The sequence below is a fragment of the Papio anubis genome, chromosome 10, assembly GCF_008728515.1.
Source record: "Papio anubis isolate 15944 chromosome 10, Panubis1.0, whole genome shotgun sequence".
NCBI lineage: Eukaryota > Metazoa > Chordata > Mammalia > Primates > Cercopithecidae > Papio > Papio anubis.
This window is the reverse complement of record NC_044985.1, coordinates 115,314,563-115,381,098: the sequence shown is the minus strand read 5'-3', so window position 1 is coordinate 115,381,098 and position 66,536 is coordinate 115,314,563. Positions and strand designations below refer to the sequence as shown.

Genomic DNA, 66,536 nt, shown 5'->3' with positions numbered 1-66,536 from the left:
TTCGATCTCCTGACCTCGTGATCCGCCCGCCTCGGCCTCCCAAAGTGCTGGGATTACAGGCCTGAGCCGCCGCGCCCGGCCCATTATTATTATTATTATTATTTTTTTTTTTTTTTTTGAGACGGAGTCTCGCTCTGTCACCCAGGCTGGAGTGCAGTGGCCAGATCTCAGCTCACTGCAAGCTCCGCCTCCCGGGTTCACGCCATTCTCCTGCCTCAGCCTCCGGAGTAGCTAGGACTAGAGGCGCCCGCCACCTCGCCCGGCTAGTTTTTTGTATTTTTTAGTAGAGACGGGGATTTCACCGTGTTAGCCAGGATGGTCTCGATCTCCTGACCTCGTGATCCGCCCGTCTCGGCCTCCCAAAGTGCTGGGATTACAGGCTTGAGCCGCCGCGCCCGGCCTATTGTTATTATTATTAATTTTTTTAGAGGGAGTTTCGCTCTTGTTGCCCAGGCTGGAGTACAATGGCGCGATCTTGGCTCACTGCAACCTCCTCCTCCAGGGTTCAAGCGATTCTCCCGCCGAGTAGCTGGAATTACAGGCATGCGCCACCATACCCGATTAATTTTGTATTTTTAGTAGAGACAGGGTTTCTCCATGTTGGTCAGGCTGGTCTCCAACTCCTGACCTCGTGATCAGCCCGCCCCGGTCTCCCAAAGTGCTGGGATCACAGGCGTGAGCCACCGCGCCCGGCCCTATTTTATTTATTTATTTAGAGACGAGTCTCGCCCTATCACCGGGGTGGAGTGCAATGGCGCGATCTCGGCTCACTGTAACCTCTGCCTCCCTGGTTCACGCGATTCTCCTGTCTCAGCCTCCCGAGTAGTGGGATTACAGGTGCCCACCACCACACCCGACTAATTTTTTGTATTTTCGGTAGAGACGGAGTTTCACTATGTTGGCCAGACTGGTCTCCAACTCCTGATCTCGTGATCCGCCCGTCTCGGACTCCCAAAGTGCTGGGATTACAGGCATGAGCCACCGCGCCCGGCCAGGACCAAGACTTTCTCATCCTGGGATGGTTGGGGATGGGGGCTGGTGTGCTGCCTCTGAGAGCAAATAAGAGGGTGGAGAGGGGAGGGGGTCAAGACACAGGGACACCTTAAAGAGCAGGGAAAGCTGATCAAGAGGACACCTGGAGGAAGGGCCCTTCCAGAGCGGCCTGCGGGTTCCCTCATGACTGGTTAGGCCAGGGAGCTGGCGTTCAAAGGGCCGACGGGGCGTTCCCTCCCATCTGGCACAGCAAGACAGCGCCGGGCCTCTGACTCTCTGCGGATCCGGGTGTCCCTCCTGCTCCGTCCTCCTCCCACCCGCACCTCCAGATCTTTCCCCACCTCAAGGCATGGCTGCCTTCTGCCGGGCTGTAGGAAGGGCGCCACCTGGGATTCCAAAAACCCCACAGAGGCAGGCACCCTTCCCCAGCCTGAAGCACCCCTGCGAGTCTGGCTTCTCCTGCAGGGCGAACAGCGTTTCTTACACTTTTCCCGCCAGAATAGCCAGGCAATAGCTGGGAGGCCCCCAGGCGCGCAGAGTCGCAGAGCGCGGAGACACAAACGGAACTCAACCCCGCGCGGGCAGGATCGGTGGCGTACGCGTAGTTCTCACGGGCACGGGGGATCTGAGAGGGACCTGGGGCTCTGAGCCTGACCTCACTCTCTCAAATAATCCCTCCCAACTCCCTCACCCCGCCCTGCTGCTTTCTCCAAGGCCCCTTTTCGGTTTATCTCCACTTCCTTACTAACAGCGGGGATGGGATTGGGGAGCACGGAGTCGTCCCCCAGCTGTGTCACTTTCCGCCCGCGGGTGAGCCCACTCTCCAGTGGAAGTGGGAGGTGTTTCCGCCAGGGAGCTGCCGCGCGCGCTGATTACACGGAGATCTCCCGGGCGCGCCGGAATGCGTGCGCGCGCGCGCCGGTTCCCGCTCCGCGGTGGGCCAGGCCTCCCAGGGCCCCAACTGCACCACCTGCCCCTTGGTGAAAACGTGAGGCCTTTTGCAACTGCGAAGCAGATGAGACCTCCGTCCTTTCCAAAGTGCAGCCCCAGGGAGGGACTCAGGGCGCGGGCAGCGCCTTCGCGAAATGCCGAAGCGCGCGGGCCTGGTGATCGTCAACTTTGCGCACAAATGTGGGGCTGGGAGGACGCAGGTCCTGGAGGCGGGGACAGGGGAGCGAGCGGCGCGTCTAGAGAGGGCTAGGCTCCCCGAAACAGGACTCGGGGCAGTCGGGGCGCGGGAGGCTGGGGGCGGGGAGGCGGCTCGCCAGTGCTCCAATTGAGCCCTGGAAAATCCCCGGCGCGCAGGGAGAGGCGGGCCGCCCCGCGGGCAGGCCGGGGACGGCGGGAACAAAGGCGGCCCGAGGCCGGATGCAGTCATGGAAAAACCCATCGGGGCGCCTGGGTGGGGGCGGCGCGCTCCCGGCAGACTCACCGCCCTAGGAGGCCGGCCCGGGCGGGGCTGCTCTCGGCCCCCACCCGGGAGCGCGCCTCCTGGAGCAGAAAAAAATCCCTGGCGGGGAGGGGGCGCTGGTCCCCGGGACTGGGAACCAGAAGCTCCCACGTTCCGGATGCCGCGCACTGCGTGCTGTCAGCCGCGAGGGGCGGGCGGCCCAGGCTGATACACGCGGGGCACACGCGGCGCTGCACACGGCCACCTGGCTGGCGAGGGGAGGCCAGCACCTCGGGGGCGCGCACAGACCCAGGCGCGGGCGCGGACGCGGACGCGTGTTCCAAGTTGCCTCCGGCTGCCACCGGCTCCTGCACACACATGATCACTTGCACGCACGTGCGCCCACACACGCGAGCTTCCCTCAGGGCAGAGGGAAGGAAACGGTTGGACAAGGGGGCCGAAATAGATGTTCGTTAGGGCGGGTCCCCGGGGCTAGATACAGGACCTCAAGCTGGGGGCGGGGGGCCTTTGAAGAAGCTACGGTTAGGCCCGCCCCCCATTTTACAGGTGCAGGGACTGGGCCTCCCCGGGCGGACATGCCCAGGACCCGCCCCAGGGCTAGAATTTCCCTCCGGTGCAGGACGCTGCCGGCCCGATCCTGGTGCTGTAAACCTGGCTGGAGCGGGGGAGGCGGCACGACGGGTTTTTTCTGTAGAAAATTAAAGTGTTGGCTCAGGCTGGACCCAGTGACTCGAAGTCTTTTCCAGTTCTGACTTTTTATGAAGAAGGAACTGGGCCCAGAAGCCATAAAAGGAGTTGGTAGGAGCTTAGAGAAAACCTTGGTGCCTGTTTTGGCCTCAACCACAGGCTCTTCCTGGTTCAAATGTCCCATTGTTTATTCGTGCTGCTGCCTACCATGGGGTGCCGAGGAGCAAAGCCTGACCCCGCGGGGTCCCTGGGGTGGGGGAGGGATGTTAAGCAGGCCAGGGCTGCAGAGGGGGCTCCCGGCTCTGCCCAGATGGGGAGGATGTGGGGTGGGTGGCTGATGGGGGTCCCTGGAGAACAATGAAGCAGGTGTCCAGGCTTCCAGAAAGTTCAGGTTGGAGAAGGGGCTGCTGGAATTGTTGCTGGAACACAGTGGGGGGACTAGGTTGTAGTGTTGGCCACGACTCAGAACATAGGATCAACGGGGGCGCGGGAGGGGGGGACCCGCCAGGCGACAGGGCCAAATGAGCTAGCATTTGCTTGTGGTGCCATTGGGAACTGATGTTAGAAGCAAATGACCCAGCGCTGCGTGTCCCTAGCCTCTTGATCTTACCCAACATCTTTGGGCCTCGAATTCCTCATCTGTAAAATGGGAACAGGCGCTCCTCCGCAGGGCTGGTTCGGGAATTGAAAACGGGTATATGTAGGCTTCCGTCCCCCCTTCCCCTCTCCCTCCCAGTGGGGCAGGGACGAACTCCCACCTCCACTCAACATCTCCCGCGTCTTTGCCACTTTTCAAAGTCTCTGGTGCCTGCTCCCCGGGACTCCTTCCAAGGCCTGGTTTCTCGCGAGCAGGTTGAGGGCGGCCGGGTAGGGTCAGTAAGAGGAAGGCTGGGGGAGCGGCGCCCCCTGGTGGCCAGTTGCAAGAGAGCCTGGACGGTCCCTGGGGGCAAGTCTAGGCTAACCTGGTTAGTGCCCGATGGCGTCTGGCACGTGAGAACCTCCCAGAGGCTGACCATGGGGCTCCACTCAGGGAGGCTTCCCTTCTGACTCACTTTCCCCGTTGAGTAAGCAGAGAGAATGCTGGTTCCCCACAGCAGCGTTTCCTCTGCCTTCTCATGGCCCAACTTCTTTGGCCTCAACAGGCTTCTCCCGCCCAGGTGGAATGAAGGAAACTGTTATTTATACTGTGCCTTACAGTTTCCAAAGCCCTTCGACGCACATTACTTGTCCTGAGGTGCGCTGCGGCGCTAGACGGAGAGAGGATCGTGGTTCAGAGCAGGGCTTCAGCCCCAGGGGTTGGTTGGGATTCCGCCTCCTCCATCCAGCTGTGTAACCAGGGTGACCTTCAAAACATTGACTAACCAGTAGGACAGGCATCAGCCAATCAGAACAGACCCTGCCACAAACACTAGGTTTAGCCAAATGCCTGTGTCCTGGCCGAAGAGTCTGCAATAACCCCCACCGCACTGGGCCTCGGTTTCTCCATCTGCAGTATGGGATAGTGCCAGTACTAGCTCCACCTCATAGGGCTTTAGATAAGTTCATGCACGGAAGGGATTTGCAAACCAGGGACTGGCCCATAGATAGCATCCCAGGAAGCACCAGCTTTGTTACTTGACCTGCCTCCTCTCTGCCAGAGGTGAGTCACCTCTCATACTCAGTGACTCAGAGTGGCCACTTTTAAGGGAGACTCCCCAACTGAGTCCCCTGTGTGCATCTGAGCTTACCTACTGCTCCCTCAGGACCTCCTTCTTGGGAGCAGCCTCACCTATCCTGAGGCACCCACAAACCCCTGTTGCTGAAGGTTTTCTCTGACTCTGGTCCTGATCCTCCTCCCATGCCTCAGACCTCCCCTCTCTGCTGTCCCCTGCAGCCCTCCTCCACACCGCACCCCAGCCAGACACTTCCCACCGCACGTCTCTCCCGGAGCTTGCCTGCCCTCGGCTCATCTCCTAGCCTAGAAGCCCAGAGCCATCCTGCCCCAGCCTCCCTCTGCCCCAGGGCAGTTGCTTCCCCTTCTCTGAGCTCCAAAGCACCTCTCAATACCTTGCGCAATCCCATTACACCAACCTCCCATCTACCCACAGCCTCTGGCCAACCCCCTGTCCTTGTCCCTGGTGCTCCTGCTGGATTTATCTCCCTAAAACACAGGCTGCAGTACTCCCTGTCTCAGAAGCCTTCAGTGCCCCCTCCTGGTCTTCCCAATCCAGCCCGCACTTTAATCATCATCACAGTTACCATTTACTGAGCGCTCCCCACCTTTCTCCTGTGCCAAGCGTTTTATATGTGTTATCTCATTTAATCTTCCTGCCCGCCCCCAACAGCTGGCACATCTATTATTATCCTCACTTTGTAAAGGCTCAGAGAGTTAAGTATGATAACTTGCCCAAGGTCACTCAGCTAGTGGGAGGCAGAGCCAGCTTTCAGCCTCACGCCACCTAACTCCCAGTCTTGTTTGGCCATCTGCGGGGCTGCTCTCCAAGAGAGCTTTCTCCTGCCTTTTTTTTTTGAGACTGAGTCTTGCTGTATCTCCCAGGCTGGCGTGCAGTGGTGCAATCTCGGCTCACTGCAAGCTCCGCCTCCCGGGTTCAATCAATTCTTCTGCTTCAGCCTCCCCAGTAGCTGGGATTACAGGTGCCTGCCACCACCCCCAGCTAATTTTTGTATTTTTAGTAGAGACTGGATTTCTCCATGTTGGCCAGGCTGGTCTCCAACTCCTGACCTCAGGTGATCCACCCGCTTTGGCCTCCCAGATTGCTGGGATTACAGGCGTGAGCCACTGTGGCTGGCCTCTCCTGCCTTTCTGGGAATTTCTACCTCCTCATTTTGCTGGCCCCTGGGGCTGGCTGCTTCAGACCACTGGCCCTCCACCCTCACACTTGCCTCCTCCTTCCCAGCCTTGTCTTAGCCTGGAATGTACCTTCTCTTACCTCCAATCAAAATCTTCTTCCATCCCAGCTGGGCTTAAGGGCTGCCTCTCTTTTAACCCCTGCCCCCTTCCTGCTGTCTGTGACGGGTTTCTCTGAGGACCTTGAGTTATTCTGCCCTCTAGAAGTGCTTCTTAAACTTTACCATTCATTAGGATTTCTTGGGGTGTGGGGAAAAGAAAGAGATCAGCCTGTTACTGTGTCTATATAGAAAGAAGTAGACGTAAGAAACTCCATTTTGTTCTGTATTTGAGATGCTGTTAATCTGTGACCCTACCCCCAACCTTGTCCTTGCAAGAGACATGTGCTGTGGTAACTCAAGGTTTAATGGATTTTGGGCATGCAGGGTGTGTCTTTGTTCCTAGAAAAGCTAGGTATTGTCCAAGGTTTATCCCCATGTGATAGGATGAAACAATGTTGCTAAAAGGTTTATCTCAAGGCACAGGATTTTCCTTTAAACTTTTTTTTTTTTTTTTTTGAGACGGAGTCTTGCTCTGTCGCCCAGGCTGGGGTGCAGTGGCCGGATCTCAGCTCACTGCAAGCTCCACCTCCCGGGTTTATGCCATTCTCCTGCCTCAGCCTCCCGAGTAGCTGGGACTACAGGCGCCCGCCACCTCGCCTGGCTAGTTTTTTTTGTATTTTTTTTTTGTAGAGATGGGGTTTCACCGTGTTAGCCAGGATGGTCTCGATCTCCTGACCTCGTGATCTACCCGTCTCGGCCTCCCAAAGTGCTGGGATTACAGGCTTGAGCCACCGCGCCCGGCCTCCTTTAAACTTATTCATGTCACAGAGATCCTTGTTCTTATGTCTTACTGCTGATTTCCTCCCTAAAAACGGTCCTATTGTCCTGCCACTCCCTTATCTTTAAGATGGTAAAGATAATTATCTATAAATACTAAGGGAACTCAGAGGCCGGTGCCAGCGTGGGTCCTCTGTAAACTGAGCGCTGGTCCCCTGGGCCCCCGCTTTTCTTTCTCTATACTTTGTCTCTGTGTCTTATTTCTTTTTTCAAGTCTCTCGTTCCACCTAACGAGAAACACCCACAGGTGTGGAGGGGCAGGCGACCCCTTCATTGGGGATCTTGTTAAATGGCAGATTCTGATTTAGTAGCCCTGGGTGGGGCTCGGATTCTGCATTTCCTATAAGCTCCCAGCTGGTGCAGATGCTGGTCTGAGGACCACACTTTGAGAAGCAAGACCAGAAGATCAGGCCTAGCACAGTGGGTCACGCCTGTAATCTCAGTGCTTTGGGAGGCCGAGGCAGGAAGATCACTTGAGGTCAGGAGTTCCAGACCAGCCTGGCCAACATGGTGAGGGCCTGTCTCTACTAAACATACAAAAAGTTTAGCCCAGCATGGTGGTGGGCACCTGCAGCCCCAGCTACTCGGGAGGCTGAGGCAGGAGAATCGCCTGAACCCGGGAAGAAGAGGTTGTAGTAAGCTGAGGTTGTGCCACTGCACTCAAGCCTGGGCAACACTCAGTGTAAACAAAACAAAACAAAACAAAACCCGGAAGACCATAGCTAAAACAGAAGCATCAACTCATCAAATGTTCAAATGTTCATTGAACACCTACTCAGAGCAAGGCAGTTTGGGGATCCAAACAAGTCCAAGTGCTGGATTCTAGCCCCTAAACAGCAGACAGGATATTGCACAAATGCAGGTTAAAGCTAATGTTCAGCCGCGTGCAGTGGAGCGTGCCTGTGTCCCAGCTACTCGGGAGGCTGAGGTGGGAGAATCATTTGAACCCAGGAGTTTGAGTCCAGCCTGGGCAACATGAGACCCTATCTCTAAAAACACCCCCAAAACCAAAAAACCTAATGGCCAAAACAAACAAACAAACAAACAAAAAACAGACAAACCAAAAACCCAAAACCTTACAGCCATTCCATAGAACACTTCCAGAAATACTTCCAGAAATGCTCACGTGCCAAACAGCAGGTATTTCTTGTGATGAATTCATTCTCTGTCTGACAGCTTGAAACAGGTAAAGATTCCAGGCTGGGCGCGGTGGCTCACACCTGTATTCCCAGCACTTTGGGAGGCTGAGGTCGGTGGATTACCTGAGGTCGAGCGTTTCAGAACAGCCTGACCAACATGGAGAAACCCCATCTCTACTAAAAATACAAAATTAGCCGGGCGTGGTGGTGCATGCCTGTAATCCCAGCTACTCAGGAGGCTGAGGCAGGAGAATTGCTTGAATCTGGGAGGTGGAGGTTGCGGTGAGCTGAGATCATGTCATTGCACTCCAGCCTGGGCAACAAGAACGAAACTCCATCTCAAAAAGAAAAAAAAAAAAGATTCCATGACGCCCTGCTTAGAACCATCTGACGCTCCCACCTCACTCACAATAGAAAGCTAGATTCTTCTAGATTCTTCTTCAAGGCCCTGCATCGTCTGGTCCTTTTTTTTTTTTTTTTTTGAGACAGAGTCTCACTGGTGTCACCTAGAGGCATGATCTCGGACTACTATAACTTCTGCCTCCCAGGTTCAAGTGATTCTCATGCCTCAGCCTCCCAAGTAGCTGGGACTACAGGCGCATGCCACCATGCCTGGCTAAATTTTTTTGTATTTTTAGTAGAGATGAGGTTTCACCATGTTGGCCAGGCTAGTCTCGAATTCCTGACCTCAAGTGATCTGCCCTCCTTGGCCTCCCAAAGTGCTGGGATTACAAGCGTGAGCCAACCCCCCCAGCCCTCTGGTCCTACATCTCACCTCATCTCCCATCATCAGCTTCACTCCGATTTACCTTTTGTTCCTTTGAATCCAACACCTCAATTTCCTTCCCACCCAAGAGCCTTTGAACTTGCCTGGTTAATGTTCATCTCTCAACTTGTCGAGGAACTGGCCTCTGATTCAGACGTGGCTCCTCAGAGAGACCTTTCTTGACCCAGAGAAAGTGTGATCTAAAGCAGGTGCTGCCAGCCACAGTCAGATTCTCTGTTGTATCATTCTGTGGTAGGATGTTTAATGTCACTGCATTAAATTTTGGTTGCTTTTTGCCTGCTCATCTGCAGGCCTGATCTCCATGAGGGCAGGGGTGTCTGCTTCGTTTTGCTTTACCATCAGCACCCAGAACAGCATCTGGCACATAGTAGGCCTTCAATGAGGATCTGCTGAATGGATGACTGTTACAGGGCATTTGAAGAGGTGGGAGGGGCCCACAGGTGCCCCAAGTAGGGGAGACGCGGCTTCGTGGAGGCAGGTCAGCTTTCTTAGAAAGCCAACTCTGAGAGGGAGAGTGCCAGGGAGGAGGTTCATCAGGGAGTGCTCCTGGGGTCAGCATCTCTGGGGGAAGGCAGCAGGAGGGGCAGAGGGAGAACTTGGAATGCCCTGCTGACCCCAAGGGGAGCTCTGGAGCAGGGATGGTCTTTTATTATTATTATTATTTTATTATTATTTTTAAATTTGAGACAGAGCCTCACTCTGTCGCCCAGGCTGGAGTGCGGTGGTACAATTTCGGCTGACTACACCCTCTGCCTCCTGGGTTCAAGTGATTCTCCTGCTTTAGCCTCCCAAGTAGCTGGGATTACAGGCACACACCACCACGCCCAGCTAATTTTGTATTGTTAGTAGAGACGGGGTTTCTCTATGTTGGTCAGGCTGGTCTCAAACTCCTGACCTCAGATGATCTGCCCTCCTCAGCCTCCCAAAGTGCTGGGATTACAGGCGTGAGCCACCGCACCCAGTGGGTCTTGTATTATTGTCCTGAGTTCGGGCAAGGGGGCTGGACCTTTCCACCTGCCTCGTCACTCATCAGGATGCCACTGCTCACCAGTCATTGAGTGAACCCAAGAAAGGGAGATGTGGGCTTTTGAGAGGCATTTCCTCTGGTTGAGGCCGTCTCTGGCGGGATCTGACAGCGGAGGGCCATATTGTCTGAGGCCAGCAGCCCTGCAGTTCTGTGGGGCATCTGGGCAGCCCAGCAAGCTGCCCACCACGTGGCATTCAGACAGGAGGGCAGGATTCAGACAAGCTGGAAGAGAGCACAGGGCGTGTAGGGACCCCAGCAGAGACTGGAAGGGGAGTAGGCGTGGCCTGACTCCAGGGTGCGGACAAACCCAGGTGGGCCAAGGCAGAAGTTCCCTCCCCTGGCTCTCCAAGGGCAGAGTGAGACAAATCATGGGCACGATGTGGACTCTAGGAGGCCACAAACATGCCCTTGACTTTTGTTCTTATATATTGTTTTAATGTTGATCAGTGTCAGATTTTCATCTGTCAGTTGGTACGTTTCACCTTAGGTAGACGGCCCTGCTACATTTTCTTCAAGAGCAAATGTTCTTCAGCTGAAAATAGGCAGGCAAACTTCCAGTGCTGGCAGGATTGAGCATCTCTGGAAGCGTTTCCGGAAGTGTTCTGTGGTCTTGGTCTTTGATGGGAAAGTACTGGGCAGTGTCCCCTAATATCTAGTGGACCTCTCTGAGGACGCCCTGGATGTCCAGCCTGCGTGGAGTGGCGGGTCAGAGAAATCCCAGGAACTGGCCACTAGATGGACCTTGAGCAAGGGAAGAGGTGGACGGTACCCAGGAAGGAGGCTGGCTTGGCGTCCTGGACTTGCCATCCTGGCCAGCTTCATGAGCGTATGACCTGTGCAGTCACATGGGTCCCATCCTTAGTTTGATGGTCTCTTGACATTGTCTTGAAATCCTTTTTTTTTTTTTTTTTTTTGAGACAGAGTCTTACTCTGTCGCCCAGGCTGGAGTGCAGTGGCATGATGTTGGCTCACTGCAATCTCCGCGTCTAGGTTTAAAGCAATTCTCCTGCCTCAGCCTCCCAAGTAGCTGGTATTACAGGCATGCACCACCACACTTGGCTAATTTTTATATTTTTAGTAGAGACTGGATGTCACCATGTTGGCCAGGCTGGTCTCGAACTCCTGACCTCATGTGATCCGTCCACCTCGGCCTCCCAAAGTGCTGGGATTACAGGCATAAGCCACTACACCTAGCCTCTTCATAATTTTTTTTTTTTTTGACAGAGTCTCCTTCTGTCGCCCAGGCTGGAGTGCAGTGGTACAATCTCAACTCACTGCATCTTCTGCCACCTGGGTTCATGCAATTCTCCCTGCCTCAGCCTCCCAAGTAGCTGGGATTACAAGCACCAGCCACCATGCCTTGGTAATTTTTGTATTTTTAGTAGAGACAGGGTTTCGACACGTTGGCCAGGCTGGTCTTGAACTCCAGGACTCAAGTGATCTGCCTGCCTTGGCCTCCCAAAGTGCTGGGATTACAGATGTGAGCCACCGTGCCCAGCCTCCTCTTAATTTTTTAACAAAGGGCCTCAAATTTTCAGTTTGCACTGGGCTCCACAAATTACGTAGCTGGGCCTGGTCAGCAGCTCTGGTTCCTGGGGCCGAGGACTGTTTTCTGAGGGATTGTCTGGGAGAGACTGGGGAACCTAGGTGGGACGTGGGCTCGGGTGCATCCTTGGACGAGTCCCGTAGTCCCTGAGCATCAATGTCCTTGTGCATGAAACAGGGATCATGGTGCCTGCTCCACCCAGAGAGGAGAGGACATAGATCTGAGGCTTTTCCCAACTGCAGTAGGTGCTCTGGTAGTGGAGAGTCTGCAGATCTGGCAGTGGAGAGTCCCTGCCCTGGAAGCCAGGCTGGAGCCGCTCTTTCAGAGATACCAGAAGCCTCCCGCACGCAGAGCCTCTGGTCAGGCTGTCAGAAGGCAGTCGCTGACTGTTGAGGAGCGATGCTGCGGTTTACACGGATGGGCAGATGCCTCCCTGGGCCAGACAGACAAAGCATGCCCTGGCTTTCGGGCAGGGAGTTGGTTTGGATGTCAGTGCTTGGCCTGTTGGGCTGGGGGAGGTGGTGGCTCCCTGGAGACAGATCGTGAGGGGCCTGAATGTCACCCTGTAGTGACAGAGTGCCCAGGGGAGAAGCCTGGGAGAAGCCTGGGTGGATGGCATCACTGGGTCTGAGACCCAGTCCCTGCGCCCCACGTCTTGAGCCACTGCCACTGGCAGGCCTGGGCTAGCTCTCAGACCCGAATTTAGGTCTCTGCTTTATCTTTGCACACCTAATGGTCCTTCTGCTCCTGTCGCATCTTGTTGCTCTTACGCCCCAGGTTGGAACCTTATCCTCTCTCCTCTATGGCTGATGCCGCCTGCCTCAGTTTACCCTTGTATTGTCACTTTCACTCGTGCATTCACCCTCAGTCGACAGGGCTGGGGCCTGTTTCCCACACCATCCCTCCATCGTTTTGGAACAAGTGGCCACGCATTTTATTCTAGCATTGCGGCCCAGAGGTTATGTAGCCCATCAGCTCACAGGGCGCCGGGAACAGGGGTCCAGGTGCTCGATGTCAGGGGTTCTGGGTGCTAGAGGCACCTGGCAGCTCCCAAGGATCAGTGCTTGTCCTCAGTCCCATGAGAAGGCCGTGCTGAGCGCCTACTGTGCGCCGAGGGCGGCGCTGTGGGCCGGGCTGCTGCGCACAGAGGCCCCTTTCTTCAGGGAGTTTACTCAGGAGCGCGTTTATAAATAGGACAAAGCCTGGCGGGCCAGGGGCCTCCCAGGCAGAAGTAGGGAGAAGGTCGGGCGTCCTCCTGCAGGGTGCCGCCCCGCCCCGCCCGGGCCCGCGGCCTCCCGGGGCTGAAAGGGCCTCTGTGTCCCGGCCCCCGCCTGCCCCGGGCCAGGAGTGCATTTCCTCAGCTGCGCCAGACCCTGGAGGCTCCGCAGCCCCTCTGGGGACAGACACAAATAGTTCCCGGCCCAGCTGCCCGGCCAGTTGCCTTGGGAACCAAACTCAATTGCCTGACGTCACTGGGCCGTCGCGTAGCAACCGGCTCAGGCTCTCCCTCCCCGCCCAGGCGCTGAGGTCACGGTAGCCATGGAGACGGCGGGGCAGGGCCGGCTGGGCCGGGCGGGGCTGGGCTGGGGGCTGGGGGCTGGGGCTGGGGGTGCTCGGCCTGTCTCACAGGCCCTGCCGGCCGTCCGCGCCCTTGGTCCCGCCTCGGAGCCCCGGCCCCGGCTCCGGCCCCGGCACGGGAGCTGCTCTTCCCTCGCGGAAGCGGTGTCGCCTGGCCCGCGGCAGCGCAGACGCCCTGCCTTGCCCTCGGGCTGGCCGGGCCGCCTGTGGCCGGAGAAAGCCCCATTGTGGCCTGAGTGCGCCCCGCAGCCAGTCGGGATTTCTCTCGCAGAGAGAGGCCTTTGTTCGCCTCACCCCATCTGACTGCCCCGTGCTCTGTCCCAGCCTCATTTGCTCCCCAAGCCCCAACCTGGGTTCCTGCTCTGGCAACAAGAAGCAGGTGGCAGCAAGGGGCGTTTTCGCGCCCCTCCCCCTAATCACCCAGGAAATCTCTGAGCTTGGCCACCTGCCCTGGGGGAGGAGACGCGAGGCCTGCGCACTCCACTCTGCTTGCCCTGGTTGCCCTCCCCACTCCTGTGCTCCCCCTGGCGTTTGTGCTGTGTGACATCCCTCTCCTCCACCGCTGCCTGGGGTTGGGGGCAGTCAGGCCAGGCCAGGCCACCCCTGGGTGAGGGCTTTGGGGCCAGAGGGATCTGCACTGACCACCTCCAAGTTTCTGGGCGGGCCCTGTTCTTAGGCTGTTCCCACCGCAGCAGAATATAAAGTGCTGAAGCCAGAACCCAGAACAGGACACAAGGCTCATAACCTGCGCAGGGGCCACCGGCAATCGGCCACCATGCCCCTGCCCTGCTGTGCCTCGACTTACCCATCTGCTGCTGGGGTAATCCCAACCATCTCTTACTGAAGGACCCTGCGCACCTTGTTCAAGTTCAGTGTGGTGAGCCCATTGGTGGGAGGTGTTTTTCCTCCCTGAAGACTGTATTTTGAAAAGTACTAATAAAATACAGGAGGTGAGTAGCCAAAGCAGAATTTTAGGTGAATTCTATTTCCTCATTGATTAACATTTAAAATTCAGAGATGCAAAGGAATATAATCCGTGGGGTTGGGGGGATGAATATTGAAAGATCTGAGTGCCTTGCTCTTTCCAAAGCATGTGTTTAAAGGAAGGTTCTGGTTGTGTGCAGGGCATACACAGGCGAGTTTGTGTGTCGTGGGTGTGCACACCCCGGTCCCAGAACCTAGGAGTGGGCTCTGTGTGGCCTTAGGCAAACATCGGACCCCATCTGGAGTCCTGGCCTATTTTTCTGGGAAAGGCAACTATTATCTGCTGGAGAATCTTCCGATATAGGAGGGATGGGGTTAGGACAGTGCCCCTTGCAGTGGGGGACTTAGGGGAGCCACAGGCGACAGGCTGCTTTGGGTCCCTGCTTCCCCTTTCTGGGAGCAGCCTGCTCTGACAGGGTCCAGGCTGGGCCAACCAGGGTCCTTCCTCCTAGGATTGATCAGATCCAACAAGGGAAACCGAGACTTTTCCTCTCTGGTTTTTCAAGGACGAGCCTGTGGGCCTGGAGTCTCCAGGAGCCACTGTCCCTGCAAGGAGCAGAAGCCTGGTGGAGAGGAAGAAGCTCCATGGGAGGTGGAGGACACAAGTGATGGGAACAGAGTACTGGCAGCACTGAGTTCCTACCCAGCATCCTCACAGCCAGTTCCTCTTAGCCCTTCCTGACCTAGCCCATTAATCCGGTTTGCGCGTAAGCTACTGCATGCTGGGTTTCTGTCACTTTCAATTAAGAGGTTCCTCACCAATACACAGATCATGTGGAAAATCCCAGTAAAGGAAAACTGACATTTGTCACATGCCCACTGTTAAATGCTGTTTTTGAAAAATATGCATTATTGCCTGGCTCAGTGGCTCACGCCTGTAATCCCAACACTTTGGGGGGCCGAGGCAGGCGGATCACCTGAGGTCAGGAGTTCAAGACCAGCCTGGCCAACATGGTGAAACTCCATCTCTACAAAAATACAAAAATCAGCTGGGCATGATGGCCGGTACCTGTAATCCCAGCTACTCGGGAGGCTGAGGTGGGAGAATTGCCCGAACCTGGGAGGTGGAGATTGCAGTGAGCCGAGATGGCACCACTGCACTTCAGCCTGGGTGACAGAATGAGACTCTGTCTCAAAAAAAAAAAAAAAAAAAAAAAAAGGCATTATTGACCACAGCATCTCTGTGAGGCAAATGGAAGAACCACTTTGCAGATGAGGAAACAGGTTTGGAGACACTAAGGGCCACAGAGTCCACTTGTGCAGGACTCCACAGGGTGGGGCAGCGTGCTTCTAGGCACAGGGTCAGTGGGCCCTGCCTGCTCTGAGACCCCTCAGTCAGACTCTACCCATGAAGACCTTTGCTCTGCGTCTGGGTCCTTCCTGGAGGACTCTGGGCTTTCTGAGGTCTGAGTCTTGGAGCACTGTTACGTTGCTGTGCTGTTCAGCTCTGGCAGTCACTTCAGTTGGAGGGTCTATGCCCCTCTGTCCTTGTGTCCTTTTTTCCCCTTTCTTTAAAAAATGTTTAAAAATTATGTTTTACTTTATTATTATTATTATTGTTATTTTGAGACAGGGTCTCGCTCTGTCACCCAGGCTGGAGTGTAGTTACATGATCATTTCTCACTATAGCCTCAACCTCCTGGGCCCAAGTGATCCTCCCATCTCAGCCTCTTGAGTAGCTAGGATTACAGGCATGTGCTGCCACACCTGGCTTTTCTTTTTTTTTTTTTTTTAGTTTTGTAGAGATGGTGTCCTGCTATGTTGCCCAGGCTGGTCTCGAACTCTTGGGCTCAAACCATCTTCCTACCTTGGCCTCAAAGTGCTGGGTTTACAGGTTGAGCCATGGCGCTCTTGGGCCCCCATAGTGTGGGCTGGTGGTGCCTTCCCTCCAGCAGAGGGCGCAGTCCGTGTCCTTAGGGGCTCTGGAAGCTCAAGATCAAGTCAGTCTAGGAAATAGGGCTACCTCTTAGCCAGGGGGAGGTCTTTCATTTCAATAGTTAAATACGTACTTAAGTACTTCATTTACCTCTACACTTTATCACATCCTCCTTGGGGGAGTGTCCTATGTGTGATCCCTTTGTTTTAGAGACACTCTTTTCCCTGATAGAAGCTATACCTCACCCAGCCAAACCTATAACCTGGACGACAGTCGCATAGAAATTTTAACCCATTAGCTACGGGCCCACAGACTAAACAGAAATATTGTCCTACATTCCTGCCAGCAGAGATGTATTGACAAAATTAAAAAAAAAAAAATTATCCTTACAAAGCAAGTACAAACACTGACAAAGATTTGGTTTCTTTACCATTCTCGAAGTTGCCCCAAATGTTTAACTTTTAAAAAAGAGAGACATAAAAAAAAAACTTTGAAGTTTTTCTATGTTTTGAATTCCCCCCCCATCCCCACCGCAACACATCTCAGATGGGAGAAATTAGCAGCCTATGGTAATATCTTGGTTTCCCCAGAATGCAGGCCCTGAGCCAGGGTTTGGTGCACAGGATGTCTATTTGGGATCACGCCCTGTGAAGAGGAGCAGAATGAAGACAGTGGGAAAGGGAGAGGTTGATCCTGTAGTGCAGGCTCAACAACAGCCCAGCCAGCCCCGCGGGAGCTCTGGAGCTACGGTTATCCCAAGCTGGGTCAGGATAGTCAGACCTCAGACCCCTGCACAGACCAGTGTGGGGATTGGGCCACCCGGGACCTCACCACCTTGGGTGAGGTGCTCTCTGCAGAAGCTGAGGCTGAAGGCTGTCCAACGACAGTACTCCCAGAGGCTGGAGGAGCAAGGCCTTCTTTGAGGGGGTCAGGACAGTCCAACCTTGGGGTGGAGGCCGGGTAGGCCGGGTCGGCCTGGTAGACACCCTTCTGATGTCTGCCAGGACTTGTTGGTGCCCTCCCCTTAGTCCATCCCCTACTGGGCTCAGGTGTTAGGACATTGTGCCTGCCCTGCTGGCTCCTGGTCCAGCCTGCATGCCTATTGGCTGGTGCAGACCTCAGCTTACTTGGCCAATGTCTCCTGGCAGAACACACCGAAAAGATGGCTATTGATCCTAGAGAAATGCTGATCGTTGTCAAGCGTTAACCCTAACATATAAACAGAAGGCGCCAAGAACCAGGCTCCCTGATATGTTGAGTGAGGAAATGCCAGGCTTTGTAGGGATGAATTTGTGGCTTTGTTATACCTCACTTCTCAACACAGAAGAGGATCCTACACACAGCCATCTTTTTATTCTACTGCTCATTCTTTATCCCCTCCTTCTGTCTCTAGTAACTGCTTCTCCTCAATAGTTAATAGTGCTCCCCCTTACTCAGTTTTCATCCGTTGAACGCAGTGGACCACGTGGGGCCTTTATAGGGGAGGAGAAAGTATTCCCTACCCTCTTAGGTTCAGTAGCTGGGTCTGCAAAATAATTGGACAAATGACAGATTAACAGGAGAAAAGGACTGGGTGCGGTGGCTCACGCCTGGAATCCCAGCACTTTGGGAGGCCAAGGCAGGCCAATCACTTGACGTCAGAAGTTCAAGACCAGCCTGCCAGACATGGTGAAACTCCATCTCTATTAAAAATACAAAAATTAGCCAGGTATAGTGGTACATGCCTGGAATCCCAGCTTGAACTTGGGAGGTGGAGGTTGCAGTGAACCGAGATTGTGCCATTGCACTCCAGACTGGGCAACAGAGTGAGACTCTGTCTCAAAACAACAGAAACAAAAACAAACAAACAAAAACAAAACACAGAAAAGACATACACGTTTTATTTGATGTTAAAAGTTTTGTTTTTGTTTTTCAAATCGAGTGGACCCCTAAACCAGAATAGGTGCAGCGTGACTCCTTAATGTTAAAAGTGTTACCTGGCATGGAGGAGGTGGTGGTGCTTCATAGAAGAGAAACCCCAGCAGACTTGATGGCTTTATACCATACTAACAAAGGATGATAAATTTGTAGAGAAGTGATAAGGCAAAGGAAAGTGGCTTCTGGACTTTTTAAGGGTGGTAAGCTGTGGGAAGGTAAACATATGGGGGACACTATGGTAGACAGGGCTATTTAATAAGACTTGTCTGTGTAGATGCTTCTCGGTTCCATCTCTCTCCAGTGATAAGGCCGTTCTCCCCTTCCTGGTATGGGCAAGGTAAGGGGGCTTCATAAAGAAATGTACATTCTGTATTTCAGGCAGAAAGGGAAAGGGCAGAAAGCTCATCCTGTCTGCTTTTTCTCAATTGCCTTCAGCTCAAATAATCCTTATGCCAAAGTGGCATATTTTGGGGGTGATCCCCATGCCTTCAAGCCCAGGTCCCCTTGATGGGCCGGGTCACCCCGCTTGCCGACTGCTCCTGTGTTTTGTTTTGGGAACTGCTTCCTCTTCTTCTCTTGTCTCTGGGCTTTTTCTTTCTCACTCTACAATGTCTCCCTCAGCCATCCATCCTGAGCTGGAGCGTACCCTTTCTTTCTGTACTGGACACCCCGGCCCTGAGCATGCAGCCCTGACAGCCTCCCCAGGTATGATAGTACTTGGATCCCTGGGGGTCCCCATGTGTTGCCAGGTGGGTTTGCCAACACAACTGTTTACCCCACAGCAAGGAGGGGAGGATCAAGAAGAGCTAGCAGGGAGGGTCCATCCAGCAGACACTGGACTGAGTGGGTTTCAAGGCAGCACAGAGTGAGTCGGCCAGGGGTGGGGCCCTGGAGACTCAAAGCAACCAATGTGGCGTGGTTGTCACAGCCCCCTGGGGGACTGGGAACTTGGCCCTGCAGAATGCAATGCAAGGCAGAGCTGTGTGGTTCCAGTGGGACTTCATAACTTTTCCCTGTTCTGGGCATGAGCTATGTCCTTGTTGGGTAGCAGTGACCTCTAGGTGTCAATACGAGCCCCTCATAAACACTTTGATGGGAAAAAGTGTGCTAGCTTGCCACTTTTCTTTTTCTTTTGAGATGGAGTTTCACTGTTGTTGTCCAGGCTGGAGTGCAATGGCGTGATCTTGGCTCACTGCAACATCCGCTTCCCGGGTTCAAGCGATTCTCCTGCCTCAGCCTCCCGAGTAGCTGGGATTACAGGTTCCCACCACCACACCTGGCTAATTTTTTTGTATTTTTAATAGAGACAGGGTTTCACCATGTTGGCCAGGCTGGTCTCAAACTCCTGATCTCAGGTGATCCACTGTCCTCAGCCTCCCAAAGTGCTGGGATTACAGCACCGTGCCTGGCTGAAACTCAACATTTCTTTTTTTTTTTTTTTTTGAGACTGAGTCTGGCTCTGTCGCCCAGGCTGGAGTGCAGTGGCGCGATCTCGGCTCACTGCAAGCTCCGCCTCCCGGGTTCACGCCATTCTCCTGCCTCAGCCTCCCGAGTAGCTGGGACCACAGGCGCCCGCCACTTTGCTCGGCTAGTTTTTTGTATTTTTTAGTAGAGACGGGGTTTCACCGTGTTAGCCAGGATGGTCTCGATCTCCTGACCTCGTGATCCACCCGTCTCGGCCTCCCAAAGTGCTGGGATTACAGGCTTGAGCCACCGCGCCCGGCGAAACTCAACATTTCTAAAAGCAAACATGGCTGGGACAGTGGCTCATGCCTGTAACCCAGCACTTTGGGAGGCCAAGGCAGGAGGATTGCTTGAGCCCAGGAGTTTGAGACCAGCCTGGGCAACGTAGCGAGAAAAAATTGTAAAAACAAAAACAAGGCCGGGAGCGGTGGCTCACGCCTGTAATCCCAGCACTTTGGGAGGCCGAGGTGGGCGGATCACAAGGTCAGGAGATCAAGACCACGGTGAAACCCCGTCTCTACTAAAAATACAAAAAATTAGCTGGGCGCGGTGGCGTCTGTAGTCCCAGCTACTCAGGAGGCTGAGGCAGGAGAATGGCGTGAACCCAGGAGGCGGAGCTTGCAGTGAGCCAAGATCGCGCCACTGCACTGCAGCCTGGGCGACAGAGCGAGACTCCGTCTCAAAAAATAATAATAAAAAACAAACAAACAAACAAACAAAAAAACAACAAAAGCAAACAAAAAAACAAACACATGATCTAGTCCTTTCCCACCAGCCTCCACTAACCCTTTCCTCATGTCCCACCATCTGTCAGGGACACCTCAAGTCTCCTAACTGCCCAGGCTCAAGCCACCCAGAAATCATGACGGTTATTTTCCTGGCCCCTCAATCCAGCTGGTCACCTGCGATGTCTCCTTTCCCTTTGCTTTGCCACCCCTCCCTGCCAGCCTGAGTGCCACAGGTCTGGACTGTCTCTTCATAGAGCAGCCCCCACCCCCATCACCCTTTTGCACAAGGGTGGCACCATCGCCATGCTGCCAGGCCTTTGCCCTTCTCTCTCCAACAGCAAAGACTCAGCTCAGGTAACTGCCAGTGTGCAGCTGCCGCATCCCCATGTTCACTCCCCTTGTAATGAAGTCATGAATGCCCTGGCACACAGCTGCGCAGGCCCGTCTGCAGTAATCATCAGGACGACTGTGACCACATAGCACTCGACTACGTGCCAGGCACTGTTCTAGGCACTTGACACATTAACTAATTTAATCCTCACAACAGTCCTGTGGGAAGGTACTATTATCACTTTGTAGGTGAGAAAACTGAGCACGGGAAGTTGAAGGTGACACAGTTTGTGGGAAGGAGAGTCAGGATTCAAGACAGCTGGACCCAAAGGACATACTTGCTACCACTCTGCTGGCTGTGGGCCCAGCATCCCTTCCCCTGGGAAGGCCCCAATTCTGGTCTGACCCTGGCCCCAGGCCAGGTGATGAGAGATTTCATTCCTGTGGCCTCAGTGATTGGTTCAGGGGAGGGCACAGGCACCAAGCCAGGCCCGGCAGCGTCCTCCCCCAATTCTCCTGCCAGAGCCAGTGGGAACAAGCTTCTCTTTTCTCGGAAGGTGACTGAGCCTCCTGACCACGGAGGGGGCCAGCCCCGGGGAGCCGAGTCGGAACGGCAGAGCCCTGAGGACCAGGGTGAGCCCTGGCCCTGGCCCGGCCCAGCCCACACCCGGCCGTTGTGCTGGTTGACTCATCTCTTTGCTTAATCTGGTTTGAGTTAGGTTTCTGTTCCGTCTGACGGCTGGTTCACCCTTGTGGTCTCAGGGTCTAGCAGTGCCTGGTACATAGTGGATGTACAAAAAATTTTTGTTGAGGCCGGGCACGGTGGCTCACGCCTGTAATCCCAGCATTTTGGGAGACTGAGGAGGGAGGATTGCCTGAGGTCAGGAGTTCGAGACCAGTGTGGCCAACATGTTGAAACCCCAACTGTACTAAAAATACAAAAATTAGCTGCGCATGGTGGTGTGTGCCTGTAATCCCAGCTACTCAGGAGGCTGAGACAGGAGAATTGCTTGAACCCAGGAGGCGGAGGTTGCAGCGAGTCGAGATTGCGCCACTGCATTCCAGCCTGGGTGACAGAGCAAGACTCCATCTAAAAAAAAATTTTTTTTATTGAAAGCATGAGTGAGCCGGGCGCGGTGGCTCAAGCCTGTAATCCCAGCACTTTGGGAGGCCGAGACGGGCGAATCACGAGGTCAGGAGATCGAGACCATCCTGGCTAACACAGTGAAACCCCGTCTCTACTAAAAATACAAAAAAAAATTAGCCGGGCGTGGTGGCGGCGCCTGTAGTCCCAGCTACTCGGGAGGCTGAGGCAGGAGAATGGCGTAAACCCGGGAGGCGGAGCTTGCAGTGAGCCGAGATTGTGCCACTGCACTCCAGCCTGGGCGACAGAGCGAGACTCTGCCTCAAAAAAAAAAAAAAAAAAAGAAAGCATGAGTGAGACCGGGCATGGTGGCTCATGCCTGTAATCCCAGCACTTTGGGAGTCTGAGGCGGGCAGATCACCTGAGGTCAGGGATATGAGACCAGCCTTGCCAATATGGCAAAACCCGTCTCTCCTAAAATACAAAAATTAGCCGGGCATGGTGGTGCATGCCTGTAATCCCAGCTACTTGGGAGGCTGAGGCAGGAGAATCACTTGAACCAGGAGGCAGAGATTGCAGTGAGCCGAGATTGCACCATTGCACTCCAGCCTGGGTGACAGAGTGAGAATACATCTCAAAAAAAAAAAAAAAAAAAAAGAAAGAAAGCATGAATGAGCACATTTTGAGGTCACCCTGGCAACTAGATTGCCCTCTGCAGTGGGCCCTAGTTGCTCACAACCACCCCCCAGCACCCCCACCATGCCTGCCTCGGCTTTTGTTCTTATTACGTCTGTCTAGGAGGCATCCTCCTTCTCTCTTTTAGGGACTGGTTTAATTGGTTCTTTGAGAATCCCCTGATTACTGGGATCTAAATCTACAATCTCACTCCTCTGAATTAGTTGCTTTCATGACGTGGGGACAGTTCCCGTTGCACCTACAGAAAGTGGCAGCTCCTGGGCCGGGCAAGGTGGCTCATGCCCATAATCCCAGCACTTTGAGAGACCAAGGGGGGCGGATCACCTGAGGTTAAGAGTTCAAGACCAGCCTGGCCAATATGGGGAAACCCCATCTCTACTAAAAAATACAAAACCTTAGCTGGGCATGGTACTGGGCACCTGTAATCCCAGCTACTCAGGAGGCTGAGGCAGAAGAATTGCTTGAACCTGGGAGATGTAGGCTGCAGTGAGCTGAGATGGTGTCCCACTGCACTCCAGCCTGGGTGACAGAGTGAGACTCCATCCAAAAAAAGAAAAAAAGAAAGTGGCAGCTCCTGGAGGAAGCAGGTATGCACACCGGGCTCATCTTTGTATCCACCTTGGGGCCTGGCATCACCCTTCCTCATGTGAGCCTTCTGCAGCGCGGGGCGGGGCTGGTGACATGGGTCCCTGATGCATGCCAGGTGTGCTGTGGTGGACAGTGAGCACATATACCCTAAAGCAGGCAGTTTTGCTGCCTGGGGTCCTGAAGAAATGAGGGCCCTAGATTTTCCCAGAGAAGCAGAAATCCAGATTTTAACGCAAAATCTTTTTTTTTTTGAGATGGAGTCTTGCTCTTGTCACCCAGGCTGGAGTGCAGTGGTGTGATCTTGGTTCACTGCAACCTCTGCCTCCCAGGTTCAAGCAATTCTCCTGTCTCAGCCTCCTGAGTAGTTGGGATTACAGGCCTGCACCACTGTGTCCAGTTAATTTTTTTGTATTTTTAGTAGAGACCAGGTTTCACCACGTTGGCCAGGCTGGTCTCGAACTCCTGAGCTCAAGTGATCCACCCACTTCGGCCTCCCAAAGTGCAGATATGAGCCACTCCACCCGGCTGTAAGATCTATTTTTTAAATGCTAGCGATTAGTTTACAATTGGAGAAGCACTATGTAGGTCAAACAACCCATCAGTTGGCTGGCTGCGGCCCCAGGGCTCCCATTTGGAGACTCTGCTGGGAACCAGGAAGGACGAGTGAACCATCCGTGGCCAAGGCCGCACATGAAAGCGTGCGGGTGAGAGCTGCTGAGGGCACTCGGCTAAGGGCGGGGCCGGAGCGGACATCCAGCTGGGGCATCACTCGCCAGGTCACACCACCGGGTGCTGCACAGGGTCTAGCCAGAGGGTGGGCTAACGGCTTCCGAAGCAGATGGCTGCGCCATCGCTGCACTCAAGGCTGGGCCTTGCTAATGCTTTCCCAGATGCATATCTTCACAGACAAGAGTAACCACCATGTAAAGAGACCTGGATCTAAGGTGAGCAACTCATCCTAGTTTTCCTGGGGTTTTCCAGTTTTAAATATGAAAGTCCTACAACCCAGAAACCCCCTTAGTCCGAGGCAAACCGGGACAGTCGGTTTGCTTAGACTCCTGCTCCCTCTGCACCCCCAGCTCATTGGAGGATAATGATAATGGCAGCCACCATGTGTGGGCTTATCAAGTGCCAGACACCATGCGTTATGGCCTGCATCGCTTCCCTTCTGTCTTATAACAGCATCACGGTATGGATTTATTCTCTCCTTTCTACAGCTAAGTAGGCTGAGAGTGACGTGATTCGCCCAGGGCAAGTGCTGGTGCTGGGGTTTGAACCCACATGGCTTGACTCAGCACTGTCAATGGTACAGCCTCTTGTGCCTCTCAGCCTGAGCCTGCTGGGCCAGCCTAGGCCCCAGGGAAGGCTCCTCAGGAGCTTACCTGGGTGGAGGTTCAGTAGGGATGGGTTTTTGCAGGTCTGAGATACCCCCTACCACACTGCCTCCAGCTCTGCCCAGGCTCTTCTGTGTCTGCACATTTGCCCCCAACCCCTGAATGGGACAGCCTGAGAAACCCTCAGGAGACATTGTTTCCACCACACCCTAAGCCCTCCTGTCCTGTCACTGTTTTGTTGCTCACTGCATCCCAAGGGAGGAGGCTGGTGCTTAGAAATAAACGCTCGCTGGTGATTTATTGCATGGGCTGGGGGAACCGTCCAGAGCAAGAATGGGCAAGGGAGCAGGGTGTGAGGGTCCCAGGGATCTCTGGAGGCCACTGAACCAGGCCTTCGGGGGTCCCTGTGCAGGGATCTAATCATAGTTGGGGTCAGCCTGGAACCGGCGTGGGGTGAGGTGGCTGGTCAGGTAGCGCACGGCCGAGCGGATGCCCTCCACCGTCCTCTGCTCCACTGTCTCCAGCACATGGGTGAGGGTGCGCAGGGCTGAGCCAGTCCCTGACATCAGCCCGGAGGAGAAGGCTGAGCTGACGCTTCCCAGCAGGCTGGGGACCGAGCGCAATCTGGGCCCCGAGCTGTGCAGCAGATCTGCCACGGTGCTGTGGCCGGAGTCCAGGAAGCCTGTGGCTATGGCCATGCCCATGGTGGTCTCGGACCACACCAGGATGTCTGCCAGGGAGCTGATGGAGCCCTCGCCCCTGCCCAGCAGACTGGTCATGGAGCACATGTAGCCATTCTCCTCACTGGCCATGTACAGGCTGGGGTCCAGGGGCCTCCTCCCCAGGGCCACCTCGTGGGGGCCAGGCGATGGGGACACACTGCCTGCTGGAGGTGGAGGGAAGAACCAAGCCTGCAGGTCTCCTAAGCCATCCACCACATTTGCCCCCATTGCCACTGGGGACTCATCAGATGGCAAAGCTTCAGCTTCAGGGTATGGGGCCTTTGGATGCTCAGCTTTCTCCTCAGCAGCCTTGGTGGTGCTGGCAGCCTGAGGGCCATGCTGGCCATTGACACCTGCGGTGACGTGGTCAGCATCACTCCTGACGGGCTGAGCCTCCGTGTGCTGGGGGAACTGTGGCTCAGCACTGGGGGCCAAGGGGGCTGACTCCGGCTCTCTCTCAGGAACACTCGCCATTTGTGACGTCTTGTCCTTACCCAGGAGGTGACTTGGGAAAACCACTAGACTCTGACTTGTCCTTGTGTCTTGAACCTGCCTGTCCCACGTTGGATTCTCAAGGCTCATAGATGTTTGCAGGGGACTTGGGTTTTGGCTGGGAAGCAGAGGTGTGATTTTTCTGGGTGTCTTCTGGCCGTGTTCTGGAACAACTGCACCCTTGTCTTTGTCTCCAGATGTTGACATGGCCTCGGGGGTGGCCGTCTTGAGGGAGGCCTGATCTATATCCTGCTGGTCGGTGGATGCGGCAGAGCTGCTCACCGCCAAGACATCTGTTGTGAGTGGGACCTGACCTTGGGGCCCTCCTGCTGGGCTGTCCTTAGACACGCTGTCAGCCACGCTGCCCAGGGGGGACCCGGGAGTGCCATGTGTGGGGCTGCTGGTGGAGCCGGCCTCTCCCGAGGGCTCTCCTGGGGTCATCTATGCCCTTTGCTATTTGTGGCAGTTGGAGGGAGTGGCTGCAACCCAGCTGGGCTGAGTTGTCCAAGTGGCGAGGTCACAAGGGACTGTGGCCACTGGTGATGTCACAGGTACCCGTAGAGCAAGGGTCTTGAGCTTCTGGAGCAGCCTTCCAAGTGGGCTAAGTCTATGGGACAGTTTGTTGCCAACTTTGCCGGTACATAGGGAAACAATGACAAATGTTTTGGAAAGGGCTGGAGGCATGTATACAGGGGCAAGTACAGCCACAGGGCCACAGGAGTGAGAGTTGTGACTTTGACAAATGAGAAGGGATGCAGATGTTGATTTAGAACAGTGTTTATAAGGGACCCCTCCCGGCACCTCTCTGTCTATACTGGTGTCTCAAGACCCCAATTTAGGCTGGGCATGGTGGCTCACTCCTGTAATCCCAGCACTCTGGGAGGCTGAGGTCGGGGAATCACCTGAGGTCAGGAGTTTGATATACCTACTTGTGCTTAGCTAGGCACGGTGGCTCACGCTGTAATAACAGCACTTTGGGAGGCTGAGGCGGGCGGATCATCTGAGGTCAGGAGTTCCAGACTAGCCTGACCACATGGAGAAACCCCGTCTCTACTAACAATACAAAATTAGCTGGGCGTGGTGGTGTGTGCCTGTAATCCCAGCTACTTGGGAGGCTGAGGCAGGAGAATCGCTTGAACCCGGGAAGCAGAGGTTGTGGTGAGCCGAGATCGCACCATTGCACTCCAGCCTGGGCAATAAGGGCGAAACTCCATCTCAAAAAAACCACAAAAACCTATGTTAAGAAGATGGTTGGAGAGGAAGACTCAGTCTGGTGTGTGTGTGCTTCTCCAGGGGTTATCGGTTAACATTTAGTGACAGCTTATGGGCGGGAAAAGGTGCGTAGCATCCTTCCCATCATCCGTCAACTCTGGGTAGGTACCGTTCTACTAGTATACCAGTTTACACACAGGCACGCTGAGCCTCACAGAGAATAAGTGACTTACTCAAAGCCACACTACTAATAAGAGCTGAATCTGGGATTTGAACCCTGTCTGGCTTCAATACTAAGCTTTCCAGCACTCTCTCTTACCCAGGAGGCATATTAAAAATGTTCAATGAGGGGCTGGGCATGGTGGCTCATACCTGTAACCCAGAACTTTGGAAGGCCAAGGTGGGAGGATTGCTCGAGCCCAGGAGTTCAAGACCAGCCTGGGCAAAGTAGTATGACCCTGTCTGTACAAAAAATAAAACAAAAATTAGCTGGGCATGGTGGTGCATACCTGTAGTCCCAGCTACCGGGAAGGCTGAGACCCAGGAGGAGGATTTCTTGAGCTCAAGAGTTCAAGGCTACAGTGGGCTATGATCACATCATTGCATCCCAGCCCAGGTGACGGAGCGAGATCCTGTGCCTTAAAAAAGAAAAAAGACATATCTAATGACTGGCATGGTAATGATGCTGGCTGATGCAGACAGAGGCCTCCCATTAGAACCGGTTCCACCACACCAGCAGGTGACAGCTGCTGCCAGCGCTGAGCTGTACCATCAGCAGCATGGTCATACGTGTATGGAAAATTCCCCTCCCTGAAACTCTCTGCCCTTGTCCTCTCTCCTGCTGCCTCTCCTGGCTGGCTCCCTCCCTCCTCCACTGCTCTGGGATCAAGCCTTCCCTTCCCACTCCTTTTACTGACTCAGCCCAGCCGGCCTCCACCTTAACCCTCTGAGGCTGGCTGTACTTCTGACACCAGGCTCCTCGCTCACTGAGTGTTTATTTTCACCGCAGATACCCTGCCGCCACCTCAGAGGTCACAGGGCAAACCCAGGCTTGTTGGAGTGTGAGGGGCCAATGAGTACAGCCTGTAGCTTGTGAAGGAGTCCTGGAGAGAATGGTGGCTGCCCATCCCAGATGACCTTCTTCCTTAGTGTCAGACAATTGCTAAATAGAAATTATAGGAGGCCACTGCTTCGGATGAGGCTCCTGCACCAGGCCCCAGCAGACTGGACTAAACGTCAAGATGGGGTCACTCACACTGAGGTTCCAAATCACCGGGAGACAGAGATGATTGCCAGTTTCCCAAATGGGCCAGTTTCTTTTTTTGAGATAGAGTCTTGCTCTGTTGCCTAGGTTGGAGTGCAGTGGCGTAATCTCGGCCCACTGCAACCTCTGCCTCCCAGGTTCAAGCTATTCTCGTGCCTCAGCTCAGGCTGGTCTCGAACTCCTGGCCTCAGGTGATCCACCCATCTCAGCCTCCCAAAGTGCTGGGATTACAGATGTGAGCCATCTCGCCGGGTATTTTTTTGAGACAGCATCTTGCTCTGTGGCCTTGGCTGGCGTTCAGTGTGTGATCGCAACTCTGAGCTGAAACAATTCTCTTACTTCAGCCTCCCAAGTAGCTGGGAATACAGGCACACTCTAGCACACCTGGTTAATTTTGTTTTTACTTTTTGTAAAGATGGAATTTCACCATGTTGCCCAGGCTGGTCCTGAATTCCTGGGCTCAAGGAATCTGCCCGCCTCAGCCTCCCAAAGTGGTGACATTACAGAAACAGGCCAGTTTCAATCTTCAAGTGGCATGATAATGAAGTTCCCTCTGTTTTATTTTGTTTTTTTTCTTCTGTCTTGAACTCCTGGGCTCAATCACTCCTCCAACCTCAGCCTCCTGAGTAGCTGGGACTACAGGTACACGCCGACACGTCCAGCTATTTTAAAAATTCTTTGTAGAGATGGGGCTTCGCCATGTTACCCAACTTGGTTTCTAACTCCTGGGCTCAAGTGAACCTCTCACCTCCCAGAGTGCTGGGATTACAGGTGTGAGCCACTGCACCTAGCCTGGTTTTTGTTTTTTAGTTTCTGCTTTTTTCCACCCTCTTCCTGTCTGTAAAGCCAACTTTTACTGCTTGATTCATTGGAACCCTTATTCTATTTTAGGAAATCAAGTGTTGCCTGATTCTAGAATCACAAAGCCAACTGACAGCTTTGAAGTAAACTTGTTGTAATTTTGTCTTTTGACACTTAGTGTCAGGACTCTGATTTTATTGAGAACCGCTATGTCTTAGCTAAAAGAACACACTTCCCAGCCTCCTTTGCAGGTAGGTAAGAACATGTGACCATGTTCTGGCCATTGAGAAGTAAGCAGAAAGTATTGAGTGGAACTTCAGAAAGAATCCTTCAAAGTGTTTAACATCTTTTTGATCTTCTCCCTATCAGGAATGTGAAGGCTGGAGCAACAGCAACCCTCTTGGTCCAGCAACCCTCTTGGTAATCTTGAGGGTGGAAGGTACACACTAAGAGGGTGGACCCAGCAAGGATGGAAGGACCCTGGGTCCCATGGTTGGAGCTGTCTGGCAGCCACCAGACCAGACTATCGCCAACCTCTGGAATTCCTTTATGTGAGGGAAAATAACACTATATGTGCCCAAATGATTATTTTTGGTTTTCTATTACATGCAGCTACTCGTAATCCTAATGCAATTCTAACAGTTACAAGATCCCTGTCAAGTGGTTGGTCTGTGTTTGAATATTTCTCAGTCCTAAACAATCAAGAGTAGCATAAGGCACTGAGTGCCAGTAGGCCTGATGCTGGGCAGGGGTTATTTCCCCATTTTTCAGATGAGGAAACTGAGGCTTAGAGAAACCAAGCACATAGCAAGGTCAGTGGCATCCGTCTGACTCCAAAGCCCCACACCCCACACTGCTCCCTGCTTTTAGTTAGAAAGTTCTCCCTGCTCCCTATCTTCACCCAGGAAATAAAAACCTATATATTTAAGGTATATGACTTCATTTTTTTTTGAGGTGGAGTCTCACTCTGTCACCCAGGCTGGAGTGCAGTGGCACGATCTCAGCTCACTGCAACCTCTGGCCTCCAGGTTTAAGCGATTCTTCTGTCTCAGCCTCCCAAGTAGCCAAGATTACAGGTGCTTGTCACTGCGCCTGGCCAATTTTTGTATTTTTAGTAGAGACGGGGTTTCACCATCTTGGCCAGGCTGGTCTTGAACACCTGACCTGTGATCCACCTGCCTCGGCCTCCCAAAGTGCTAGGGTTACAGATGTGAGCCACTGTACCTGGCTGACTTAATGTTTTGATGTACGTTAGACTGTGAAATAATCACTACAATCAAGCTAATTAACATATCCATCACCTCACATCATTTCCATCTCCCTCCCTCCTTCCCCTCTTCCTTCCTTCCTTCCTTCCTCCCCCCCTTCCTTCTTTCCTTCCTCCTTCCTTCCTCCCTGCCTCCCTCCCTCTTTCTTTTCTTTTTTCTTTCCCTTCCTTTCCCTTCCCTTCCCTTCACTTCTCTTCTTTTCTTTCTGTTTCTTTCCTCTTCCCCCTCTCTCTTTTTTCTTTTTTTTCTTTCAACAGGGTCTTACTCTGTTGCCCAGGCTGGAGTGCAGTGGTACAATCATAGCTCACTTCAGCCTTGACCTCCTGGGCTCAAGGGATCCTCCCACCTCAGCCTCCTGAGTAGTTGGGACTACAGGTGTGTGCATCATGGCTGGCTAATTTTTAAATATTTTGTAGAGATGAAGTATCACTATGTTGCCCAGGCTGGTCTTGAACTTCTGGGCTCAAGCAATCTGCCTGCCTTGGCCTCCCAAAATGCTGGGATTACAAGCATGAGCCACCACGCCTGGCCATTTTCTTTCTTTCTTTCTTTGTGTGTGTGTTTGTGTGTGTGTGTTGAGAATAGTTAGAAAGTTTTTAATGTCCCCTCATGTGGCCCACTAAAACCATCATGCATTTTATAGGCACCGAGGACAAACTCTGTATTTGGAATTCAGTTTTTGATTCTACATGTTGCACTTTATGTTGACCCTTGTTACATTTCATATGCTTGGGCCGGGCGCGGTGGCTCATGCCTGTAATCCTAGCACTTTGGGAGGCCGAGGCGGGTGGATCACCTGAGGTCGGGAGTTTGAGACCAGCCTGCCCAAAGTGGAGAAACCCCATCTTTACTAAAAATACAAAATTAGCCAGAGTGAAACTTCATCTCAAAAAAAAAAAAAAAGTTTCCATATGCTTGAAAATCTGTGCCAAGGAAGGCTCCAGTGGAATGAAGAGGCACTGATGGCAAAGGCAGAGAGATTTATTAAAATTGGGGAACAAAATATAAAGGATTACTTATTTGTAAAGAAATATTAAATGAGATTAGTATAGAACAAAAGATATTTATTCTGTTATGTGGACAATATATATTTCAGATATATTCTGTACATAAATAAAATACAAAATAAAATATATATGAAAGTTTTCTCCATCTTAACTTAGTTCAAAACTTTCCTACTTTTAGTTTTTTTTCTTTTCTGGTGAAAAGATATATATATATTTAGAATTAGCCAGCCAGACTCAGTTTAGATGATCCCGTTTTTGGTTTTTTTTGAGATGGAGTTTCATGGAGTTTCACTCTTGTCGCCCAGACTGGAGTGCAACGGTGAAATCTTGGCTCACCGCAACCTCCTCCTCCCGAGTTCAAGTGATTCTCCTGCCTCAGCCTCCTGAGTAGCTGGGATTACAAGGCATGTGCCACCACGCCCAGCTAATTCTGTATTTTTAGTAGAGATGGGGTTTCTCCATGTTGGTCAGGTTGGTCTCGAACCCCTGACTTCAGGCGATCCGCCCACCTTGGCCTCCCAAAGTGTTGGGATTTCAGGCGTGAACCACTGCGCCTGGCCTTTTTTTTTTTTTTTTGAGACAGAGTTTCGCTCTATGGCCCATGCTGGAGAGCAGTGGTGCGATCTCAGCTCATGGCGACTTGTGCCTCCCGGGTTCAAGCGATTCTTCTGTTTTAGCCTCCCACGTAGCTGGAACTACAGGAGCACAGCACCACACCTGGCTAATTTTTTTGTATTTTTAGTAGAGACAGGGGTTCGCCATGTTGGCCAGGCTGGTCTCCAACTCCTGACTTCAGGTCATCCACTCTCCTTGGCCTCCCGAAGTGCTGGGATTATAGGTGTGAGCCACCGCACCCAGCCACATGATCTCATTTTTGTTGGCAACATCCAAAGCATCATAATCAGCAGCCAGTTGAACATAAGCCTTCTCTCCATCAGGCCTATTCAGGGTGCTGGCCATGGCCACATCAATGTCATAGAGCTTCTTCACAGCCTGTTTGATCTGGTGCTTGCTGCCCTTGACATCCACAATGAACACAGTGTGTTGTTGTCCTCTGTCTTCTTTGTGGCCAACTCAGTGGTCAGCAGAAACTTGAGGATAATGCGGTGGTCAAGCTTGTTTCTCCCGGGGACGCTCTTCCGGAAATATTTGGGCCGCCTCCAGAGTCGCAGTGTCTTGGGCCACTGGAAGGTGGGTGATGTGCAGATCTTTTTTTTTGTGGCTGTGGACACCTTTCAGTTCTGCCTTCTTGGCTTTCAAAGCCTTTGCTTTGGCTTCAGTTTTAGGAGGGGCAAGAGCTTCCTTCTTTGCCTTTGGCATCATCTTGTAAAAAGAGTTCTCTACCTTTATCATGTAGTTCTCATAAGAGGAAATTCATCTCAAATAATTTGCCTTTGCTTTCTTTTCAATTCCTTTCTCCCTCTCTCTCTCTCTCTCTCTTTTTTTTTTTCTTTTGAGACAGAGTCTCACTCTGTCATCCAGGTTGGAGTGCAGTAGGATGATCTCGGCTCACTGCAACCTCCGCCTCCCAGGTTCATGCTTCAGCCTCCCAAGTAGCTGGGACTACAGACACTTGCCAGCATGCCTGGCTAATTTTTTTTTTTTTTTTTTTTTTTTTTGAGACAAAGTCTTGCTCTTGTCCCCCAGGCTGCAGCCTGGAGTGCGGTGGCGGGATCTCAGCTCACTGCAACCTCCGCCTCCCAGGTTCAAGCAATTCTCCTGCCTCAGCCCCCCAAGTAGCTGGGATTACAGGTGCCTGCTACCACACCCAGCTAATTTTTGTATTTTTAGTTGAGACGGGGTTTTGCCATGTTGGCTGATCTTGAACTCCTAACCTCAAGTGATCCACCTGCGTCAGCCTCCCAAAGGGCTGGGATTACAAGCATGAGCCACCGTGCCTGGCACTCAACTCCTTTCTCTTGGGGAGAATGACTCTCCAATTAAATAATTAAATACTCTTATTTTAGGGTAAACTCAGTTTATGGAATATTATGCGGCTGTATAAAGCCTCCACAGAAACATGGAGAAAGATTGTTATATTACTTTAAAAAGCAGGTGGTTGGGCATGGTGGCTCACATTTGTAGTCCCAGCACTTTGGGAGGCCAAGGCGGGAGGATTATTTGAGTCCAGGTGTTCGAGGCTACAGTGAGCTGTAATTGCACCACTGCACTCCAGCCTAGGCAACAGAGTGTGACCCCATCTCAAAAAATAAGGTCAGATATGGTGGTTCATGCCTGCAGTCCCAGCACTTTGGGAGGCCAAGGCGGGTGGAAGGAGACCAACCTGGGTAACATGAAGAAACCTCATCTCTCCACCACCACCAACAACAAAATTATCCGGACATGGTGGTGTGCACCTGTGGTCCCAGCTACTCTGGAGGCTGAGGTGGGAGGGAGGATCACTTGAGCCTGGGAGGTAGAGGTTGCAGTGAACTGAGATTGTGCCACTGCGCTCCAGCCTGGGTAATGGAGTGGGATCCTGCGTCAATAAATAAATAGATACATAAATAAAATTAAAATATGAAAATAAAAAAATTAGGACCAGGTGTGGTGCCATGCACCCATAGTCCCAGCTACTCAGGAGGCTGAGGCGGGAGGATCACTTGACCTGGGAGGTTGAGGCTGCATAGGATAGCACCAATGCACTCTAGCCTGGGAAACAGGGTGAGAACCTGTCTCAAAAAATAAGATCTTTTAAAAAGCGGGATGCAATATTTTATGCACACTGTGTGTATTTGCCCATACTCTTTCAGCTGGAAGCTATAGAAACCCAAATCAAATTGGCTTCTTTAAAAATAACAAAAATCAAGAAATTTCTTGGCTCACAGGAACCTGTAAAGCCTGGAGGAAAGGGTCTACGCAGCAGATGCTCATGATGCTGTCAGGGATTCAGTTCTTTCTCTTCTCTTGGCTCCCTTTGTCATTGATGGCTAGATTTTCAGGGAGATTTCTTCCATGCGGAGGCTTCTAGCGCTCCAGGCATCCTTCCTAAAAGCTCAGGCCAGTTCAAAGAGATGCTGGTCTCCTGTGATTTCGGCAAATCTCAGGACAGGCTTGTGGGCCCCTGGCGTGTCTCAGAAGCAATTTCTACAGCATCCTGGTTGCTCAGGCCTGAGTCACGCGACCACTCCTGGCATGGTTGTTGCGGGGGGTGCGGCCCCACTCTAACATAAGGCCTGTGGAAGGTAGTGGAATTGTTCCCAGGAGGAAAACTGGGGTGCTGTTACCAAAAGAAGGTGAACAGTGAACTGGATGCTGGGCTGGAAACATAAACTCCACTAAATGATAATGACAGACATGTGCAAGAAAGGCTGTTCATTGAGGGAAAGTCTGGCAGGAGATAGAGCAAAAGGTCCGGAAGAGGTTCTGATTATTGTTTATTGTTAACAAAGTCACAAAACAGGGCCGGGTGCGGTGGCTCACGTCTGTAATCCCAGCACTTTGGGAGGCCGAGGCGGGTGGATCACTTGAGGTCAGGAGTTCAAAAGCAGCCTGGCCAACCTGGCGAAACCCCATCTCTACTAAAAATATAAAAATTAGCTGGTGTGGTGACGTGCGCCTGTAATCCCAGCAACTCTGGAGGCTGAGGCAGGAGAATGCCTTGAACCCGGGAGGCAAAGTTTGCAGTGAGCCAAGATCACACCACTGCACTCCAGCCTGGGCAACAGAGTGAGACTCTGTTTCAAACAAAACAAAACAAAAAAATCAGAAGACACATAGAAGCAAAAAGTTACTACATATAAATAAAACATTTAAATCACCCTAAGAAATATGGTGGACTGAGTGGGAAGCCTGCTATCTCAATGCACACACGCACACACACACACACACTCACACACACTCTCACTCTCTTCAAACACAGAGATGCTGGATAAAATGTGGTCCACAGTAGGTAGGTTAAATACCTAGCTGAGCTAAAAAGAATGGGAGACCCCCATGTTCCAGAAGGGTGGACTTAGACAGGGGTGTCTTGTGAAGACGGAGCCGTGGCCTCAGGGTGCCATCCAGATTGCCGTGTATGGAGCATTTAGCAGGGCCCTGGCTGGGCTGACTGAGAGGGGACAGGCCACTTCGAGAATCCGGCAAAGTGCTGCCCACCAAACGGGAGAGGGGCAAGGCTGTGTCCTCAGTCCAGGCCCTGAGCAGGGCTGAAAGCCTAAGACAGTGGAAGGAAGCTTCTGCCTGTCGCGTGGACGCCGGTGGAAGCAGCTGCCCTCTCAGAACCACAGACCTACTGGGGACACCCAGTAAAGTCCCAGCCCCACAGAGCTGCGTGTGGTGTGCGTTGCAGTCGGCTGGCAGCCGGCGATGGTGCACCTCTGTGCCCAACTTGGAGTTCAGTGTCATCAGCTTTGGTGGAATTATTTTCACCACTGAAAGTGGCTACAAATCAGAGCTACTCCCCCCACAACGAATCGCGGTTTCCTCGAATGGCACTGATTATGCTCTTTCTCCCAATGGTGTGGCTGTTTGCCTTGCCCTCTGAAGGGGGCAACCCTCAGGGTTCCCTGTGGAGGAAGACCATGCCCTATGACTCCCCAGAGTCCCAGAGAGCAAGGCATTCTAGTTTTGTGGCTAACATGTGGCCTTTGGAGCTGGCTGTCTGGGTTCGAATCCTGCCTTTGCTATAGCTACCTGTGTAATGTAAGGCAAGTTACTTAATATTTCTGTGCCTCAGTTCCCCTAAACATAAAATGGATATAATAATAGTCCTTACCTGTGGTGTAATACAAAGTATACATTTGGTCTTTGTCTTAGGTTCCTGGCACAGAACTCCAAAAACCTTTGAAATTTCTCTTTTTATTTTTTGAGACGGAGTCTCGCTCTGCTGCCCAGACTGCAGTGCAGTGGTGCAATCTTGGCTTACTGCAGCCTCCGCCTCCCCGGCCCAGGCTGGTCTTGAACTCCAGGCCTCCAGTAATCTGCCCATCTCGGCCTCCCAAAGTGCTGAGATTACAGGCCGACGTGCCTGACCTGACATTTCTTTCTTTTTAGACGGAGTCTTGTTTTGTCGCCCAGGCTGGAGTGCATCTCGGCTCACTGCAACCTCCCATCTCGGCTCACTGCAACCTCCGCCTCCTGGGTTCAAGCGATCCTCCTGCCTCAGCCTCCCGAGTAGCTGGGACTACAGGTGTGCGCCACTATGCCCAGCTAATTTTTGTATTTTTAGTAGAGATGGGGTTTCACCATGTTGGTCAGGCTGGTCTCAAACTCCTGACCTCAGGTGATCTACATACCTCGGCCTCCCAAAGTACTGGGATTACAGGTGTGAGCAACCATGCCTGGCCCGGCCTGATATTTCTTGAGTGATAAATAGGAGTGTCTTTTTTTTTTTTTTTTTTTTTTTAAATAGAGACGAGTCCCTGATGTCACCCAGGATGGATTGCAGTGACTATTCACAGGTGTGATCATAGTGCACTGTGCCTTTGAACCCCTGGCCTTAAGTGATCCTCCAGTAACCCCCGCAACGGGTTCACCTTGCCTGCTGCCTAGAAGGAGCCAATTTCAAGACAGGGGAATTGCAATAGAGAAAGAGTAATTCACACAGAGCTGGCTGTGCTGGAGATCGGAGCTTTATTGTTACTCAAATTAGTCTTTTGGAGGCCCGGAGAGGTTAAGGAGGCCTGTTCAGAGTCCTACAGTGGTGGCAGCAGGGTCTCACATGTTGCCCAGGCTTGTCTCGAACTCCTGGCCTCAAGAGAGCTTCCCGCCTTGGCCTCACAAAGTGCTGGGATTATATGTCTTTAATACAAAGCAGCTTTTACATTTAAAAAAAAGTGGGAGGGATCTCATCAAATGAGCTCAAGATTCTCTCATAGTGAACGGCTGCCTATGGTGATATCCATAACTAGGAGCGGACTGAGAGAGCTGACACCCTTGCCCCCCATCTTCAAACAAGGAATCGGAGACCCAGGGTGGGGGTGATCAGGGCAGAAGCAGAACCCCATCTGTCCAGGCTCTTCACCCAAGGAAGCAGAGGAGGTACTCCCAGCCTCGGCCCACTTTCCCACAGCCTCACCCCACCCCTCCCTTCAAAGGATCCTCCAAGCCAGACGGTGGCCTGCATGGGGAAACAGGGGAGGAGGAGGGGCTGTGGATATTGCTATCTCCCTATCTGTCCCTGCCCTCCAGTGCTCACCCCAAGTGCCCCAGCCCCAACATCCAGAAAGTGAGGTCTCAGGGTCCCTCTCCCAGCAAACCACCATGGCCTGCGCAGGAGCCCTTTCTTTCTGGGAACCTGCTCTTAGCTTGTGGCCCCTCATTTTGGGGCTGGCCCTGCTGGGGTTGTGCCAATGGGCTGCTGCTCCACCATTTCACACGGTGACCTGGGTGCCATGTACTAGCCATCCTCTTCCTTCCAACAAAGAACACTGATTTTCAGATATTTCAGGGGGCCTGGCCCCAGTCTAGCTCCGGGGGTGGGTTCCTGTGGTCTCAGCCATTTCCCTGGGCATCACTGGCTCAGGCCCGTGCTCAGGGACTTCATGCAATCCCGGCTGTGGAGTCATGACAGCAAGGGGAGGCTCCCTGGAGCCCATCGGGGATTTCCTCACTCATTGGGAGGCCCAGGAAGTCATGGTCTTCCTCTCCCCCTATAAATGATCACATCCATTAGGCCTCTTGTGACCACGAGGGCATCTGGTCTGAGAAAAGCCCTACATAGAGAATGGCCTAACCAGGGAGATTGCAGAAAAGTAGGGCAAAGCCTTGATCAAACTGCACCTGCAGCCACTCATCATAGATTTCCTATGATGGGAGGTGATTTGTTTCCGTGTTGCTTCAGCCAGTTGAACCAGGGCTTCTTGTGACTAACCACCAAAGGGACCCTGAGAAATAGCAGCCCTAGCCTGAAAGTCACCCAGGGAACTTGAGTGGCAGGGCCCCACCACACGCCTCTCTGGGAGCATCCTAGCTCCTCCGGCTGCCATGGCTGCAGCTCTTGGGTCACCTCCCTCCTGCTCTGGGTGTTGGAACCCTCCATCCCTAGACCCTTGCCTACACTGGTCTATAAATCACTCCCACAGGCCCCTCCCACACCCATCTGCAGAGCCTTCCTTGGCACTGCCCCTCACCTATGACCAGATTCTTCACTTAAATTCAGTATGGAAAGACTCACCATTCAAAAAAGCAAAAGCTGCCGTCCCCTATCCCCAGTCTATACTAGCGAACAGAGAATTGATGGACCGATTCAGTAAGTTGGCATCTGTAGTGGGATGAATTGAGGTCCCTAAAAGATAGATCCATATCCTTACTCCTGGCACCTGTGAATGTGACTTTATTTGGACAAAAAGGTCTTTGTAGATATAATTAAGTTGAGGATACTCCTGGGCATGGTGGCTTATGCCTGTAATCAAAGCACTTTGGGAGGCCGAGGCGGGAGGATCATGAGGTCTGGAGTTCGACACCAGCCTGACCAACATGGTGAAACCCCGTCTCTACTAAAAATACAAACATTAGCTGGTTGTGGTGGTGTGCACCTGTAATCCCAGCTACTTAGGAGGCTGAGGCAGGAGAATCGCTTGAACCTAGGAGGCGGAGGTTGCAGTGAGCCAAGATCGTGCCATTGCACTCCAGCCTAGGCAACAAGAGTGAAACATCAAAAAAAAAAAAAAAAAAAAAAAAAAAAAAAAAGAAAGAAAAGAGGAGAAAGGAGAAGACACAACACAGGGAAGGTGGACCTGTGAGGCCAGAGGTGGAGAGTGGAGTGAGAGCCAAGAGCTCCTGGAGCCACCAAAAGCTAGAAGAGTCAAGGGGGTGTGCAGCCCTGCCAACACCTTCACTGTGGACTTCTTGGCCTCCAGAACTGCAGAATAATACATTTGTGCTGTTGTAAGGTGCCTGGTCTGTGGTCATTTGTTACGACAGCCCAGGAAGCTAACAGAACCTCTAAGGATGTGACCCATTATTGAGTCTTGACTCTGGACACTGTCAGACGCAGCACTGCTTAATCCTCCCAAGAGCCCTCTGTGGTAGGTACTGTTTCTCTGTTTGTTTTTTGTTTTTGTTTTTTTTTTGAGACCGAGTCTTGCTTTGTTGCCCAGGCTGGAATGCAATGGCACAATCTTGGCTCATTGCAACCTCCATCTCCCAGACTCAAGCGATCCTCCTGCCTCAGCCTCCTGAGCAGCTGAAACTACAGGTGTGTACCACCATGCCTGGATAATTTTTGTATTTTTTGTAGAGACAGGGTTTCACCACATTAGCCAGGCTGGTCTCAAACTCCTGACTGAGGTGATCTACCTGCCTCGGCCTCCCAAAGTGCTGGGATTACAGGCGAAAACCACCGTGCCTGGCTGGTAGGTACTGTTATTATCCCCATTTTACAGGTGAGGAAACTATGGCTCAGCAAAGACAACAGCAGGGCTTTGAGCCTCGTGTTTAGCCCATGCTCCTGACCACTGCAAGACTGTGCAGGCCGACATGCCCTTTAGGGAATGAAAGGGCAGAACCAGCATGCCCTTTAGGGAAGCTTGGAACTTTGTTTATTACAGTTAGGCACACCCCTCCCCAACCCTGTGTCCCTGCTTCAGCCACTCTCTCTCTCCACCTGCTGTGATGGGCACTGCTTACTGTGGTCCCTGCTCTAGCTGCTGCCACCTCCAGGTGGCCACAGGGATCTGGCCCCAATGGGCCTCCTATGGCTGCTTCTGGGTGTGTGGGCCTGGACCTTCCCAGGGCTCTGCTCTCCCTGTCTGCATGCCCCCATGGCCACGCCCACTTTGAGGAGGGCTGTGTGCATGGCCTCTGCCTGCCACCAAGGCCTCCTTGGGGTGGCGGGGGCTGGGGGGGCGGGGGAGTACCTGGGAAGGTCCTTGGGAACCTGGGTCATCGGGCCGGCTGTCCCAAGGGGTGCTCTGTCCCAGCTCTCAGCTCTCAGGGCAGCCCCTCTGATCACCAGCCCTCTAGGGGACCTCCAGATTCCATGTGTCCCCAGAACTCCCACTTCCCGAATGTGCAAGAAACCCAGGAGCTGGAGAAGCACTTGCAGCTGGTGTGGGAGTTCCCCTTAGAACACACACTGGATTTGTTTGGAAGAAACAGGTTAATAAGCCCCATGGGGTAGGGACTGGGGACCCAAACGCATTCTCAAGTTACAAAGGACGCTGCCAGCCTGCTTTCTAGGGAGCGTGGATGTGTTACAGGGCCTCTGTCTGGAGGAGGTTGGGTTTGGGCAGGGGCTGCGGTAGAGCCCAGTTGTTCTGCAGGAGTGAGGGGCGAGAAGTTAAAAGTTCCTGGGAAACGGGGATGTTGGAGGCGAGCAGTGAGGCCAGCAGTGCTGGGAAGGGGGAAGGTCAGGCCTCCCCAGGTGGAGCAGCTGGGACTTGGGGAGAACAGAAACACCAAGGGGATTTTCAAGTTGTTTGTGTTGAGGTCTCCAAGGTAAATGCCTCACTGCCTCCTCCATCAAAAATCCCACCTTGTTTGCTCAGGCTTTCGCGTGAGCACTGTCTTGGGGGCGACTGCAGGACCTGGGTGCTGTTTTCCCCTACATGTTGGCTTGGAGCAGGCAGAGACTGCCCTCGAGGACCCAGAGAGCAGGGACAGGGGAGGGCTGAGTTACAAAATGGTGCTGGGACGATTGCTAAGTATTTGGAAAACACTAGGTTAGCCCTTCACTCTCACTGCCGGATGGCTCAGAGACAAATGCAAGGAAAGAGAGAGAGACAAGCAAATTAAAAAATAAAATACACGATCTGGGGAAGAAAAAGTACTTTCTTTTTTTTTTGAGACGGAGTCTCACTCTGTAGCCCAGGCTGGAGTACAGTGGTGCGATCTCGGCTCACTGCAAGTTCCGCCTCCCAGGCTCAAGTGATTCTCCTGCCTCAGCCTTCCGAGTAGCTGGGACTACAGGCGTGTGCCACCATGCCTGGCTAATTTTTTGTATTTTAGTAGAGACAGGGTTTCACCATGTTGCCCAGGGTGGTCTTGAATGCCTGAGCTCAGGCGATCAGCCCACTTTGGCCTCCCAAAGTGCTGGAATTACAGGTGTGAGCCACCGTGCCTGGCCAGAAGAAGTACTTTCTAAACATAAAAGTCAGTACAGATGGTCCCCCAAGTTAAGATGACTTTATTTATTTATTTATTTATTTATTTATTTGAGACGGAGTTGCACTCTTGTTGCCCAGGCTGCAGTGCAATGGCACCATCTCTGCTCACCGCAACCTCCGCCTCCCAGGTTCAAGCGATTCTCCTGCCTCAGCCTCCCAAGTAGCTGAGATTACAGGCATGCGCCACCACACCCGGCTAATTTTGTATTTTTAGTAGAGACGGGGTTTCTCCATGTTGGTCAGGCTGGTCTCAAACTCCTGACCTCAGGTGATCCGCCCACCTCAGCCTCCCAAAGTGCTGGGATTACAGGTGTGAGCCACCACGCCCGGCAAGATGACTTGATTTATGATTTTCGACTTTCTGATAGTATGAAAGTGATCTGCATTCAGTAGAAACCATACTTCAAATTTTGATCTTTTCCTGGGCTGGGAATACGTGGTGCGATCCTCTCTGCAATGCTGGGTGACAGGAGCTGAGGCTCTGGGCCAGCCACGCAATCAGAGGGTGAGCATCCTGCTCTACTGTGGGCTGTGCTGCCTGTGATTTTGCCCAGCTGCAGGCTGATTGCAGTGCTCTGAGCATGCGTAGGGTAGGTGAGGCTAAACGATGATATTCTGGGTATATTTAGTGCATTTTCCTCTTATGACGTTTCCAACTTACAATGAGTTTATTGGGACCCAACCCCATCGCAAGCGGAGGAGCATGTAGCCCATGCTGAGGTGATCCTAAAATAATTTATTTTCTTCTTTTTCTTTCTTTTTTTTTTTTCTTTGAGACGAAGTCAGGCTGGAGTGCAGTGGTGCGATCTTGGCTCATTGCAACCTCCATCTCCCGTGTTCAAGTGATTCTCCTGTCTCAGCCTCCTGAGCAGCTTGGATTACAGGCATGCACCACCACGGTGACTAATTTTTGTATTTTTAGTAGAGATGAAGTTTCACCATATTGGCCAGGGTGGTCTCGAACTCCTGACCTCAAGTGATCCTCTCGCCTTGGCCTCCCAAAGTGCTGAGATTATAGGTGTGAGCCACTGTGCCTAGCCAGTAAAGTAATTTCAAAGAGGAAAACAGATATAGGTAAAAAAAACCACTCTAAAAATTTTAAGAACAAACCACAAACTGGAAAAAAATATTTGTACAAATACCACAAAGGGTTGACATCAACACAATATAAAGACCCCAAACAGGTTAATAAGGCACCATTAGATAACCAATAACAGAATATGCAAAAGACAAAAACAGGCTATTCCCCAAAGAAATCCAGATAGCTAATAAACCTGTAAAAATGTTTAAATGTATCAGTAGTCAAATAAATATAAGACACAAAAACAAGATCCCTTTAGGTAATAGGATAACAAGTGACTTAATACAATTGTTTTCCTTGGGCTAACTGCATTTTCTAGTTTCTCTACGGTAAAGGTCTCTCGCTTTAAGAGACTGTCCTGAAAGTGAAAAGCGTACAATGCGAGACAAATAGCAACAAATGGGCAGCCAGTGTCAGAGACAGAATTCTAGTCATCGTAGAATTGTGGGCAAGGTTTTTCTTTTGAGCTTTTGAATATGTTTAAATTCATACAATTCATTTGCCCTTTCAGTATTACTTTAATTATTAGAACACATTTGCAAGTTAAAATAAATTCCTTCTTCCCAAGTCCCCAGGAGCCTTTGGCCCCTTATGCAAATAGGATTCCTGGGGCCACCCAAACACCCACAGAGCGGGAAAGCAAGTTGAACTGAGAGACCATCCCTCCCACCCATCTCTAAAACAAAGGGTGCTTCAGCCCTCTCCATACCACATACACACCCTCTCTCAATGCCTCAGCCCTCCGGTCAACTTTTCTAGTCTCCAGCCCTGTAAACCAAAAATAAAATTCTGAGACTCCCCAACTGACTGAATGGACCCCTCCTCTCAGCCAAGGGGGTTCCAAAGTAAACCTGAAAAACTAGTTCAGGTCATGATGGGAAGCGGGGGTGTCAGCCATCCTCACGATACCCTTCTCCCTTAGCAGTTCAGGCACAACTGTCAGCATTAACATTAAAACAGAGATTTTAAGAGTGATCAAACAGACTCCTTGTAGCAATAAATACCAAATTCCAAACTGACTCTAGTACAGCATCACATGACAGTAGGCCCTGAAAGAAATGAAAGTATTTTACCCCCAAATGTATTTCTTTGACATATTTTATTTTTATTTTTTTATTTTTTTTTATTTTATTTTATTTTTTTTTTTGAGGAGCGGTCAGTCGCCGCCCAGGCTGGAGTGCAGTGGCGGATCTCAGCTGCCTGGCTCGCCTGCCGGAGTTCACGCCATTCTCCTGCCTCCAGCCTCCCAAGTAGCTTTGGGACTACAGAGCCGCCATCTCGCCCGGCCTAGTTTTTGTATTTTTTTAGTAGGAGCGGGGTTTCACCGTGTTAGCCAGGATGGTCTCGATCTTCTGACCTCGTGATCACCGATCTCGGCCTCCCAAAGTGCTGGGATTACAGGCTTGGAAAGGCCACAGGCGACATATTTTAAATGACCCTGCAAAGCTTCCTCTTGTGGGGGAAATTTATGTTCTATAGAGCGCATTCGTTTCCAGATCTTTTTCTTATCCTGAGTGATTAGCTGAGAGTCCAGCTCTTTTTTTTTTTTTTTTTTTTTTTTTTTTTTTTTTTTTTTTTGAGGCGGAGTCTCGTGCTGTGTCACCCAGGCTGGAGTGCAGTGGCTGATCTCGGCTCACTGGCCCTCCGCCTCCCAGGTTCAGGCCATTCTCCTGCCTCAGCCTCCAGTAGCTGGGACTACAGGCCCTTCTGCACGCCCGGCTAGTTTTTGTATTTTAGTAGAGGCGGGTTTAGCCATGTTGGCCAGGATGGTCTCGTCTCCTGACCTCGTGGAGATCCACGCCCGCCTCGGCCTCCCAAAGTGCTGGGATTACAGGCTTGAGCCACAGCCGGCCAGTCCAGCTCTTTTTAAAGTCTGAATAGGAGGGTCTGGGTGCGGTGGCTCATGCCTATAATCCCAGCACTTTGGAGGCCGGCGAGCAGATCACCTGAGGTCAGGAGTTTGGGACCAGCCTGGCCAACGCTCAACGGCAGCCATCTGCTAAAAATACAAAGTGTTGGGCAGGTGGATGTCATTACATTCGCCGAGGCAGGCAAAATCGCTCGACCAGGGAGTTAGAGGTTGCAGTGAGCTGAGATCGTGCCACTGCATTCCAGCCTGGCGACAGAGCGAGACTCCACCTCAAAACAAAACAAAACGAAACGACGACTCTTTCAGATAATTGTCAATCACAAAATCTATGGATCGACCTATGACCTGGAAGCCCCCCAGCTTTGAGTTGTTCTGCCTTTCTGGACCAAACTGATGTACACCTCACATGTATTGATTGATATCTGCCTGTAACTTCTGTCCTCTTAAAATGTATAAAATCAAGCCGTAATCCAACCATCTTGGGCACATGTTCTCAGGACCTCTTGATACTGTAACTCAGGCTCAGAATAAACATCTTTAAATATTTTACAGAGTTTGGCTTTTTTTTTCATTGACAATCCCAGGTTAGCCTGCCTGAGAGCCCAGGGAGGTGGGTCATCCCAGGGCCCCCAGAGGCCGGGAGGGTGGCCATGCATTGGCCTGAGGGGGCCCAGGTGCAGACCAGCCTGGAGAGGCTGGAAGTCAAACTATGATGTGTCCACATGATGGAGCGTCCCTCCATCCCTCATTCCCTTATTACTCCTGTGAATCCTTTAAATCCCGGATAGAATCACAGAGATTAAAATGGGGTGTGCCTGCAAAAACCTGTATCATTCTATTTGAGAGACAAGTCGCTCTCCTGTGGTCACAACACAGCCCATGGTCAAATGGATGTTCTCAGCAGTGTGTGGATCCCCAGGACCTGGGATGTTGTCAAGACCTACAGGCAAGACCAGCAGAGGCCAAACCATGGGGTCGTGTCGGGGGTGCCAGGCACTGTCCTGAGGCTCCCCGGCTCTCTCCCAGGCCCAGGAGAGATTGGCTAGTCATCTGCATCCTGGGAGCAGAGCCCAAGCCATCCTTACCCCTCCTTGCAGCTCTCAGTCCTCTGCAGGGAGCCAGCTCTCCTCCCCTGGGGCACCCAAGGGCCCTGCCTCCAGGCCGGAGCCTGCGGATGGTCCATGGCTCTCAGGGCACACCTCACTGCTGCTTCCTTCAGTCCTCCCTGCACCTGCCCTCACCGGGGCCCTGGCCCTCCACGACACAGAGCGGGTGGAGAGAGGGGTTCTTCTGCCTTAGCCAGCTTTCCTTGGGGCTACTACTCTAAGGGAAAGTTACTGTGAGCCTCAGCCCTAAACCTGTGGTTTTTAGCTTCTTTGAGTCAGGAGGGAATTCTTTGCTGAAGTCCCGTCCATGGAAAAATGTGCTAGCACCGACTCTCTGCGCTCACCTCTAAGAACTGGATGATCTGGCCGGGCACAGCGGCTCAAGCCTGTAATCCCAGCACTTTGGGAGGCCAAGACGGGTGGATCACGAGGTCAGGAGATCGAGACCATCCTGGCTAACACGGTGAAACCCCATCTCTACTAAAACTAGCCGGGCGAGGTGACCGGCGCCTGTAGTCCCAGCTACTCGGGAGGCTGAGGCAGGAGAATGGCCTGAACCCAGGGGGCGGAGCTTGCAGTGAGCTGAGATGTGGCCACTGCACTCCAGCCTGGGAGACAGAGCCAGACTCCCTCTTAAAAAAAAAATTGGATGATCTGTGTTTATTTGCATTGCAGGAACCTGCAGAACCCTGGAGCCCACCTGCTGTGTGGCTTGTAGGCAAACAGGGCTATGGACAGGTGTGGGGAGGATGGACTGGGGTGCCAGCTGGGCGGAGCAGCACCAAGACAGACAGAGGGGGGGCCCCTGGGGGGAAGGTGCAGGAACACACTCCCTAAATCCTGGAAGGAGGAGCAGGAGGTCTTACTTCCTCCTGGAGGCCCTGGGAGCAGTGAAGGGTTCTGGGCAGGACAGCAGCATGCGGGGGCAGGGGCCGTGGGAGGAGGTCTCCAGGATGGCCCTGTGGGAGCCTGCCTGCCATGCTGCCGCCAGGTGAGTGAGCATTGCTTTTTTGCAAATGTTTCCCAGAAAGACAGGCCTTGTCTTCCAGGACAAAACAGGAAGGGCAGGGTCAGGAAGTCCAGTCACAGTTAGAAAGAATAGAGCAATAAGCCCCAGCTGACGCAAACTGAAATGTGTTGGTGGGGGCTGGTCAGCAGAGTTTAGGAAGTGAGGACTTGGGAGCCAGCGCTGTCGGGCGGAGAGGGTGTTCTCCCCAGCAAGTCCCCTGGAGGGGATGGACCCTCAGCTTGCAGACACCAGCCTGGGGGTGGGGCCCTCACCCCCAGCGCTGTGTCCACACTCAGCGGCCACCTTGGTTGTTCTTTGGCTTCTGCAGTGGATTGAACTGTGCCCCTCAATTGACATGTGTGCCTGGATCCTGTGAATGTGACCTTATTTGGAATAAGGGTCTTCACAGATGTAATCATAAGGATCTTGAGATGAGATCATCTTGGATTTAGGGTGGGCCCTAAACCCAATGACTGGACTCCTGATGAGAGAAAGGGGATTGAGAATGAGATCGAGGCTGGGCACGGGGGCTTGCGCCTGTAATCCCAGCACTTTGGGAGGCCAAGGAGGGCGGATCACTTGAGTCCAGGAGTTCAAGATCAGCCTGGGCAACAAAGTGAGACCCCGTTCCTACAAAAAATTTAAAAATTAGCTGGGTATTGTGGTGAGCGCTGTGCTTGTAGTCCCAGCTACTCTCAGGGAGTAGGAGGCTGAGGCAGGAAAATGGCGCGAACTCGGGAGGCGAAGCTTGTAGTGAGCCAAGATCGCACCGCTGCTCTCCAGCCTGGGCAACAGAGCAAGACTCTATCTCAAAAAAAAAAAAAAAAAAGAGAAACGATCTAATGTTGAAATACATTTGAGAAACGCTGTGTGAAACTAGAAATTTATTTGCTGAGGAACTTCTCTGAATCTTTAAGAGGCTAAAGAGCTTTGTGAATCTCCAGGGGAGTGGGGGAAGGCCAGTATTGCACGCAGTGTTTCCCAGACTTATTTAACCCAGGAACCCTTATGTATTATTCAGCTTGGGCTACCATAACAAAACCCACAGACTGGGTGGCTTAAACAACACAAATTTATATTCTCACAGTTCTGGAAGCTGGAAGTCCAAGATCCTGGTGCCAGCAGGGTTGGTTCTGGTGAGGCCTCTCCTCCTGGCTTGCAGATGGCTTCCTTCTCTCTGTGGCCTCACATACGGCCTTTTTTTCTGAGCACGTGCACTCCTGATGTCTCTTCTTATGAGGACACCAGTCCTACTGAATTAAGGTCTCACCCTTATAACCTCATTTAACCTTAATTACCTCCTCAAAGGTCCTATCTCTAAATACAGTCGCATTAAGGGTTAAGGCTTCAATCTATAAATTTGGAGATGGGGACAAATTGCAGCCCATAACATCTTACTTCATGGGACTGGTGTCCCCAGATACATCTGGGAAAATGCACATTTAATCACCTTGAACTCGATCCCAGGAGGATGGGATTACTGTTATTTGGCAAGTGCATATCCTTGGCGGTGGCAACAGAGGAGACAGCTTGTGAAAGACATACTTTTATCATCTATTTTTTTTTGAGATAGGGTCTTGCTCTGTTGCCCAGGCTGGAATGTAGTAGGCACCACCTTGTCTCACTGCAAACTCCACCTCCCAGACTGGAGTGATCCTCCCATCTCAGCCTCCCGAGTGGCTAGGACGACAGTCATGAACCACTGTACCTGGCTAATTTTTAAAATTTTCTGTAGAGATGAGGTCTCACTACATTGTCCAGGCTGATCTCAGACTCCAAGCTCAGACTACAAGTGATCCTCCCACCTTGGCCTCCCAACGTGCTGGGATTACAAGTGTGAGCCGCCGCAACCTGGCCAGATACTTTTTTAAAGTCCACAACATTTTGCAGCTCCTTCTGTTAAAAGATAGAGTCTATTTTCTCCACTACCTGAATCAGAGCTTGGCCTTATGACTTGCTTTGGTCAAGGGGACAGTAAGGAGCATGACACAAGCAGAGACATAGAAAGCATTTGTGTTCATCCCTAAGAGGTCTGAGAATAAAAATAATAGGAAAAGCATTTGTGTGCTGGGGCTTGGCCTCTCTTGCTTCTTTTGGAGCCCGGCTGCCATGTGAAGTCTGGTCTGCTTGATGAGGAGATTAACCTGGCTCAGGTTGCCCCCATCACCCCAGCCAAATGCAGACATGTGAGTGAGTGAGGCCATCTGGGAACCAGACCAACCAGCTCCAGCCCACCTGCCAGCAGACTATGGCCACATAGTGAACCAGGTGAGACCAGCAGAAAAACTGAGGTAGGAGGTGGGAGTTGACTCTGGAAGCAGGGCTGAAACACCTGACCAAATTGAGGACTAGCTAAAACAGGTTGGGGGTGGAAGCAGCTTTCCATAAGACCCTCCCCCTAGCGTGCCCATGTTAGTTTACCATTGCTATGGCAACATCTGGAATTTACTATCCCTTTCCATGGCAACAAGCCAACAACCCAGAAGTTACCACCCTCATCCTAGAAATTTCTGCATAAACTGTTTGTTTGTTTGTTTTGAGATGGAGTCTTGCTCTATTGCCAGGCGGGAGTGCAATGGCACGATCTTGGCTCACTGCAACCTCTGCCTCCTGGGTTCAAGTGATTCTCCTGCCTCAGCTTCCCAAGTAGCTGGGATTACAGGTGCACATCACCATGCCCAGCTAATTTTTGTGCTGGGTTTTACCATGTTCGACAGGATAGTGTTGCTCTATTGACCTCGTGATCTGCCTGCCTTGGCCTCCCAAAGTGCTGGCATTACAGGTGTGAGCCACCACGCCCAGCCAACTGTTTTTTGATTCGCATATAATTAAAACTGGGTATAAATATGAGTGCAGAACAACCTCTGAGCTGTTATTCTGGGCATCCTGTCTCTGGGGCAGCCTGCTCCACCAGGACCAGTGCCTCTGCTGCTGCTGTGCACGGCTATGTCAATAGAAGTTGCTGTTTAACACCACTGGCTTACCTTTGAATTGTTTCCTGGGCAAAGCCAAGAACCCTCTCAGGCTAAGCCCCAGTTTTGGGGCTTGCCTATCCTGCATCAGAAACACTCAGCTGAGCCCAACACAAACATAATAACAACAACAACAACAACAACAACAATAATAATAGTTGCTTTTTTTTTTGACAGAGTCTCACTGTCACCCAGGCTGGAGTGCAGTGGCACGATCTCAGCTCACGGCAACCTCCGCTTCCTGGGTTCAAACGATTCTCCTGCCTCAGCCTCCCCAGTAGCTGGGATTACAGGCATGCACCACCACACTTGTCTAATTGTCTAATTTTTGTATTTTTAGAGGAGACAGGTTTTCGCCCTCTTAGCCAGGCTGGTCTTGAACTCCTGACTTCAAGTGATCTGCTGGCCTTGGCCTGCCAAGGTGCAGGGATTACAGGCGTGAGCCACAGCCTAACCGTTGCTTTGTTACTCAGTTGTGAGTACTTGTAACCACCAAGTACTATGGTTACATAGTAAGGGCCAACTGATAACAAGCATCTTAGAAGAGACCTGTGACTATCACTGCTTTCTTTTTTCTTTTCTTTTCTTTATTTATTTATTTATTTTTGAGATGGAGTCTTGCTCTGTCACCCAGGCAGGCTGGAGTGCAGTGGTACGATCTCGGCTCAATGCAACCTCTACCTCCCAGGTCCAAGTGATTCTTGTGCCTCAGCCTCCCTGAGTAGCTGGGATTACAGGTGCTTGCTGCCATGCCTGGCTAATTTTTGTATTTTTAGTACAGACGGGGATTTCATCATATTGGCCAGGCTGGTTTCGAACTTCTGACCTCAGGTCAGAAAGTCCTAGGCCTCCCAAAGTGCTGGGATTAAAGGTGTGAGCCACCGTGCCCAGCCGACTGTCACTGCTTTCTATGAATGGTTTTCTCCGGCTGCTCCTATCTGCATCAAGTTAACCTTTTCAGTATTATAAAAAAACATTCTTGGATGGGCATGGTGGCTCACACCCGTAATCCCAGCACTTTGGGAGGCTGAGGCAGGCAGATCACCCGACATCAGGAGTTCGAGACCAGCCTGGACAACATGGTGAAACCCCATCTCTACTGAAAATACAAAAATTAGCCGGGCATGGTGGCGTGCACTTGTAATCCCAGCTACTCGGGAGGCTGAGGCAGGAGAAATCGCTTGAACTGGGGAGGCGGAGGTTGCAGTGAGCTGAGATCGTGTCATTGCACTCCAGCCTAGGAAACAAGAGCAAAACTCCGTCTCCAAAGAAAAAAAAAAAAGAAAGAAAGAAAAGAAGGAAGGAAGGAAGGAAGGAAAGAAGGAAGGAAGGAAGGAAAGAAAAGAAAGAAAGAAAGAAAGAAAGGAAGGAAGGAAGGAGATTCGTTGCCACCAGTCTCGCTATTAAAGTTTCCTAGCATTTTAAAGACATCAGCATAATGAGTATCAGGTGAAAAGTCTTAAAATTAATACCCCACAAAAATAGGATGTGAGCTTTATTAGGCCAGCTCCTGAAATTACCCATATAGACTGTCTCAGAGGAAATTGAAAACATGTTTTAAATTATGGAATGTGTTTAATATGTAAAAACTGGCCTTGCTTGAATACTCTTGAATATCCCACTGGAAGGAGCTGGTGGAACACTCAGGTTTTACTTGCAAAAATGTTTCCTGAAAGAAATGGCATCATCTTCTGAAAACTAAACTGATGAGACTGTCTTGGTAGGGTTGGGCAGGGGCAAGAGAATAGGGGTGGGTGGGAGGAGCCCTGGATATGGAGAGAAACCCAGATATCCTCCCCAGCCAGACCCAGCTCTCTGCTGCCTCCAAGTGCTGGTTCTATGGCATCTCAGGAGAGCGCAGCCTGTAATTCTGAGTTGGCTGATCCCTTAGACTTGAGTCTGAGCCCCAGACCCCAAGTGGCAAGGTGAATAGGAGGTTTGTGCTCTGTACCTCACTTCCACCCTTACCCCAAAAGCTGCCCATTCACTATCACGCCACAAGGTGTCCAGTGACAGGAGATCAGGAATTATTAGCAACCACTGCCTCTTCTGGAGCAGTTTAATTTTGGGGTCCTGTTAGCATCGTATTCAATACACAGCAGGTCATCCAAACCCCCCACTAAGTGTGAGTTCCATCCGCAGTAATTATATAAGAGTTGAATTGCACTGAAATTGAACATTTTGTTTTTTGTTTTGTTTTGGTGGTCAAATACACACAAAACGTACCATTTTAAAGTGCAGAATTCAGTGGCATTAAGACCATTCACAATATTGTGTGACCATCACCACTACTTAGTCCCAGAGCTTTTTCATCACTGGATGGCAACCCATACCCATTAAGTAGCCACTGTGTTTGACTTTTGACATAAGGTTACAATTCCTAGACATTTAAACATCTATTAACTTCGGAATGGCATTTTAATTTTTATATTTGGAGTCAATTCATGTTTTTTTTTTAGATGGAGATTCACTTTTGTTGCCCAGGCTGGAGCGCAGTGGTTCGATCTCAGCTCATTGCAACCTCCGCCTCCCGGGTTCAAGTGATTCTCCTTCCTCAGCCTCCCGAGTAGCTGAGATTACAGGCACATGCCACCACATCCGGCTAATTTTTGTATTTTTAGTGTTGGCCAGGCTGGTCTCGAACTCCTGACCTCAGGTGATCCACCTGCCTTGGCCTCCCAAAGAGCTGGGATTACAGGTGTGAGCCACCGCGCCCGGCCAAGAGTCAATTAATTTTTTAAAAGTCACATCCATTCTCACAGGACCTTCAAAGCTGTAGGCTGAGGTCTGTGCCTGGAGGGTCTTGGTGGAAGGAGGCCAGAAGAGCCCCTCTCTACTCCCACCTCTCCATCCCACCATGGACTTCTGGGATTTGGGCCCTACTGTCTTCCCCACAGTACCCCTGCCTCTCCACATCACACTGCCATTGGCCAGTGATTCTTCTCAGTATCCCCATACAGTATAATGATTTTTCCAAAATATAAAAGCATTACGTGGCTATTATAGATAAGCTGGAACGTGTAGATAAGTATAAAGGGGAACAGTCACCCTCCCCAATGCTACCCCCTTGATAGAACCACTGTTAACATGTGGGCATACTTTTCCTTCAATCCCTTTTTCTAGGGAAAATTACCACTCAATTCTGGGCTTTCTGCATTTTATTTTTTAAAAAGTGCCCAGGTGCCAGGCACGGTGGCTCATGCCTGTAATCCCAACACTTTTGCAGGCTGAGGTGGGCAGATCATCTGAGGTTAGGAGTTCGAGACCAGCCTGGCCAACATGGTGAAACCCCATTGCTACTAAAAATACAAAAATTAGCTGGGTGTGGTGGTGCTTGCCTGTAATCTCAGCCACTCCGGAGGCTGAGGCAGGAGAAATGGGCAACAGAGTGAGACTGCATCTCAAAAAAAACCCAGAAGTAACCTTTCAAATGACCATACTTCAGCAAATATATATACAAGTTATATTTGCATTTACAAAATTGAGATCCTGATGTACTTACACTTTTAAACTTTGATTTGGGCGGTAGCGGTGGTAAAGCCTGCTTGCCTTTGGGGAGGCGGTGGGCGGATCCACGAGGTCAGGAGTCAGAGACCATCCTAGCTATACAGGGTGAAACCCCGTCTCTACTAAAAAAATACAAAAAAACTAGCAGGCCGAGGTGGTGAGCGCCTGTAGTCCCAGCTACCGGGGAGAGCTGAGGCAGGAGAATGGCATAAAACCTGGGAGACAGAGCTTGCAGTGAGCTGAGATCACAGCCACTGTACTCCAGCCTGGGTGACAGAGCAAGACTCCGTCTCAAAAAAAAAAACAAAAAAAAACTTTGATTTTGTTCACTTATGAAAATGATACTTTGTGCAATTTTTTTATATTTAAACATAATTTTAATAGCTGTATACATTTAAACTTAAATATAAATTTAATACAGTTTAAGATACAACTTTAAATTAGCTGTAGGCTGCGCGCAGTGGCTCATGCCTGTAATGTCAAGACTTTGGGAGGCCAAGGCAGGTGAATCACCTGAGGTCAGGAGTTCGAGACCAGCAGTGCTTATGGTGAAACCCTGTCTCTACTGAAAATACAAAAATTGACCAGGTGTGGTGGCGGGTGCCTGTAATCCCAGCTACTCAGGAGGCTAAGGCAGGAGAATCACTTGAACCCAGGAGGCAGAGGTTGCAGTGACCCGAGATCACGCCACTGCACTCCAGCCTGGGTGACAGAGTGAGACACTGTCTCAAAAAAATTAAAATATGTAATTCAGCACTTTTGGGAGGAGGCCAAGGTGGGTGGATCATGAGGTCAGGAGATCAGAGACCATCCTGGCCTTTAAGTAGAAACCCGTCTCTACTAAAATGCAAAAATTAGCCAGAAGTGGTGGCGGCGCCTGTAGTCCCAGCTACTCCGGAGGCTAGAGGCGGGAGAATCCCTGGAACCCGGAGGTGGAGGCCTGTGAGAACTGCAGCCATGTGCACTCAACCTGGAAGTGACAGAGACTCCATCTCAAATAAATAAATAAATAAGGCGGTGGTGGCTCAAGCCTGTAATCCCAGCACTTTGGGAGGCAGTGGAGAATCCACTTGAGGTCAGAGTCGAGAGACCATCCTGGCTAACATGAGTGAAACCCGTCTCTACTAAAAAATACAAAAAAACCTTGGAGGCGTGGTGGTGAGCCTGTAGTCCCGGCTACTCGGAGGCTGAGGCAAGGAGAATAGCCCTGAACCTGGGGCCGGAGCTTGCAGTGAGCGAGATCGCTCCCTGCACTCCAGCCTGGGTGACTGGCAGAGACTCCGTCTCAAAAAAAAAAAAAAAAAAAAAAAAAATATATATAAAAATATTAATAGCTGCATTCTCATCATATAGGCATACCATACTTTTATTTAACCAATTTATCACAGGATGCTTTTGGTCGGTTTCTGGGGTTGGCTGTGATAACAGAGCCATCCCAACAGTGGCTCACAATGATAAAGGCTTGTTTCTTGCCTGTTTTCATTTTATTTTTTATTTATTTATTTTTATTTATTTTTTTATTTTTGAGACAGAGTCTAAGCTCTGTCGCCAAGGCTGGAGTCTGTGTGGGATCAGCTCACTGCAGCCCTCCCAGGTTTGCTCATTCTCCTGCCTCAGCCTCCAACTGGGACTACAGGCGCTCCTTCACCCTACTTCGACTAATTCTGACCCTGAGGCGGGGTTTCTCATGTCCAGCCAGGATGTCTCGATCTCTGAACTGCTAGCCACGTCTCGGCCTGTTTGGGAATGCAGGCTTGTCCCAGCCTCCATTATTGTGCATTGCTCCTCTTTGAGACAGAGTTTACAGGCTCACGGAACCTCTGCCTCCTGGGTTACGATAATCCTCCTGCCTCGGCCTCCCAGAGTAGCTGGGGTTGGAGTTCCACAGCTGCCATGCCTGGCTCATTTTTGTATTTTTATTTAATTAAATTTATTTATTTGTCCCATTTGTGGAACAGGGGTCTCACTCTGTCACTCAGGCTGGAGTGCAGAGGCACGCACTCGGCTCAATGCAATCTCTGCCTTCCAGGTTCAAGCAATTCTCCTACCTCAGCCTCCCAAGTGGCTGGGATTACAGGTGTGTGCCACCACGTAGCTAATTTTGTATTTTCAAGAGGGTGTTTCACCATGTTGCCAGGCTGGTCTCGAACTCCTGGCCTCAGGTGATCTGCCTGCCTTGGCCTCCCAAAGTGCTGGGATTACAGGCGTGAGCCACGACGTCACGCCTGTTTTTCCTTTTTTTTTTTTTTTTTTTTTTGAGATGGAGTTTGGCTCTTGTTATGGGGCCAGAGTGCCAATGGCACCATCTCGACTCATCACAACTTCTCGCCTCCTGGGTTCAGAGTGATTCTCATAGCGCCAAGCCCTCCTGGTAGCTGGGATCCCCAATGCCATGCCTGGCTTAATTTTATTTTTAGTGGAGGGGTTTCTTCCTTATTGGTCAGATTGGTCTCGAACTCCCAACCTCAGGGCCTTGGGAGGCCCTCTTCAGCCTCCCAAAGTGCTGGATTACAGACGTGAGCCCCTGCTCCCAGCCTGTTTTTCATTTCTTTTGTAGGCTAGTTGTGCCTGGGCTCTTCTTGGCTGTGTGTCAGGTGTGGTTGTAATTCTTCTTCCTTCTAGAATGCAAGCGAAAGCAACAGCCCCCATGTGCTATACAGTCTTGTGGCCAAGGACAAGAGCAAGTGAGCAATGGTGCTCAGTTTCTGCCCTGAAGGGGCACTGGTCATGTCCACACACGTGCCCTTGGCAAAGGCCATCATGGGATGAGTGGGGCTGGATGAATACTCCTTCTCCGGAAGAGAGAAGGTGGACTCAGCTTTCAGGAAGGGGGAGTGAATGGGAACAATAATACAACCTTCCACAGATATTTCCATGTTTAAACGATCAGGGAAGAGCTGTTGATTTCTCATTTTCAATGTCATTAGAGCATATATATACTTTTTTTTTTTTTTTTAATTTGAGACAGGGTCTCCCTCTGTTGCCAGGGTAGATGGTGTACGATCTCAGCTCACTGCAACTTCTGCCTCCCAGGCTTAAGTGATCCTTCGGCCTCAGCCTCCCAAGCAGCTGAGACTACAGGCGTGCACCACCATGCCCAGCTAATTTTTGTTTTTCTTTTTTTTTTTTAGTAAAGTTAGGGTTTCACCATGTTGACTAGGCTGGTCTCAAACTCCTGGGCTTAAGAGATCTACCTGCCTCAACCTCTGGGGTATTGGGATTACAGCGTGAGCCGCTGTCGCCAGCCACATCTTATAATTATATGTATTTATTATTTATTATGTATTTATTTATCTTTTTTTTTTTTTTTTTTTTTTTTTTTGAGACAGAGTCTCACTCTGTCCCCCAGGCTGGAGTGCAGTGGCAGGATCTCAGCTCAGTGCAACCTCCACCTCTCAGGTTCAAGCAATTCTCGAGCCCTAGCCTCCCAAGCAGCTGGGACAACAGGCTTGCACCACCACACCCAGCTGATTTTTGTAGTTTTTGTAGAGACAGGGTTTTGCCATATTTCCCAGGCTGGTTGCAAACTCCTGAGCTCAAGCAGTTCGCCCACCTTGGCCTCCACAAGAGCTGAGATTACAGGTGTGAGCCACCTCACCTGGCCAATATAATTTTTAAACTAATTTTTATTTTTATTTTTATCACAGTTGTACAGGTAATTTTTTTTTTTTTTTTTTTTTTTTTTTGGAAACCAGAGTCTGGCTCACAGCCAGCCAGGCTGGAGTGCAATGGGCTGATCTCGGCTCACTACAACCACTGCCTCCCCAGGTCCAAGCAATTCTCCTATCTCAGCCTCCGGTGGCTGGGACTACCAGGCACCCACCACCACACACCCGGCTAAGTTTTGTATTTTTAGTAGACACACTTGGACACCCCATATTGAATGGAAACGGTCTTGAACTCCTGACCTCAGGTGATCGGACTACCTCAGAATCCCAAAGTGTTGGGACTACAGGCATGAGCCACCACGTCCGGCCTTGAGGGTAATTTTTTTTTTCTTTCTTTTTTTTTTTTTTTAGATGGAGTCTCACTTTGTCGCCCAGGCTGGAGTGCAGGGGCACGATCTTGGTTCACTGCAAGCTCCACCTCCCGGGTTCATGCCATTCTCCTACCTCAGCCTCCTGAGTAGCTGGGACTACAGGCGCCTGCCACCAAGCCTGGCTAATTTTTTTTTTTGTATTTTTAGTAGAGACGGGGTTTCACCGTGTTAGCCAGGATGATCTCAATCTCCTGACCTCGTGATCCACCCACCTCGGCCTCCCAAAGTGCTGGGAATATAGGCATGAGCCACCGCGCCCGGCCCAGGTACTGTTTTTAAAAGCCAAATAATTCTATAGGACTTATTAAACAAACAAACAAAAATCTGCTTCCTCCACCCAAATTACCACATCTCAACCAATTGATAAAGAACTTTTTTTCAGTCTTACTGTGTGCCAGGAATTGTGCTAAGTAATTTTCCCAAGTATGTCACTTAATCTAGACACCTACCCCAGGAGGTAAATATATTCTCTCTCCACGGATTATGAAATTTGACTGAAGAAGCGACTTCTTACCATCAGGGGGCAGACTTGGGACAGAAACCCAGGACACTGACTCCAGACGCAGAGAGCAAAACTTGAGCCTCAGCAGTTCTCAAAGCATGGTCCTAATGCAGGACGGCATCGCTAGAGACTTCCTAGGCATGCATGTTCTTGGGCCTGCCGCTGCCTGGCTGACTTGGGAACTCGGGCTGGGCCCAGCTGTCTGAGTTGCAATCAGCAGTCAGGAGACTCTAAGAGACACCAACGATTGACTATTGGGCTCTCCTTGACAGCCGGCTTTCCTTCCTGCCCAGGAAGGCACCCTGGGCCCCTTCCCTTTCCCCCTTTCCCTGACTTCAGTGACAGCCCCATCTGCCTGCTGGACGCAGATGAGAGCCGCTGGAGATGCTGCCCTGCCCCTCCCAGCTTCAGGGACCACACCAACTGCCCCAGCACCTGTCTGCAGCATGGCTTCAGGGTGCTTGTGTGAGGGCCGAGCCCCTCCCTCACAGTGTGAGTCGGGGGCTGCGTGAGTACTGGAGAATCTGGAGTCGGGAGGGGGTGGAATGTGATTCCGAGGGGAAGGCCGCACGTCACAGGCGTTTCTGGACTAGAATGGGGAGAGCCTAGGGTGGGAGAGTTAGGAAGGCGTTCCCAGGTCAGGAGAGGAAGGACCACCTAAGGTCAGGTGGGAAACCCCCGGGGACTGTCCTCCCGAGGGGTTTTTCTGAGCAGACTGCGTGTGCCTCAGTGGAGTGTCTTAGAAACAGCAGGCGAGGTGCCCACCTTCCTTCCCCCCCGCTGGAAGCCCGGTGGCCCCTCCGCCCTGGGACACTTGCTCTGGACTTTGAAGTTGGCTGGGGCCTCTTGGGTCTGTGTTCCCGAGAGACCATGAAGGACCTGGCCAGCTGGGTGGTCTAAGACCCGTTGAGACACAGGCCCAGGGCCTGGGGAATCCACCCAGCAACTGCGTTTACAGCCAGGCCCTTCAGGGGCTTGCCAAGGAGGAGCAAAATCAGGACACCAGAGCCTGGGCTGATGGTTGAATTCATCCGGTCTAGATATCAGCTGTTTCAAATCGCGTCACTTCATTTGGTAACTGTACCCATTTTATTTGGTTCTCTCGTGGGCGTTCATTTAAAACATCACTTTCAGCCGGTTGCGGTGGCGCACGCCTGTAATCCCAGCGCTTTGGGAGGTTGAGGTGGGCGAATCACTTGAGGTCAGGAGTTTGAGACCAGCCTGGGCAACATGGTGAAACCCCATCTCTACTAAAATACAAAAAATTAGCTGGGCATGGTGGCATGTACCTGTAATCCCAGCTACTCAGGAGGCTGAGGCAGGACAATTGCTTGAACCCAGGAGGCAGAGATTGCAGTGAGCCGAGATCACGCCGCTGCACTACAGCCTGGAAGACAGAGCGAGACTCCGTCTCAAAAAGCAAAAACAAAAACACAAAAACAACAACACTTTCGAGCCAGACTTCTGGCCCCTTGACCTTCCATGACCCCCTGGCCTGACCAGGCAGTGCCCCTACGTGTGTCTCCCACCTCCACCTACAGCTAAGCTGGATATTTATAGTCTCCATCCAGGAAACAAGTGGAATAAATACCAAGCCTATGAATGTTAGAAATTTCCAAATTAAGTTCATCGCTGAGCTTTAGAGGGCTTACTTTTGGCCTCCAATTTCTACTCTGGTAGGTTTAATCTCAGCCCTTGAGGGCTCTCTCCCTCCAGGCCATTCCAGTGCCAAGGCCAGGGTGGGCGGGCAGCAGGTCCCCAGTCAATAATCCACACCATGGCTGCAAGATTCTTTGGCTTTTTTCTTTTTTTGAGACAGAGTTTCACTCTTGTCGCCTAGGCTGGAGTGCAATGTTGTGATATCGGCTCACTGCAACCTCTGCCTCCTGGGTTCAAGTGATTCTTCTGCCTCAGCCTCCCAGGAAGCTGGGACTACAGGCACGTGCCACCACACCTGGCTGATTTTTGTATTATTATTATTTTTTGAGATGGAGTTTCGTTCTTTGTTGCCCAGTCTAGAGTGCAGTGGGGTGATCTTGGCTCACTGCAACCTCTGCCTCCCGGGTTCAAGCAATTCTCCTGTCTCAGCCTCCCGAGTAGCTGGGATTATAGGCACCCGCCACCACACCTGGCTAATTTTTGTATTTTTAGTAGAGACAGGGTTTCACCATGTTGGCCAGGCTGGTCTCAAACTCCTGACCTTGTGGTCCGCCCACCTTAGCCTCCCAACGTGTTGGGATTACAGGCGTGAGCCACCACACCCAGCCTTTTATTTATTTATTTATTTTCAGACAGTGTCGCACTCTGTTACCCAGGCTGGCAGGCTGGAGTGCAGTGACAGAGCTCTGCTCACAGAAGCCTCGACCTCCCAGGCTCAAGCAATTCTCCCACCTTAGCCTCCCAAGTAGCCAGGACTACAAGGGCACAACACCATGCTTAGCTAATTTTTGTACTTTTTGTAAGTTTTGCCATGTTGCCCAGGCTGGTCTCGAACTTCTGACCTCACGTGAGCTGCCTACCTCATCCTCCCAAAGTGTTGGGATTGGAGGCATGAGCCACTGCGCCCGGCCTCTCTTTGTCTTTGTGCCAGATTTTTGAAGGCCAGCTGCTCCCCACAGCTTGGGGCTGCCCTTCGGCCTCAGGAGTCCTTTGACGCGGCCCTGGGTCCTCTCCCTGGATGTCTCAGGGCATCCGTCTCTTGGTCTCGCTTCATGTCCAGGAGCAGGACCCAGGAAACAGGGCCCCTGCCCTCCGACTCTTTCTCCCCCTTACCTGTCCCCCCATCTTTCCCTCCTGTCCTTTAATTGGGGGAGAGGACCTTGTCCCCTGCTTCCAGTCAGACACTCTGCCCATCTTTCCTTCTACTTGCTCAGTAACCCCTCCAAGTTCTCCTGAGACCTTCAGCTTTAAGAAAACAAAAGCCAGAAGGACCTTCAGGGAGGAAGAGGCCCTGCAGAGCGGGTGGCCTGGGGTGGCGTGAGAGGGCAGAGGCAGAGACAGCGGGGAGGCTGAATCAACAGGACCTGCTGTCTGTGGATGGTGAGAAGAGAACGACGTGAAAGCCGAGCCAGGGAGGCCAGGAGGTCCAAACTGGAGACATGAAGAAGCTGTCCTCTTCATGGGGAAAGTGAAAGTCACGGCCTTGCCCATGGGCGTGTCCAGAGGACCATGGAAAGGACAGGGGTGGGAAGAAGCAGGGCCAGGGGAAGAGCTGAGCCTGTGCTGGGCCCGGAGGGAGGGCGGGGGCAGCCTCCGTAAGGACCACCCTGGGGAATGAGAGCGGAGTCTGCAGAGGGAGGGCAGAGGGCCAGCCCTCAGCATGAAGACTGCTTTATTTAGGGGATGGAGGCAGAGGAGCGGGAGAAAGGGCTGGGAAAGCTTACAAATAGCGGACAGAGACCAGCTTGGCCTACAGCCCCACAGGGGCAGTGGGTGGGAAAAGGAGTCAAGGTGTCAGTGCATCTCCAGTGAGCCCTGTGAGCAGTCAGTGCTGAGTATGGGTGTGTCAGCTCGGTATGAGGGCTGAGTATGTGCTGGCTGAGTACACAGAGGAAGGAAGGAAATGTGTGAGTCTGGTCAGGCTGCTGTAACAAAGTGCCACAGATTGGGGGGCTCAAAACATAGCAGTGAATTTTCTCACAGTTCTAGAGGCTTGAAGTCCAAGATCAATGTGTCAGCAGGATTGGCTTCTTTGGAAGACTCTCTCTGGCTTGCAGATGGCCACCTTCTCTGCTTCTTCACTTGGATTTTCCTCTATGTGTGTCCTGATCTTTTTTTTTTTTTTTTTTTTTGAGACAGAATCTTGCTCTTGTCGCCCAGGCTGGAGTGCAATGATGCGATCTCTACTCACTGCAACTTCTACCTCCTGGTCTCAAGCAATCCTCCTGCCTCAGCCTCTTGAGTAGCTGGGACTACAAGTGCACGCCACTACGCCCAGCTAATTTTTGTATTTTTAGTAGAGGTGAGGTTTCACCTTGTTGACCAGGCTGGTCTCAAACTCCTGATCTTGGGTGATCCGCGCACCTCCCAAAGTGCTGGGACTACAGGTATGAGCTACCATGCCTGGTCCTGATCTTGTCTTCTTATAAGGACGCCAGTCATATTGGATAGAGCCTGCTCCCATGACCTCATCTAACTCTACTTCAAAGATCCTATGTCCAAATATAGTCATAATAATTGAGGGTTAGGACTTCAGCTTATGAATTTTGGAAGGACAATTCTGCCCATAATGAGGAGCATCTACATATTGTCAGGGCAACAAAATATACACACTTAAGTAATGGACAAGATAGTGCACAGTTATTTGCTAAACTGTGTGCTATAAACAAATGAAAAAATAAGTATATAAGAAATAAGTATGTAAGAAATGACTACGCATGGAGACACTGAAGAAAATATGTTTTGAACATTCAGCCAGCTTTAACAGCAGAAAATCCCCAGGTGTTGGGAATAAAAAGGGAACATAAAATGAGAGAGTTAGTGGGAGGAGAAGCTGAAATGGTTCATGGAGTTTTGGAGCCAGATATTGGCCTTCAATGCTTTGGGCAGGGGTTTTGAAATGATGAAGGGGGCCAAGAAATTAGCATAACTGGCACATCTTGGAAGCTTGAGAGAGACAAATGCAAAACCTCTCTGTACGATTGTTTCTACAATTTAGGAATGAGAGACTCCCACGGAAAGCATCCCCCACTGAGTTGAGCTCACAAGGGGTCAAAAATTAGAAAAGCAACAGTTAGAAGGAAATAGGAAGAATAGCAGCCCAAGGAATAGAATTAATAGAAAAATCTAATATGTACTCTAATGCAAAGTGTTTAAAGTGTTCACAGAAAAAAAAAAAAAAAGCTGTAAACCATAAGGTAAGGACTGAATAAAATGAAAAAAGGATAGACAGATTTGAAAAATAAACAAAAGTTATAGCTATAAAAATACAATTACGGAACAGGATAAAACATCATTGGATGAGTTAAACAGCATTTTAGACACAGCCAAAGAAAGAATTAGTGAATTAGAAAACAAAGCTGAAGACATTTTCCAGAATGCAGCACAATGAGGTAAAGAAATGGAGTTGGGAGGGGAGAATGAAATGATGCAGTAGCCATTAAACAAGAGTTCCAGAGGAAAAAAATAACAGAATGAGAGAGAGTTCATATTTGAGGAGCTAGAAATGGCCAACCCTGTGCTAAATAATATAAATAAGTGTTACATAATTAAAACAAGAAAATAAAAAGACCAATTTCACTTTAATGCAACCACTTATAATAGAAGACCCATATAGTGCTTGCTACATGCCAGGCATTGTTTTTAGCACTTTACATGTATTAACTTATTTTCTAGAAAATAATACCTCAGGACTGGGCATAGTAGCTCACACCTGTAATCCCAGGGCTTTGGGAGTCTGAGGCAGGAAGATTGCTTGAGACCAGGAGTTTGAGATCAGCCTGGGCAACATAGTGAGACCCTGTCTCTACAATTTTTATTTATTTATTTATTTTTAATTAGCCAGGCATGGTAGTGCTTGCCTGTAGTCCTAGCCACTCGGAGGCTGAGGTGGGAGCCCAGGAGCTTGAGGCTGCAGTGAGTTATGATCATGCCACTGCACTCTAGCCTGGCTGACAGAAAGCAAAACCCTGTCTCTAAAAGTTTTTTAAAATAAAAAAAAACAACAAGATAATACCACAAAAGATGAGAGGAAATTGGCATTAAAATATTCTAAGTTCATTATATTATTTGAGAAAAAATGGAGATTTTAATATGTTTAAATATGGGTTCCTTCCATAACAAGAGGAATAAATACTGAACTGAACTTGATTTCTTTTCTTTTCTTTTCTTTTCTTTTTTTTTTTTTTGAGATGAAGTTTCATTCTTGTTGCCCAGGCTGGAGTGCAGTGGTGTGATCTTGGCTCACTGCAACCTCCGCCTTCCAGGTTCAAGTGATTCTCCTGCCTCAGCCTCCCCAGTAGCTGGGATCACAGGCATGAGCCACCACACCCGGGTAATTTTGTATTTTTAGTGGATATGCGGTTTCACCATGTCAGCCAGGCTGGTCTCGAACTCCTGACCTCAGGTGATCCACCTGCCTTGGCCTCCCAAAGTGCTGGGATTACAGGTGTGAGCCACCGCTCCTGGCCAACTTGATTTCTTTCTTCTTTCTTTTTTTTAAAAAAATTTTTTAGACGGAGTTTCGCTCTTGTTGCCCAGGCTGGAGTGCAATGGTGTGATCTCAGCTCCCTGCAACCTCTAGCTCCCGGGTTCAAGCGATTCTTCTGCCTCAGTCTCCTGAGTAGCTTGGATTACAGGCATGCAACATCATGCCTGGCTAATTTTTTATTTTTAGTAGACGGGAGGTTTCTCCATGTTGGTCAGGCTGGTTTGGAACTCCTGACCTCAGGTGATACACCTGCCTCGGCCTCTCAAAGTGGTGGGATTACAGGCGTGAGCCACCACACCTGGCCCCAGCTTGATTTCTTAATGATGATCACTGCACCTCCTTCTGCTCCCTGCCTTCTGGGTACTTGGCAGGATGACATTTCCTGGATGTCTTACTATTGATTTGATGGGGCCATGGGGCTAGTTCTGGCCAATGAGCAGAAGTGATTTGACATCCATGCTAAATACTTAGTTTCCAGTACCCTCTAGGGCTCTAATAGACTGATGTTCAACATGGTGGTGACTCCATCAGCATCAGCCCATCAGTGACATAGATAAGAATAATACCCCTTTTGTCTCTCTGCAGAGACCCTGAGAAAGAAAGAAACTTTTCTTGTGTTCAGGGCTGGTCTAGAAGCTTCATAGTATCACCAGAGACTCATGTTTCCCCTGCCTTTCAGCTCTGCCATTCTTAGGGTGTGATGTCTAGCCTCCAGATCACTTCAAGGTCCATGATAGCTGCTGGACCTCCAGCCATCACATCTGTATTCCAGAAAGGAAGTAGGAGATGGAGGCTAAGGAGAAGGTAAAAATAGCTTTCATCAGCTGTCTGTCCCCAACCTTCTCTTTATTTTTTATTTTTTTATAGCAATGGGGTCTCGTCATGTTGCCCAGGCTGGCCTGAGCTCAAGTGATCTGCCTGCCACACCCTTCCAAAGTGCTGGGATTACAGGTGTGAGCCACTGTGCCTGGCTAGCCTCTTTTTTTTTGAGATGGAGTTTCACTCTTGTCGTCTAGGCTGGAGTGCAATGGCACGATCTCTGCTCACTGCAACCTCTGCCTCCCATGTTCAAGTGATTCTCCTGCCTCAGCCTCCCGAGTAACTGGGATTACAGGTATGTGCCACCACACTTGGCTAATTTTGTATTTTTAGTGGAGACAGGGTTTCTCCATGTTGGTCAGGCTGGTCGTGAACTCCCGGCCCACCTTGGCCTCCCAAAGTGCTGGGATTACAGGCGTGTGCCACCATGCCTGGCCTTTTTTTTTTTTTTCCTCTTTAGGTGGAGTTTCGCTCTTGTTGCCCAGCCTGGGGTGCAATGGTGTGATCTTGGCTCACTGCACCCTCTGCCTCCCAGGTTCAAGCGATTCTCCTGCCTCAGCCTCCCGAGTAGCTGGGATTACAGGTGCCTGCCACCATGCTTGGCAAATTTTTGTATTTTTAGTAGAGAAGAGGTTTTACCATGTTGGCCAGGCTAATCTCGAACTCCTGACCTCAGGTGATCCACCTGCCTTGGCCTCCCAAAGTGCTAGGATTACAGGCGTGAGCCACCATGCCCAGCCTCTCTCTCTCTCTCTCTTTTTTTTTTTTTTTTTTTAGAGACATGCTCTCCCTCTGTTGCCCAGGCTGGAGTGCAGCAGCTATTCACAGGTGTGATCTAGCTTACTACAGCCCAGAACTCCTAGGCTCAAGCAATCCTCCAAGCAACTGTGTGTGTCTCTCTTAAACCGTTTCCTTGTAAATCCCACTGTACAACCTCTGAATGGCCTTTTCTAGTTGGGAAATGTAGTCATTTAGCTGAGACATACAGCGTAAATGGTCACTTGGAAAAACAAACAAACTGTCTAGGATCTGTCAGTCAGGAAACAGGGAGAGAGGAAACGACACTGGGTGGGCAGCCTGCAGCCTGTGCCACAGGTCCCAATCCAAATCTCCTCTCATCTCTCGCAGTCCAGGCTCCACTGAGCAGCCACAGTGATTGTTCAATTTCAAGGCAATACATGTACATGGTTAAAAAAATCTAGCAGTGTAGCTGATATGATGGTAAAATGCATCTCCTTTTCATCCCATTCCCCACCCTCATGTTTCCCCTGCCTTTCAGCTCTGCCATTCTTAGGGTGTGATGTCTAGCCTCCAGATCACTTCAAGGTCCATGATAGCTGCTGGACCTCCAGCCATCACATCTGTATTCCAGAAAGGAAGTAGGAGATGGAGGCTAAGGAGAAGGTAAAAATAGCATTCATCAGCTGTCTGTCCCCAACCCTCTCTTTATTTTTTATTTTTTTTTTATAGTAACGGGGTCTTGTTCAACCTAGAAACAATCTCTTAAATTTTCCACATGAGGATGAGACCACATCCCTTCCATGACTCTCTGAGTCCTGGGTCCTGCCTTCCCCTCTGCCTTTGGCTCACGCTGCTGTCCCCCTGGTTCCTCGTGATGGGTTCGTGGCTTTCAGGGGGTTCCTTGCAATGCTGCCTAGTGGCCTGTTCCCTGCTGTCCTCTTTTCCTGGAACACTCTCCCTCAGTTCTTCAGAGCTCAGTAGAACTGCAGTTCTGACTGATTCACTTCAGTTTCACCTTGTTCAGTGACGAGGTTTCTCCTTGGGCCCCAACCTCTATGTGTCCGAATCTGCCTCCCTCCAGTCAGGAGCCTAAAACCCTCAGACAGCTGCATGCCAATGCCATCAACCACTAAGGGACACAATGGGGCCAGCCTAGGGCACCATGGGTAAATGGGGAGGGACCGTGACCCAGAGGCGCGTGAGCTTAGGAGCTGAGGAGCCATTCATTCATTTGACATACATCAGGTGCTACCTCCTGGGAGCCTGGTACTGGGGAGACACAAGAGAGTAAGGTGGGCCTGTTCTCCTGGAACTTACAGACCACAGGGGGTAGACAGACAATAAATAGGAAAATAAGCAAACAGAAAAAGATTGTTTTACACTGGCATTCCTCTGCCTTTCAGCTCTGCCATTCTTAGGGTGTGATGTCTAGCCTCAAGATCACTTTAGGGTCCGTGATAACTGCTGGACCTCCAGCCATCACGTCTGTATTCCAGAAAGGAAGTAGGAGATGGATGCTCATCTCTCCTACTGTTGTAGGAGAACAGGCTCATCTCAATCTCTTGTGTTCATTGTTCCAAAAGGACATATGCAGGAGATGTTATAGAAGGTTTGGGGGCAAGATGTCAGGATATGTGGTCAGAGCCCTAATGGATGAGAAGGTGCTGGGCAAAGAGCCAGGGAAAGGGAATCTCAGCAGGGCAAACAGCACATGCAAAGGCCCCGAGGTGTCAGAGAATGGCCTGGCAGGGGCACAAGAAAGGAGAAGAGGAGCAGAGGTGGGCAGGGCTGGGCCACAGGCTGCGTTGGACATTGGATTAATTCTGAGGGTCCTCAGGAGGCTTTTCAGTAGACAGTGGCGTGATCTGGTCTGATTTATGGGAGAGTTGGACTTCGCAAATCCTTTAAGTGATTTCTGTAATTTTCCATTTATAGTGTGGACTTGGGATAGCTTGTGGGGGTTATTTTTGGTTCTCTGGCCATTTTGGTCAAACCAACAGCAGAATGCATTTTCCAAGCATGGAGCAGCAGG

The 66,536-nt window shown here is 51.2% G+C and overlaps 1 protein-coding gene, 1 long non-coding RNA gene and 1 pseudogene across 3 annotated transcripts; 1 reads left to right on the top strand and 2 right to left on the bottom strand.

Annotated features, from left to right (window-relative positions):
- Positions 1-12,917: 12,917 nt before the first annotated feature.
- On the top strand, positions 12,918-28,971 carry LOC103876593. Of its 2 annotated transcripts, none has more exons than XR_002516304.1 (3): positions 12,918-13,844; positions 28,477-28,637; positions 28,756-28,971. It is a non-coding gene; the product is annotated as an uncharacterized LOC103876593 (long non-coding RNA). The 2 variants fall into 2 exon arrangements; XR_004176652.1 differs by lacking the exon at positions 12,918-13,844 and adding an exon at positions 26,260-26,482.
- On the bottom strand, positions 24,168-25,587 carry TEX44 (testis expressed 44). Its single transcript, XM_003908076.5, has one exon. It carries the CDS (start codon positions 25,548-25,550, stop codon positions 24,312-24,314), a length of 1,239 nt encoding a protein of 412 aa, XP_003908125.2. The 5' UTR covers positions 25,551-25,587; the 3' UTR covers positions 24,168-24,311.
- A 14,894-nt stretch (positions 28,972-43,865) lies between the features above and the next one.
- On the bottom strand, positions 43,866-52,966 carry LOC116269199 (annotated as a pseudogene).
- Between the last annotated feature and the right edge of the window lie 13,570 nt (positions 52,967-66,536).

What these genes read in the sequence shown, in the direction of transcription:
- TEX44 (XM_003908076.5), bottom strand. Translation starts at nt 25,550, where the DNA reads ATGACCCCAGGAGAGCCCTCGGGAGAGGCCGGCTCCACCAGCAGCCCC.